General features: G+C 48.4%; 1 pseudogene; it reads left to right on the top strand.

Moving 5' to 3' along the window:
• The first annotated feature begins 30,697 nt into the window (after nt 1–30,697).
• On the top strand, nt 30,698–65,614 carry LOC144168247 (peptidase M20 domain-containing protein 2-like; annotated as a pseudogene).
• The last annotated feature ends 6,475 nt before the right edge of the window (nt 65,615–72,089 follow it).

Here is a 72,089-nt window from a genome sequence, read left to right as displayed (position 1 = left end):
ACAAATGGTGCCTGGAACATCAACAAAATGTACATAGATTTATTATATGCTTTTAAGGTGTCATCATTCAATAACCATCCTTTTAAACCTGTCCTCAACGATACATCTACAACGCAGCTATTCTCAAATCGTCCATCTGTTCCTTTGCCCTACTCTCTGAGGGTGAGAGAGGAAGCTTCAGGTATTTCCGTTGGGTTTTTAGATGTCTGTACTTCCACCATGGCAACTGCGTGGCATACCACCGTGGCATACCACCATGGCATACCACCATGGCAACTGTGGCCTGTTTGTTGTGATGTTTCTTTTATGAAAATAGATAAAAACAGGGTTCCGAGAGCTGCGATTCTGCAGAATTTCTTGTCGCTTCAGGATAAATATAATTCTGCCGAATTCTATAGCGATGCCTCGAAAACTTCAACTACAGTGTCGTGCGCCGCTCATGGTCCCAACTTTATTGCTTGCAGACCCATGAGTGCACACACCACTATGTTCTCTGCAGAAGCATATGAAATTTTACTCATCGTTCAGCACATTCTTAAAAAACAAATTCCTAAGTCCGTCATCTTCACAGGCTCTTTGAGCGTTGTGCGTGCATTGTCTTCACACAGACCCAGGAAAAACCACATTGTCAATCTTGTCTTTAATTTCATAATGTCTATATATGCAAATAATTTTCAACTAATCCTGTGTTGGGTTCCAGGCCATGCTGGAATAGAAGGAAATGAGACCGCGGATCAAATGGCCGCCGCTGATGCACTAGCAAACACAATGGACATAACAACAATACCCTACACTGACCTCAAGCCACACATCCGCCAACACCTTCGCAAACATGGCAAGCCGACTGGAATACACAGACAGACAACAAGTTACACATAATAAAGCCACACTTAGGACAATACACTAGTGACTCACACAACAGATTCATCGAAGTTGCCCTAGCTAGATTACGGAGAGGCCACACACACGCGACACACTCCCATCTGCTCACTGGATCTCCAAGACCCCTGTGTAGCAGGTGTGGGGAGGGCCTAACCGTACTTCACATCCTCATTACATGCAAAGCACTCCAGACAACCAGACGCAAGCACTTCCCTCAACTCTACAGACTTTTTAAGTTTCTCAGTGGCATCAAGTTTTTACATCTCATTTCCGATCACGCGTAGTTTTTTTAAAGCCTTATTTCATGCCATGCACCATCACAACCTGGCCTTTTACACAAGCCATCCTCGCTGTCTTTTATTGATTTTACGTTTGTTCTTGCTTACTGATTTTTGTGTCTACATTCTCACCTCTCATATTTAACCACTGTTTTGGCGCTCTTTGCCCCAGTTGGCCTTGCGCCATTAACAGCCAACCATCACCAACCATGAATATCATCATCATCACTTCACACAACACGTCACAAACACTTCAGAGAACTCTACAGACAACATATTCCCCTACATCCATCAATGTTTCTAGGTAACGATGCAACGGTTTCCGTGAAACGTGTGTATGAGTATTTTTCAGACGTCAAGTTTTTAAACCTCATTTCCTATCACGCATAATCAAATCTGGCCCTATACACCAGCCATCACCATTATCTTTAATTGATTTTACTATGTTCGGTTTACACGTTGTTATACCTACCCTTGAGTGGCAATCACTTCTCTTTATTAAATAACCTCTTCTTTGGCGCTCTTTGCCCTCGACCTTGCGCCATTAAACACTAACCATCATCATCATCATTGGTTTAGCTGCCCAGAACTGCGGGCTTTGACATTGTTTCAGACGACACTGGCCGATTAACGGAAGCGACGGTGTCTTACGTATTTGTCGAGGGAGCACCATGTTTCCCGAAACGAGTGTTTCCAGGAACAAAACAAGCAAGGGACAAATAAGTTCACAAACAAACCAAAGGCAAAAAACGGGTCGCCGCGGTGTGGTGGCGCCATCTAGGTTCACTTACAGTAAACAAGGCCCTGTGATCTTATTGCAGAACACGAAACGCACGATGTAGAGGGAAAATCAAAATTTTAACTTAGATGTAATTATTTCTCGATGAATAAAAAATCGCTGCATTCGGACAAGCGCAGGGGGCACTATAAAAAACGAAACCTTTCGAATAACACAAACTTTTGTTTTGTCTTTATGGCTCCTTTAAAAAGTCCAGCAGGGCATGGAACGCCTGTTCGTGATTTGAAGGGTAACATTCCGGGAACAAATGGTTTGAAGAGGTGCTTGAAGGCAGTCCCAGTTTCGCATACGGCGCTCTAAGCGCTGATCGAGCCTGCGAATATTGTTGACACTAGCACAGCGCATGGGCGAGTGTCTCCATTGCAGTGGAGGAGTATGGCATCCCTAAAGCCTTCAAAAAACTATGTTCTCAATCTTCTCTTCATCGCCGTCATGTCTGTATATTCTAAAAACTTGGTGTGGTTCTTTGCTTGGTCCCAGGTCACTCTGGCATCGCCGGTAATGACGCGGCAGATCCAATGGCGACTACTGCTGCACATATAAATACAGTGAACATTACGACGCTACCGTACACCAACCTGAAAGCACATATCAGACAACACCTTCGCAAAACATGGCAAGTACACTGGAATGAACATACAGACAACAAACTACACGTAATAAAGCCACTCTTGGGACCATCCATACACCACCAACACACGCAACAGACACACTGAAGTTGCCTTGGCTGGATTACGGATAGGCCACACACATGTAACATATCCACACCTGCTCACTGGTTCCTCAAAACCCTGCAACACAAATCCTCAGCCAATGCAAAGAACTAGACACAACACGACATAACTTTCCTGAGGTATAGAGATATAACTTTTCGCTGAATAGCATACTTTCTGTGAGATAATCCCATGTTTTCGGTTAGACGTACTTTTAAATTTTTGACAGAGATTCACTTTTTAGAACTCATCTCATATCGCGTCTAATTTTTTTTTACGACCACCAGTGCTTCTGTTTCTTTTTCGCATTAATCTGATAACGGCAGTACCGCCGTTAGGGGCTGATTCCGGAACTTGTCAAAGAGGCATCCATGGAGGCAAGGGAAAAATAGTTGTGAAAGAGGTGTAAGCGGTGGCGAGGAGGAGTCCTGGAGCGGCACCGAGTAAATCGGCTTCACCGGAATGAAAACTGTGGGGGTTAGACATATACTGCCTCGCAGTAAAAATAAATTTGTGAACAAACCGCTTCTTTGTTTGGCCTCGAATTGGACACGACTATTACAGTCTGCAGTTTATTTTGTTTGCCACCGAAACAGGCGACATCACTTACATATGTATTCAGAAAATAAATGAATACGACTTTGACCTGCCTCTGACCGCCGCTTTGACCACCGCTTTTGCTTTGACTGCCGCTGCTATAAAGGTTTTATTTGCCTAAACAAGCACTGTTGGTATTACTGACCGTGAAGCGAACGTAAACCCGCCTTTGCTTTGCGCGTGCCCTTGCTGCTTCATCACTCGTGCCGTGTTATCAGATTTCAAGCCGCTAGGAATGCTTGTCGCGTACTGCGCTTCAGATTTCGGCGCCTGGATGTGTAGGTTATTGTTGACAGCGACGGGGTGCGCCCTTTATCGCTAATGTTCCCTTGCAATTTCAATGTACACGCTGAACAGCAGGTGAGAGCATGGTCGGGCGGGATTATTGTTGTTGATATTCTAGAATACAGAAAATATCGGCTGGAGCACATTAAAATGCGTTAGCATCATCAAAGTAGCTTCTGATTGCCTCTAACGCCCTTGAAATAAGAAGTGCAAGAAATAAAAATTATCAGATATTATGCGGCCTCAGTGATGGTAATTTGAAATGACTTCCAAATTGCTGAACGAAACAATGGCTTTCAGATGCAAAGGTGTGGAGCAATTTCTCCCACTAAATTGCATGTAAAATTGTTAGTACCAGCACATCGCTTACAGTTCACAAAATATTTTATCTAAGCGACTTCAAATTACCGAGAATCGACTGTACATATACGAAGGAAATGGAGGGATTGACCCGGTAAAATATACCGTAGAAAAAGAAGCCAATCGGGAGTTTGTAGAATACGTTTGCCGAATGAACAGCCCCGGTTCTGTCGTCGTACCAACTTGCCATTCCCTCACGTGCGAGCTAGCAGCATACAAAATAATTGGAATAAGTAAATATGGGGCGCAGTATGTGAATAAACCGAACCTGGCTCATTTAATCAGATGAGTACACCGGAATGTACGGCCGCAAGAACACGCATATAAATAATTACGAGTCACAACTATTCTGAATCTTTAAATACCACATAAATTAGAAGCGCCCTCGTAAGACCCTACTCTGGAAGCCTGACTTTTCACAGGGGTCTCGGCCTTGGGAGCTCTCCCTTGCATGCGCCAGTACTGGACGGCATGGCCATAAATTTCCCTCGCCTGCCATTTCCTTATAATACTTTCTAGTAGAAGTACCGCAGCTGCAAAGGCTGGAATCAGACCACATGGTCGCCCTTGCTGTGGCCTTTACACTGGGCGTCACAAGTACTAACCTCTCACCCCCCCCCCCCCGTACACAAAACTCCGGCGTGCGTGCCGCTCAATCCTTGTTTTTCGGGCTACTAAAGGGGGCAGACATAACATCACGTCAGTAACCTACGCGATTCACGGGGTAAACTGGAGAATGCGAGCGTTTAGAAGTAAGGCAGCGCACCGTTACGTTCGCGAAGGCGTCCGAGAGTCCACATTCATCAAGTCGTGGTAGCGTGGTCGACGAGCAGCCTTCAGAGGAGTTGCCTCCGTTCCTAACGACGAAATGCCTAGGGCCAAACTTAACTTGCTTAATGAATAGCGAGTAGAGAACAGCGATGTTATGGGCAGTAGCGCACTACCGTTTTTTCAGTAGTTGTCTCGAACGCGCAGAGTAACGTACTGCAACAGTTTCCAGAGCATTGCCCGACGCTCGCTGAAAGCACCTAGTTGTAACCAGAAGTACCAACGGCCAACGAGCGCTGCGGATGCTGCGCATCCGTGGTGTGTTCCGGCACACAGCGGCGTTCTGGAGGACGAAATAACTGACCAGAATGCCGCTTTGGTAGCTCTCCACGACAGCGTGGGCGTGCTATGTGATCCCTTTTTAGCACCTTAAACAACTGGTATGAAGGGCTATCCAACAATATTGGCAGCAAGCATAGAACACACAGACAACAAATTGCACACTGTAAAAACACACTTGCGGTGATACACAAAAGACACACAATAAACTCAGGGAAGTAGCCTTAGCACTTTAATGGATAGGCGACGCACGGAACACACTCCCATCTGCTCACTAGATCTTCACGAGTCATGTGCAGCATCTGCAGAGAATGCCTGTCCTTAATTCACACAGTAATTCAAGGCGCTTCACACAACACGACACAAGCACTCTCCGGAACTCTACAGACAACAGATTACATTCTTTTTAGCGGATCATCGAAATTATCTTTTTAAAGCGCACTTTTATGTTCCTAGGCGATATCAAACTTTTACACCTTATTTCTTATCACCCGTAATCATTACCCAGCCCCCTACACCAGCCATCTTCATTGGCTATATTTGAACGTATTTTCGTCTTCATTACCGATTTTATTATCTATCGAAACATCTCTCGCATAGCAAGTGGTTTGGCGTTCTTTGCCCTAGTTGCCCTTGCGCCACAAAAAAATCCAACTATAATCGAAACTTTTAATTCGGCGACGGTCGGTCGGCCAAGGCAGTTGATTTTGCCGCTCTCTCTCCTACCTCGGGTGTTGGACAGCCGGCTGTTTGGCGAAAGCAGACCGGTCTTTATGATGCCACAGACCGTAACCACGGGATGTAAAAAGCCTATATATAATATAGGCGCGAAAGTTTTTATCACGACAACAGTAACTGGGGCACTTTTTAAAAGGACATGATTAGTTTTGCTCCGAAGATACGCGAGTGCAATGCAGCCGTACCTTCAGACTTGGATCGTGATTTTGCGGGGAGTGCCCCTGCATGCCAGCAGTTTTGATGCAATGTGAATCACATTTTCTGGGTTCGGATTTGAATATATTGCAACTTTTTTAAATCACTGAACTTTATTGGAGCATTCGTTTTCATTAGTCCAGAAGAGCATATCACATTACTAGAAGTACTAACTCGCCATAGCTCGAAGCTTATTTCGTTTAATTTGTAAAATACGCGTTAGCCGGAACGGTATATTCCTTTAGAAATTCGCTGCAGAGAAGGACATTTAGGGCATGCATTAGGATACTCTCGGGCGCAGGAGGAAGTTTTTGCCCTAAGGACACTGTTTATTGCTTTAAAGACAGTATACTGCTGATCGTGTATGCTTCAAATGAGGATCAGAAAAAAAATCCCAAAAAATCGTCCTTAACACCAAACAAACTCATTTCGCCAGTCCCGGCGATTAAATTTAATCGTTCATAGCAACCGGCGTCTTGCAGCCCAGAGAAGTGGTCGCATGAGACCTAGATGTGCCCGATTTTTCCAGCGTCCTCTTCATGTGTTCCAACATTTTCCTTGTGTAAACGGAGGCGCGCTTAGCGGTCATCTTCGCGCACTCAACTGTGGTGTTCCTCGGTAGGCCCAGCCGACCAAGCATCGAGGCATAGAGAAGACTTCCGGCGACGGCCAAGGCCACGTCTATGCGTTTTCCGTCCTCCAGTCTCACGCTCCAGTCAGCGCATAGAGAGCCCAGTGCACCGAATCCGAGGATCCAACCACAAGCCGTGCCACGTACGGCTGTCGGGAATAGCTCCTGTGTATACACTATGAAGACTATGAAGACAATGTTTACTGCAGTGGCCAGCGCTTTTGCAGCAACAAGAAAAGCGTCGCTTATGATGACGAGTTCCGCCGCGATTAGGAGGCTAAGTAAACAGGTAAGTGTTCCGAGGGCTGCAAAACACGTCCTCATATATTTAAGCATTGGGACCGTCTTGAGCAGGTGCAGCATTGGTGGAAAGCATAGCACGGTAGCAGCGAAGGCGGCCCACTGGACTACATAACTCGCTCTCGTCACCACGAGGAAAAGCACTACCCGCACGGTATAAGTGATGCAGAAGTAGAGAGCGAATGCTGAAACTTCACGTTTTCGAATGGAAACACCACCTAGCATAGAATCGGTTTCAGTAAGGGTGAAGTCGGGTAACTTTTCGACTTGTTTTCGTAGGTCTTCCACTACACAAGCGCCGCTTTGCAGAGGAAAATTATTCAGCTCTGCGGCAGCAAGCATGACTTCTTCTGCCTCTTCAAGTCGTCCTTTCGCTACCAGCCAGCGTGGTGATTCCAGTGGAGAGAAAAATGTGGTTAGCATGAGGAACGTTGGAGATATAAAAATTGCTTGCTTAACTCTCCAACTCGCCTTTCCTGCATTTATCATCACAACCCACAAGTCGAACACCACCGAGGCAACTACTCCTGCAAGCACGACATGTATCGGCCGGTTTGCGTGGGTTGTCACCTCGAAGAGCATAATGCCGTTCATTAGATACGTAGCTGTGGCGCTGCCTTGTGCGAAGCACCTACCCACGATGTAATATGGGTAGCTACGCGCGAAGCAGCTGCTCATCGTTGACACCAGAAGTACAGAAACTGCTGCCAGTAGAATAGGCATACGACCGAACCTGTCGGAAACGGACCCTGCGGTGACTCCAAACACCACCGAAGCCACTCTTTCAGTCAGAAGAGCCATTCGAAAGAGCTCCTGTCGGCCGCAGACCAGGTCCCATGTACTTCGCAGGGTGGTCATCACCCGGTCTTCGTCGTATTCCCAATATTTGCAAGGGATTGTGCGGCTGTTGTTGGTTTCCTCGGGAATCTCGTACTGACGACATCGGCTTAGTTGTCCATCGGTTTTGAGCGGGATGGCCTCGTTTTTCCAAGCTTGCGCCGACATGTTAGAGTGTGGTGGTCGCCCACACCAGTGGTCGACGTCCCTGGCGATGACAGACTGCAGGTAGCTGTGGCTGCTGACCACAATCACGCTGACGATGCAGATGAGCAGCGTACGCTTCTGAAAGTTACCGTGCCCGAAGCCGTCGAAGCAGTCGAACGACTCGCTGAGTAGGAAGTTGCGGTTGTTAGGGGGATGTCGATAGAAGAGGTCCATGTCGTGAAAGTCGCCGATGCTGTTTCAAACAGGCAGAGTGGCGGCTGCCGGCTTTAACTTCTAATTCGCATCATCATTATGCTGACACTTCGCAGCAATTTTTTTTTCACCGTTTGTCCCTAACTGAGGCGCCATGGCAGTATGATCTTCAGAAAGGGCGGAAAGGAAGTACAATAAATCGCGTTGTAAAAATAAAGTACGGAAAAGTCTTTTCTTGGTTATTCAGAAGAAAACATTGACCTTCTGGTTTCCACATATAAGGATAACAGCACTCACCCAATTAGGGAGATTGGACGCAGTTCAGGGTGAACAATCCAGGACAATGTTCGAAGACAAAGCAAAGACGAACAAAACGGATTTTGTAGAAAATTTTATACATGATCGGAAAAGTCCGAGGGAAATTATATTTTGCGAAACCTAAATAAAATTCGCAACCGAAGTTCTTGGCTCAGTCTGGCAGCAATGTAAAGAGCAACCCACAACGCCGGCATACGCAGGTTCCCGAAGCGACTTCCCTTTACTCCAGACTAAAATTATTCCGCTGCAGCGTCTAATCGGCGTCCTTCAGCGAGAGGGAGAAATAATTTATTCAGGAAAGGAGTAAGGCACGTTGCTATCGGTGGGATTAGGGCCAGTTTAATTGCCTAACGGGTAGGGAAAATGTACGGAAACTGGTATGGAAACAGTATTAAAACGTGCTACGTAGGCGCTTCGTCGGGGACGAACTAATGACGCTTCATTAATAATAGAAACAGCGTAAAATTAACAGTTTCTGCGGTGAACAGAAACGAAGGTGGTCATTTCTTCACACCTTTTTTATCCTTATTAATGCTAGCAAGGATTTCAGCTCCCAGCAGCAGTGGCATTGGACGGTCGCAGTTCCCATTCTCAGTGTTTCTGAGGGAGATGCCGCGATGATTGTGTTATATGCTGCGGAGAACCTTGGTTGCTGCGCGGTACAGAAAGCGGCAGCATCTTCCAAGACAAAAAAACAATTCTTAGGGCTCTAATGTCTGCTTACCAGTATTGAATGCGAAAACCTGTCTATACTTGTTTAAAAACTCCCGCCTCCCCTTTCGGGAACCCCTGTGTAGATGCGATGCATAGGGGGTTCACGTTGCAGCATTGGACAGCGGAGGAGCGGCGCTGGAACGATGGAGCGGAGCGGCGCAGGCACCGCGTTTTATAGCGCGCGTAACGGTGAGGGGACGCGACGGCGTCAGTGCGTCTGCCGCGGTTATGACGCAACACAATCCACTTTATTCCAATCCAAATCCAATCCAAGCCTTTCCAATCCAATCCAAGCCAAGCCAATCGAATCCAGTCCAATGCCCCTCGCGAGAGTGTTCGCTATCAGAGAGGAGAGGGGGTGAGCGGCGGAGAGCGCATCTGGCGCGGCGAGGTGAATGGGGGAGGGGCGGACGCCGACAACGCCGACAACGCCGGATGGATGCAGGGACAAGGCGAGTGAATGAGATGCGTTCCCATCTAATACTTCTTTACTTTTGCATGGACATTACCTGTCTCTTTTCGCGTTTCTTTGTTTATCTTTTGGCGCGAAATGTTTCGACCGGGTTCATGTCTGGTACAGCGTGTTTGCGTCTCCCGGATTCCGCTTCTTCATCTTAGTGTGCGAATTACGTCAACAAGCTGACTGACAAACGTCACCGCTTCCCAAAAACGGGGTTTATGCACCTTTCAAGTCTTGTGCCAGCACGTGCAGGTGTCACTCTGCACGCGCTGTTCTGAAGGTTGTACGTTTTCTATTGATAGGTTTGTGTGTTCTGTGACGCAAGCACGTTTGTGCGCCGATGCTCCGGGTACTTACAGAACCGCCCAAGTGGGTATGTGCCATGAAGAAGGTAACAACGGTGGAAACTGTTGGTGCACCGCACGCTAAGTCAGTGATGGCGCACTGGGCTTCTACTGTGGGGTTCATTGGCTTCGAATCCCTTTGCACCTCGCATTGTGTTTTATTCACTCGTTACTGCGGCGGCCATTGCCTTTACCGGAGAATTACGACGACGGTTTTTCCCAGAATGGAATATTCCTAGAAGGAAGATCGGAATATGTTGTTTGAGTGTATTGTTGCCTGGCATTAGTTGCCTGAGGTTGTTCCTCGCGTACGTCATTTGAACGGAATTTAGAACAGATTTTTCGTCAAGGGTAGTGATAAAGGTATTTCGCTCCGTTTTTGTGTGCGTGTGTTCTTTTGGTTGAGAGAATGAAGCTGCCATACTTGTTTTTAGATGAAAGTTTCCGGGGTGGTGCAAGAATGCTGCTTGAAATGTCTTACGTGCAGTTTTGCGGGTGCGCATTGCACGCATGCGTGTTTCATTTTTATGTATAACCTTGAGCTGGTGCTCGCAACAAAATCAAGAAATATGTTATGACCTGTAATGTCCTTTTTTGTGAATATTTCTTGTATTCCTACCCTGTAGCGGCCAACTTTTCTTGGCTAAAAGTATTATTGAATGAATGAATGAATGAATGAATGAATGAATGAATGAATAAAATCTTTCGTCCTAACGGGACCTTGCAGGACGCTTTGACAGCGCTAATAAACCCGCGAGACGTTTCAATGTAGGCTTACAGAAATACCGGAACGAAGCAGACGTGCACAAGAAGCGGTAATTCCGTAAATGGCTATCAAAAATGCAATAAAATTAATGACACTCTTATTACCTTCCGTCATTATTCAGGGATTTAAATGCGTCATTACAACGGTGGCTATCCTATTGGCTGTTGCTCGATAAGGGCACTGTTCATTAAAGGTAATAAGGCCATAAGTAAAATTGCACATTTGTTAAAATTATCTTCCGCCACCCGAACTTGTTGCTAAAAATATAAACAGGGCAAAAGAAAATTTATTGTGGCACTTCCGATTCGCATTCGTCATCACTGTGCATCAACCTCTTCTATGTCTGATGATCTACGTGCAGTTTTGGCGATTTCTGTGTTTCGAGTGCGCGCGGAGGTAACGAACTCAAGACTTCGCTTTCAATCAGACCACTCAACAATGGGCGTTTATTGCTTCAAAAATGTCCTAACAGCCTAAGAGCGCGCTTGCGAGTACGCACCAATGCCTTGACTGATCCGCAGCCCACTCACCATAACGGAAATTGACTACTTCATCGGGCCGAGAAAAAGAAAAAAAACTTTTCGGCTCGTGGTTTAGTGAAGGCCACCGAAAACAACGTAAGAAATCGCACCAATTTCCAGGAGGGAGAGAGAGAAAAAACGTTTATTAAAAATGGCTGTTGCGCTTGTCCTAGGGATGGTGACCTCTTTCCAGTGCCCAAGAGCCTTCTGCTCCACTCAGGGCTCGAAGTATCAAGCCCTGAATGACAAATTTGAAGCTGGCCAGAGCTGCCTCCCCTAGAGCCAAGGTATTTGTGGCGGTGTTCACTCAAGACCCGATGATAGGGCAGGCCCATGTAGCATGAAGTAAGGGGATTGAATACGTTTGCTCGCACGGGGCACCATGAATAATCATGGTGACAGTATTGGCGAGACAGTGGATCTCGAGCCTCCAAGCATAAGTTTATAGGTGGAGGGTAAGAAAGCACGAACGGTGGCGGTCGGAGCCATGGTGAAGGTCCCGGCGATGGGCTCCCGGTCTGTTTATCAGACAGGGAGCTCCGGTACCTGTCTGACTATCAGGGCAAGGTTATAGGAAAAGTACCCCCTACCCCGGCTTTTACTATGCGATATGGTAAACCGAACATCCCCCACCCAAGCATGGTGGGACCCCGAAAAGGGTCTGCACCGAAGTATCATTTCCGCCCCTACCGACAATTCCTTCCCCGAAGCCTGACAAGTATCTCCGCTTCCTGATAATTTAATCTGTTGAAAAAGAAAAGCCTGTTGCATCACTGCCCGTGTTCTTGATCGCGAAGTTCATAGAAGGAATAATCGGAGTCCTACAAAGCAAAGAAACAGAGAACCGGAAAACTGCGGGTGGGAGTCAATACCCAGCAGCAGGCAACATATCTCTTCAGCCAGACATACAACGCAGATCTTGACATCAGGGTCACGCCTCAGAAACGAAACCGAAACCGATGTCTTCGAGGGCCTGCAAAGTCAGGGCGTAGTAGCAGTGAGGCGCATAAGCATACTCAGAAAACAAAGAAGTCCCTACCAAACACCTTATATTAACCTTTGACCGGTCCACACTCCATCAATTCATTAACGCAGGATTCATTCGATGTTCAGTGCGGCCATACTTCCCTAACCCGCGGCGTTGGTATATGTGCCAGAGGTTTTGCATTGGTACTAGCTCTTGCCGTGGGCGACCGACTAGTGGAAAGTGCGCCCAGCATGACCACCCATCTGACAACTGTGAATCGAAAGTCTTCATCTGTGCCAACTATCGGGAAACCCACGCGGCATACTCTCAAATATGAAAAGTTTAAGCAGGAGAAGCAGATCACCGTTAAGATCACTGAAAAACTTTAGTTCCCAGAGGCGCGAAGAAGATCTGCTCTTTCCCTTTGGGAGGGTACGCCGATGCAGCTCGCCGGGGGCCGGAGCTGCGTCTGATTTTGGCGGAGACTCAAGCTAGCGAGACGACCTGACCCCGCCCTACCCTCCGCTGGGTTGTTGTCTCTGGCAGCCCAACTCGCCACCACACCACAGGGCAAGCCCGCAGCGGTTGCGGTGGCAACAAGCACCGAAGAGACCGCTACACCCGTCTCTGCTTTCCCGGCCCCTAAAACATCGAAGGGTGCTGAGACGATGGACGTGGAGGAAGCCGCAGCGCTCCCAACCCTGCCACACTGCATGTGCCATCTGTGGCGCTCTGGACGCCCTCGGCAGTGGCAGCGCAGGCAAAGCACACCATAATGGTTGCCAAGTCCAGGGGGCCCGATCCGCCCGGCACCCCCAGCACCTCGGACGACATGTACGTCGAGCCGTTCCGGGCTGCATCGCATCGAAGGAATGGAATTGTAGACGAATTCTTAAAAATCTCGATGATGCTGGTGAGATTTTCCGCTCTAAGCAGCCATGTGTGATGTGTCTCCAAGAAACACATCTTAATACCAAACAGACAAACTTCCTAAATAGTGACATGTTTTAAATGCAGAGCATTTCTTAGCCTCGCCTCTTCCTGCGTAGGACGGCATCCACAGCTCCGCGTCCGCAGCAGGTGCGCCTCTCCTCCTTCCCTCCTCTCACTCAACAGCAGCTGGCGCGTGCATGCGTCGTAGTCAGCCCGTTGGCTCCATCGTGGTCTCGGCGTAACAGGTGCGTGATAGCAGCGCGGTGGGGCGTGGAAGGGCGCGCGTTGCTTGCGCATGCGTGCTCTCCCGCCCGTACTGCTCTCCCTCTACTGCGCGCGCTGCAAATATAAAGCGGCTAGCGGTCGCTCGTGCTTCAGTCACTGCGTTGCTCCTTCCTTCCTTGGTTGACGCTCGCTCCCAGGTTACTCGTGTCTGCGACTCCATCATCACGGAAGAAGCGATGGAATCAACACTGCCTTCAACCAGTACTGAGGCCCCAATGGTCTGCATTTACTCGTGTTCCCCTCGCGGGAAGGCGCGGGAATTTTTCAGAAAGGATAGGGATGGCTGCACACACTCCTCCGGCGGTGTGACCATTGTCACCCGGAAATCATTCGCAAATACCGCAAAAGCTGGTTAATTCGAATTTCACGGCGGCATCTAACGATTTCAAATTAACCAAAATTAGAACTAACGAAATAGATTTAAAACGGCAACATTTGACGAAAAATAAAATGAGCAGCACCTCCATGCGCTTCCTCCATGGGCTTCCATGCGCTCCATGCGCTACGCGGCCGTTTTCTGATGGAGGTGAAAAGCAAAAACGCCCGTGTGTTCGAGATTCCTGCGCACGTCAATGATCCCCAGGTGGTCAAAATTAATCCGGAGCCCTCCACTACGGCGCCCCTTATCGCCTGCTTTGCGTCGGTGCGTTAAACCTTACAATGAATCGAAATTTTCCTACGTGACTCTTGCTGGTCGAGCGTACCCCATGTTTCACGAAACGATGATTACCTGCCGTAGCAAAAACACGCCAGATGCATATACGGTGACAAACTAAGCAAAGGCAGACAGAGGCCGTGCGCAGTATGGTAACGCCATCTAGGAGGACTAACGGTAAAAAAAACTGTCTCGCAGTCCGCTGCCAAAAAGCGCGCTAATGTTCGCTTGAAGACCTGTGCTCCTTACATCACCTCGGAAATCACGAAACACTGTTTGGCGGGAGAATCAAAGTTTTAACTTCGAATTCACAAATTTCGCAGTGAATAAAGCATCATTTGCTGGCGAACAAGCGCTACGGGCCCTATAAAACAACAAAATGTTTGAATAAATGAACTTCTATTTCGTCTGTGTGGCTCCTCCAAAATAACCGTTAGACTTAGCGGTATGTTCCTTTAGAAATTCGCTTCAGGTAAGGATATTTGAGGCATGCTGTAGGCTGCTCAGGGGCACAGGAAGCGTTAACTGCACTATGGACACTGTTTATTGCTTAAAAAACCGCATACTGCTGTCCGTACAGTCTTGTAATTAGGATAATCGACTTAATGGCATGAGCTGTCGTACAAATAAAAAAAAAGACGTCCCTAACACCAGGCGAAGTGTTTTTCCCGTGCACACGATGAAATTTACTCGGGCAGTCGAACCGGCGTCCTGTGGCCCTTAGGAGTGGGCGTACAAGACTTAGATGTCCCGATTTTTCCAGCGTCCTCTTCATATGTTCCAACATTTTTCTTGCGTAAATGGAAGCGCGCTTAGAAGTCATCTTCGCGCACTCCACTGTGGTATTCCTAGGAAGGGCTAGCCGACCCAGCATTGAGGCAAAGAGAAGAAATCCGGCGATGGCTATGGCCACGTCTATGTGTCTTCCTTCCTGCAGTCTCACGCTAAGAGCAGCGCAGAAGGAGCCCAGTGCACCGGAGCCGAGGATCCAACCACAAGCTGTGCCACGCACGGCTGTCGGGAATAGCTCCTGTGTATACACTCCAAAGACAATGTTTACGGTAGTGGCCAGTGCTTTTGCGGTAACAAGCAAAGCGTCGCTTATGATGACGGGTTCGGTCACGATTAGGAGGCTCAGTAAACAGGTATGTGTTCCCAGGGCGGCGAAGCACGTCGTCATATATTTAAGCATGGGGAATTTCTTGAGTAGGTGCAGCATTGGTAGAAAGCATAGCACGGTAGCGCCGAAGGCGGCCCACTGTACTAGGTAACTCTGTCGTGTCACCACAAGATAAAGCACTACACGCATAGTATAAGCAATTGAAAAGCAGAGAGCGAATGCTGCAACTGCACGTTTTCGAATAGAAACACCACCTAGCAAAGAATCGGTTTCGGTAAGGGTGAGGTCGGGTAACGTTTCGACTTGTTTTCTAAGGTCTTCCACTAAACAAGCAGCCCGTTGTAAAGGAAAGTTATTCAGCTCGGCGGCAGCAAGCATGACTTCTTCTGCCTCTTTAAGTCGTCCTTTCGCTACCAGCCACCGTGGCGATTCCAGTGGGTAGAAAAATGTAGTTAGCATGAGGAACGTTGGAGATATAAAAATTGCTTGCTTAACTCTCCAACTCGCCTTTCCTGCATTTATCATCACAACCCACAAGTCGAACACCACAGAGGCAACTACTCCTGCAAACACGACATGTATCGGCCGGTTTCCGTGGGTTGTCACCTCGAAGAGCATGATGCCATTCATTAGATACGTAGCTGTGGCGCTGCCTTGTGCGAAGAACCTACCCACGACGTAATATGGGTAGCTACGCGCAAAGCAGCTGCTCAGCGTTGATACCAGAGGTAGAGCCACTGCTGCCAGTAGAATAGGCATACGACCGAGCCTGTCGGAAACGGACCCGGCGGTGACTCCAAACACCACGGTAGCGACTCTTTCAGTAAGAACAGCCATTTGAAAGAGCTTCTGTCGGTCGCACACCAGGTCCCATGTACTTCGCAGGGAGGTCATCGCCTGGTCTTCGTCGTATTCCCAATATTTGCAAGGGATTGTACGGCTGTTGTTTGGTTCCTCGGTGATCTCGTACTGATCGCATCGGCTTAGTTGTCCATCGGCTTCGAGCGGGATGGCCTCGTTCTTCCAATCTTGCTCCGACATGTTAGTGTGTGGCGGCCGCCCACACCAGTGGTCGACGTCCCCGGCGATGAGGGACTGCAGGTAGCTGTGGCTGCTGAACACAAACACGCTGACGATGCAAATGAGCAGCGCACGCTTCTGAAAGTTACCGTGCCCGAAGCCGTCGAAGCAGTCGAATGACTCGCTGAGTAGGAAGTTGCGGTAGTTCGGGGGATGCCGATAGAAGAGGTCCATGTCGTGAAAGTCGCCGATGCTGTTCCGAACCCGCCACAGTGGGGGTGGCCGTCTTTAACTTCTAATTCGCATCATCATCATGTATACACTTTGCTGCAAAATCTAGGCCATTTGGCCGTAACTCGGACGCCTTGGCAATATGGCTTTCAAAATGTGAGGAAAGGAAGTACAATAAATCAAAACATCGCATAAATAAAGTACAAAAAAGACTGCTGGTTTAAAAAGAAGAAAACATTGGCCTTTTGGTTTTCATATATAAGGATAGTAGGACACACCGAATTAGGAAGATTGGACATAACGCAGGGTCAACAATCCCATGTAATGCTCGAACACAAAACGAAGACAAAGATAACGGAGTCTCTGGAAAATGTTATACATTATTTGAAAAAAAAACTATGAGGGAAATTAGACGAGAAACGTAAAAACATTTCCCAACCGTAGTTCTTGAATTAGTCTGGCAGCAATGTGCAGAGCAACCCACAATGCCGGCATAAGCAGGTTCCCGAAGGGATTTTTTTTTACTGACTAAAATTATTCCGCTGCAGCGTCCAATCGGAGAGCTTCGCGCGGGAGATAAAAAATTAGTGCCCTTGTGCCCTTCCATTCTGCGAAGATGTATGATATGCGAAGCTGGGCGCAGTCGATGGGGTGCTCGAAACAAACCACTCGTGTAATTTATTCTTGACGATGCTTCCTAACCATTTAGCTGAATGAAACTTGGAAGGACTCGAGCTTAAAGGGACCCTGCAATACTTACCATCGACTACTCGGAATGTATTTTGGGGTAAAGTCTATTTCCCCAGCAATCTCCTCCCGCAAGAATTATGAAAATCCGTTCACTATACCCGAAACTACGCGGGATGAAAAATCGCGCATAAATGTTCCCTCTCAACTCAACCGCGGACAACGCGACGAAAGCTGCGCGCTCTCTCCTAGAGAGGGGGGCGGCGCGCGGCGTTCTGTTGGGCGGCCTTCGATATGTCACAGGCCGGGGAGTTTCGTCCTTTTCCCCCGCAACGTGGACAGGATTATTTCCGGTCTGGTGCCACAAAAAAGCAGGCATGGTGGCCTGCATTCAAGCAAGCGCTGAGGCTGGTAGGGCGTTTTTGGAGCAATAAATGTTTATTTTCGAGTGGGCTCGTTGAAAGTGGAATATTTAGTTCGTCACTCAAACTCCGCGCGCACTCAAAACAAAAGAAACACCAAAAGCATGCGGACAGGTTCAGACATAGAAGACGTTCATACACAACGCCCACGACGGCTGATCGTCACAGGAAATGCCAGAATTTAGCCGCGAAGTTGACCAGCGACAGCCAATAGGACAGCCAGGACAGCCATGGCCCGATTGACGTCGCAGAGGCCATGCCAGGGGTGCATAATGAGGAGAATTGATGAGATCGCGGTTGGTTTTTTCTCGTCTTTCACGGCGATTTGCGCGCTTACCGCTTCACGTGCACGTGTACTATTTGGCTCGGGCGTTCCTGGAAGTCTAATCTAAACGTCGCGCAACTTTACTTACACTGCACGAAGAGTGTTGCAGGGTCCCTTATGTGCTGGGGAACAAACATGGGATGGCCTGTTTCCCTCTCGCGTTGTAGGTCTCACTGTCCGTGTAACACAACCCAACCCGCTTGACCAGTGAAGAAACCAGACAGGTCGCATTCGACTGTTTGTCGTCCGCGTGTAAACCTCCCGCCAGCGCAACGGACATGTCATTAGTAAAGGCAGAGAGAAAGAGAGAGAGAGAGAGAGTTTTTATTGGAAGAGAAACGAAAGTTGACTGAGCCGATAACTGCCTCTCGGGTTGAGGACACCTCAATCAAGACTGAGTCTAGGAGGAGGACATAGAGGAAAAAAGGATAGACAGAAAAAGAGATAGAAAGGGAGAATAAAACGACGGTTCACAAGCCGCGCAGCACTCACAGCACTGGCAGCATCATAGCCGGTCTGAGAGTCCCGTGTCCTTAAAAAGAGTCCTGAAGGAAAAACACAAGTTTGGTTCATTCAAAAGATTGCCTGTTTAGAATCATACTGAAACCACTTGTAACGTAAACTTCGCTCAAATAATCTGCATAATTAGGAAAAGAGGGAATGGCCATGCGACCCACTAGCTCATTTCTGGCAACAGATCATATGATGTCATACCAGACAGCTCTGCAATTGGCGGATGGCGGCAAAAGGAAACGCAAATTAGGCAGAGTTTATTATCTTGCCGAGAGAGCTATTCGCGCTTAAATTTAGGGCACTTTCTTTCAAATCTCTAAGACTAGTGGGACAAAAAGTGGAAGTTTGAAAGCACACGTAAAAATAGAAGTACCGATGCGTACTGCTGTTGGTAATACGCGCGTCACCACACCCGTTATACTTCTTAGGAGATGAAGTCATGTTTCCAATCAAACGCGTTTTCGAGTTTCTCACCGACGTAAAATTTTACATCTCATTTCTTATCATGCATGTTGACAACCTGGCCCTTTACACCAGTCATCTTCATTACCTTGTGTTTTACTTTGTGTATTTTTACTGAAATGTTCTACTTTTACTTCCATGCCACTTTTATGTAATCACTATTGTTTGGCGCTCTTTGCCCCTAGTCGGCCTTGCGCCATTAAACTCCAAACATAGTCATCATCATGGTAATGCGCGCACTATGCTTGGTTTAGCTGCCCCCGCACGGGGCACCTTGAGCAATCTTGGTGACGGTACTGGCGATACCGCGGACCCCGAGCCCACAAACATAAGCTGGATCCAATCGTGGCGATGTGTTTATAGGTGGAGGGTTAGAAACCACGAACGGTGGCCGTCGGAGCCCAGGTCAAGCTCCGGCGGATGGGCTCCCTGTCTGTTCACCATGCAGGGTGGTCCGGGACCTCTTTGACCATCACGGTAAAGTCAAAGAAGAAACTACCCCCGTCCTCTGCTTCTATACTATGATATATGGCATTTTCTAACCCCCCCCCCAAACGTGATCGGCCCCCGAAAAGGGGCCGCGCCGAAGTTTCTTTTCCTGCGTTGCAATTAATCTCTCTCCCAAAGCCTGATAATTTCTCGCGGTTTTTCTTCATGGAATCTCTTGACAAGACAAAGCCCATCACTTCCCAGTCTGTGTTTCTAATCTCCAAGTTTCTTCAAAGCCTTATCGGAAAGTCGTACAAGGCTAAGAAACTCACAACGGGAGAAGTTTTGATAGAAGTAGAAAATCAACAACCCTCCTACCTCCTCAAGCAAACGCGCATGGTAGATGTTGACATCAAGATCACGCCCCATCGCAGCCTCAATAGCTGCCAGGGCGTGATCTCTGATCGGGATCTAATGAATGAGACCGAAGCAGATCTGCTCGAGGGCCTCCGAGATCAGGGCGTGACAGCAGTGAGGCGAATCACCATACGCGAAATTATGAAATAATTCCTACGAAGCACATAATCTTCACACTTGACCGTTCAAACCTTCCTGAGTCGGTCAACGCACGTTTCTTGAGATGTCCAATCCGACCCTACGTGCCGAACCCACGCCGCTGTTTCAAGTGTCAGCGGTTTGGGCACGGCACAACGTCTTGTCGTGGTAAATTGACGTGCGCAAAATGTGCAGCACATGATCATCTAACTGACAATTGTAAATCCGAGAACTTCACCTGTGCGAACTGCCAGGGACCACACGCTGCCTATTCTAGGAGCTGTGAAAAGTTCAAACAAGAAAAACAGATCATTGCCTTGAAAGTCAACGAAAACATCACCTTCCCAGAGGCGCGGAAGAGGTTGGCCTCCTTCCCTCTGGGCAGGTACGCCGACGCAGCTCGTCGGGGGGCGGAGCGGCGTCTGGTTTCGGTGGGGACCCAGTACCGCGAGTCGGACTTGGTCCCGTCCCCGCCCCCTCCTGGGTTCTCTATGGCAGCCCAACCCGCCTCCGCACCGCTCGCTCACCCAGGAGCGGCTAAGGTGGCAACAACGTCTTTTGGGGATGCCGCTGCATCCACTACTTCCTCTCCACCGGCCCAAATCACACGCAAGGGCACGGAGATGGAGATGGAGGCAATCGCAGCGACCCCCTCCCCTGCCTCACTGCCTGTGCCATCTGTGGTGCTCCCCACGCCTTCAGCACTGGCAGCGCAGGCAAAGAACACCCGAAAGGGTACGACGTCAAAGAGGCCTAGTCCGCGGGGCACCCCCTTGCCTTCAGATGACGACATGGACGTCGAGCCCTTGCGGCTTTCATCGCAGCGGAAGGAACGGGCTGCGACGTCCAGGTCAGTAGAGAAGGCCAGAAAACCCCTTCCAAGATTCCAAGCCCCGAAAGACCCTACATAAATAGTCACACTCCAGTAGCTCCGAACACATCATAATGGGAAGAGAAAACATAATACAATGGAACTGCAGAGGCCTTCTTAATAATCTTGACGATGTATACGAAATACTGCATGCTTATCAGCCAAGTGTAATGTGTGTTCAGGAAACACATTTGAATTCCAAACACACAAATTTCTTGAACAGTTACTTGATATACAGAAAGGACAGGGATGGCTGCACGCACTCTTCTGGTGGTGTGGCCATAATTGCTGGGAAATCCTTAGCCTGCCACCCTGTCACTCCGAACACTGACCTTTTCGGCTGTAGCTATTCGAACAATAATATTTAATAGGTTGATAACGGTATGCTCCATATACATTCCTCCTATTGTTCCACTTTCGAGCTCTGACTTCGAGGCGCTGGTTGACCAGCTTCCCGAACCGTACATCCTTACAGGCGACCTTAATGCTCACAACTCTCTTTGGGGCTTTTCTCGCACGGATGCCCGAGGTCGCCTGATAGAGAAATTCCTTACATCTTCAGTAGCATGCCTTTTCAACAATAAACAGCCTACATACCATAACATAGGACACAACACATCTCATATATTTTGACTTGGCGATTGGCTCCGCAGTTCTCTTTCCTCTTCTCGAGTGGGGTGTGGGCACTGACCCATATAGCAGTGACCACTTCCCCACCTAACATACATCGGTAAAGGCCCATGCAGTCCATCTTCCCAAAACAGGTTCAATGAAGCAAGAGCTAACCTGAATACATTTACAGAGACATCCAAACTACACCACACATCCATAGGACACCTACATATTGAAGAAGCTACCCAACTGCTCACGGCGCACATCCTCGACGCCGCCGAAAGGTCCTTTCCCCACGCCTCTGGTGCCTCGCGCAACCAGCGGAGGCCGTGGTGGGATGAGGACTGTAGGCGGGCGCGAGAGGCCCAGAACAAGGCGTGGGGTATCCTTCGTCGGTACCCCACGTCGGGAAACCTCCTCTTGTTCAAACCGGCCAAGGCATTAGGAAAACGCGTGCGCCGTGGGGCAAAACGAGAGAGTTGGCACTCCTTCTTGGCATCCACAAACTCGTACACACACACACACAGTATGGACACACATACGTCACTCAAATGACAACAGACACACAGCCTGCCCCTGGTTAGTACAACAGGGGACACACTGGAAGACCAGGCTAACTTACTTGCACAACATTTCGAACACGTGTCCAGTTCAGCACACTACACAAACACTTTCATGAAACACAAAATATCTGCGGAGAAGTCACTGCGAGATAGCAACAAGTCGCACACTTTTTACAATTCTCCTTTTTCAATTAATGAGCTGAAGGCAGCCTGACAACATGTAAGCCTTCAGCTCCAGGTGCAGACAAAATCACATACACCATGATACCACACTAAGGAGGTTGTATAAAACTTCTGGAGTGGAGACGGCGCTCAAAAACTGACGCCTTCCGCTGCCATCTTGCCGTGGGCAGAAAACTCTCCGTCGTAGCAGACGCATTGCACCAGTCGCATCATGTACTTGTTTTTGCGGCGGCTTACGTTATATTTTTGCTTCCGTTCTGTTTTTGTTTTGTTTTGTCTTGTCTTGCACTTTGATTTTCTTATGCGGCTAGCTTTAACCGAACCGACCTTTTCTTGCGCGCTTTCATTACGACGCATGTGGTTTCGGTTATGCTCCGCTTTTCGTGTTTCTAGTTAAGCGCTACGCACGTCTCTTGTGCATGGCGCCGGTGGCCGCTCATATCTGCTAATTATTTACATTCTTGGGCGCAAACAACTAAAATAAACAGAAGACACAATGACATTTTTTTTCTTTCCAATGTGTCGTTCTTGCGAGTCCTCTCTTGCTAAAGAGCAGAACTCGTGTTCGTTCAATCGTCGTTCGCGGATGCATGCTCCAAAGGTGTAGAAAGCAGAAATGGTCTGCTCGTGTGTCGCGTTTGGCTGCGCTAATCGCGCGACGAAGGCGTCGGGGATCACCTTTCATCTTTAAGTGCGGAAGCTCTCTGTTTGTTTTGGGTCTCGAGGGCATTACTAGTATTATAACGTTATAAGTGCACAGTTGCCCGCCGTTTGTGCGTGATGTAAAGGGAAAATTCGCCGTAGCACCTTCGGTCCACTTACTGAGCATACCGTACGCGCTTGTTTACGCCGATATGCGAATGTTTTCGCTCGTAGTTGTGGTGGTCCTGTCGTCACTTGACTGCGGGAAATCACATGTTTGTAAATATTTGGGCCGCAAATTGTTTTTCCGCACTAATTTAAATACAGAGCATTGCTCGGACAGTTACCGTAAAAAATCAAGGCCCTCTTGTTTAATATATTTCATTTTCATCCGGCCCTACGTGAATACTCAGACGTTTCTCGTTAGCGCTGTTTCGTAGAAGTCTGATGCCCCGCAATGCTCTACCGCGTTCTTCGTCCGCGTGATTTTCTTATCAATAGCACGCTGCTCGCGTACGAACGTGCGCGGTCAACGAGGTTGTGAATGTGATTGAGTAACCTCCTGCGCGTAGTTTTCTTATCAATAGCACGCTACTATCGTGCGGACATGCGCTGGTTAATGTAGTCGTGCATTCAATTAGGTAACCTTCTGGATTTGAAAAATAAAGAAAGTCATTGCGAGTGAGAAATGTACGTGTGATGATTATGCTTTCTGTAAAGTGCACACGAAATTAAAAAAAATCCTGCTTTAATGAGCTTCAGTATCTGCCTGATCCGTTTTGCAAAATACGATGAAAAGCTGGAAATAGACCCGCCATGGTGGCTCAGTGGCTAAGCCATTGTGCTGCTCATTCTTTCCCTCTGGGGAGGTACGCCGACGCAGCTCGCCGGGGGGCGGAGCGGCTTCTGGTTTCCACAGGGACTCAGTTCAGCGAGTCTGACCTGGTCCCTCCCACACCCCCCCCCTGGTTTTGCCTCTGGCAGCCCAACCCGCCACCACGCCGCTTGATGAGGCAGCAGCGGTTGTGGTGGCAACGTCTTCCGTCGGGACCGGTGCCGCTCCCGCCCCTGTCTCCCCATCCTCCAGTTAGTTGGAGGGTACCGAGGTGATGGACACCACGGGCCCCGCACCGGCTTCCACCGCCACCGCACCGCCCGTGCAACCTCTGGCGCCCCGGACGCCCTCGGCGGTGGCGGCTCAAACGAAGGGCTCCCGTGGGGGGGCCAAGTCCGGGGGGCCCGGTCCGTCGGGCACCTTTTGGACATCCCACGACGAGATGGATGTCGGGTCGTTCCTGCCTGCAACGCAGCGCAAGGTGCGGCCACCGACTTCCAAGCCTACAGACAGGCCCAAAAAGCACAATCCCAGAGTAACAGCCCCGAACAAGAGGGCCTTGATTTTTTACGGTAACTGTCCGAGCAATACTCTGTATTTAAATTAGTGCGGAAAAACAATTTGCGGCCCAAATATTTACAAACATGTGATTTCCCGCAGTCAAGTGACGACAGGACCACCACAACTACGAGCGAAAACATTCGCATATCGGCGTAAACAAGCGCGTACGGTATGCTCAGTAAGTGGACCGAAGGTGCTACGGCGAATTTTCCCTTTACATCACGCACAAACGGCGGGCAACTGTGCACTTATAACGTTATAATACTAGTAATGCCCTCGAGACCCAAAACAAACAGAGAGCTTCAGCACTTACAGATGAAAGGTGATCCCCGACGCCTTCGTCGCGCGATTAGCGCAGCCAAACGCGACACACGAGCAGACCATTTCTGCTTTCTACACCTTTGGAGCATGCATCCGCGAACGACGATTGAACGAACACGAGTTCTGCTCTTTAGCAAGAGAGGACTCGCAAGAACGACACATTGGAAAAAAAATGTCATTGTGTCTTCTGTTTATTTTAGTTGTTTGCGCCCAAGAATGTAAATAATAAGCAGATATGAGCGGCCACCGGCGCACGCACAAGAGACGTGTATAGCGCTTAACTAGAAACACGAAAAGCGGAGCATAACTGAAACCACATGCGTCGTAATAAAAGCGCGCAAGAAAAGGTCGGATCGGTTAAAGCTAGCCGCATAAGAAAATCAAAGTGCAAGACAAGACAAAACAAAACAAAAACAGAACGGAAGCAAAAATATAACGTAAACCGCCGGAAAAACAAGTACATGATGCGACTGGTGCAATGCGTCTGCTACGACGGATAGTTTTCTGCCCATGGCAAGATGGCAGCCGTCGGCGTCAGTTTTTGAGCGCCGTCTCCACTCCAGAAGATTTATACAACCTCCTTGGTGTTGTATCATGGTGTATGTGATTTTGTCTGCACCTGGAGCGGAAGGCTTACATGTTCTCAGGGCTGCCTTCAGCTCAAGAATTGAAAAAGGAGAATTGTAAAAAGTGTGCGACTTGTTGCTATCTCGCAGTGACTTCTTCTCCGCAGATATTTTGTCTTTCATGAAAGTGTTTGTGTAGTGTGCTGAACTGGACACGTGTTCGAAATGTTGTGCAAGTGTGTTAGCCTGGTCTTCCAGTGTGTCCCCTGTTGTACTAACCAGGGGCAGGCTGTGTGTGTGTTGTCCTTTGAGCTTACGTATGTGTGTCCAGACTGTGTGTGTGTGTGTACGAGTTTGTGGATGCCAAGAAGGAGTGCCAACTCTCTCGTTTTGCCCCACGGCGCACGCGTTTTCCTAATGCCTTGGCCCGTTTGAATAAGAGGAGGTTTCCCGACGTGGGGTACCGACGAAGGATACCCCACGCCTTGTTCTGGGCCTCTCGCGCCCGCCTACAGTCCTCATCCCACCACGGCCTCCGCTGGTTGCGCGAGGCACCAGAGGCGTGGGGAAAGGACCTTTCGGCGGCGTCGAGGATGTGCGCCGTGAGCAGTTGGGTAGCTTCTTCAACCTGTAGGTGTCCTATGGATGTGTGGTGTAGTTTGGATGTCTCTGTAAATGTATTCAGGTTAGCTCTTGCTTCATTGAACCTGTTTTGGGAAGATGGACTGCATGGGCCTTTACCGATGTATGTTAGGTGGGGAAGTGGTCACTGCTATATGGGTCAGTGCCCACACCCCACTCGAGAAGAGGAAAGAGAACTGCGGAGCCAATCGCCAAGTCAAAATATATGAGATGTGTTGTGTCCTATGTTATGGTATGTAGGCTGTTTATTGTTGAAAAGGCATGCTACTGAAGATGTAAGGAATTTCTCTATCAGGCGACCTCGGGCATCCGTGCGAGAAAAGCCCCAAAGAGAGTTGTGAGCATTAAGGTCGCCTGTAAGGATGTACGGTTCGGGAAGCTGGTCAACCAGCGCCTCGAAGTCAGAGCTCGAAAGTGGAACAATAGGAGGAATGTATATGGAGCATACCGTTATCAACCTATTAAATATTATTGTTCGAATAGCTACAGCCGAAAAGGTCAGTGTTCGGAGTGACAGGGTGGCAGGCTAAGGATTTCCCAGCAATTATGGCCACACCACCAGAAGAGTGCGTGCAGCCATCCCTGTCCTTTCTGTATATCAAGTAACTGTTCAAGAAATTTGTGTGTTTGGAATTCAAATGTGTTTCCTGAACACACATTACACTTGGCTGATAAGCATGCAGTATTTCGTATACATCGTCAAGATTATTAAGAAGGCCTCTGCAGTTCCATTGTATTATGTTTTCTCTTCCCATTATGATGTGTTCGGAGCTACTGGAGTGTGACTATTTATGTAGGGTCTTTCGGGGCTTGGAATCTTGGAAGGGGTTTTCTGGCCTTCTCTACTGACCTGGACGTCGCAGCCCGTTCCTTCCGCTGCGATGAAAGCCGCAAGGGCTCGACGTCCATGTCGTCATCTGAAGGCAAGGGGGTGCCCCGCGGACTAGGCCTATTTGACGTCGTACCCTTTCGGGTGTTCTTTGCCTGCGCTGCCAGTGCTGAAGGCGTGGGGAGCACCACAGATGGCACAGGCAGTGAGGCAGGGGAGGGGGTCGCTGCGATTGCCTCCATCTCCATCTCCGTGCCCTTGCGTGTGATTTGGGCCGGTGGAGAGGAAGTAGTGGATGCAGCGGCATCCCCAACAGACGTTGTTGCCACCTTAGCCGCTCCTGGGTGAGCGAGCGGTGCGGAGGCGGGTTGGGCTGCCATAGAGAACCCAGGAGGGGGCGGGGACGGGACCAAGTCCGACTCGCGGTACTGGGTCCCCACGGAAACCAGACGCCGCTCCGCCCCCCGACGAGCTGCGTCGGCGTACCTGCCCAGAGGGAAGGAGGCCAACCTCTTCCGCGCCTCTGGGAAGGTGATGTTTTCGTTGACTTTCAAGGCAATGATCTGTTTTTCTTGTTTGAACTTTTCACAGCTCCTAGAATAGGCAGCGTGTGGTCCCTGGCAGTTCGCATAGGTGAAGTTCTCGGATTTACAATTGTCAGTTAGATGATCATGTGCTCCACATTTTGCGCACGTCAATTTACCACGACAAGACGTTGTGCCGTGCCCAAACCGCTGACACTTGAAACAGCGGCGTGGGTTCGGCACGTAGGGTCGGATTGGACATCTCAAGAAACGTGCGTTGACCGACTCAGGAAGGTTTGAACGGTCAAGTGTGAAGATTATGTGCTTTGTAGGAATTATTTCATAATTTCGGCGTATGGTGATTCGCCTCACTGCTGTCACGCCCTGATCTCGGAGGCCCTCGAGCAGATCTGCTTCGGTCTCATTCATTAGATCCCGATCAGAGATCACGCCCTGGCAGCTATTGAGCCTGCGATGGGGCGTGATCTTGATGTCAACATCTACCATGAGCGTTTGCTTGAGGAGGTAGGAGGGTTGTTGATTTTATACTTCTATCAAAACTTCTCCCGTTGTGAGTTTCTTAGCCTTGTACGACTTTCCGATAAGGCTTTGAAGAAACTTGGAGATTAGAAACACAGACTGGGAAGTGATGGGCTTGGTCTTGTCAAGAGATTCCATGAACAAAAACCGCGAGAAATTATCAGGCTTTGGGAGAGAGATTAATTGCAACGCAGGAAAAGAAACTTCGGCGCGGCCCCTTTTCGGGGGCCGATCACGTTTGGGGGGGGTTAGAAAATGCCATATATCATAGTATAGAAGCAGGGGACGGGGGTACTTTCTTCTTTGACTTTACCGTGATGGTCAAAGAGGTCCCGGACCACCCTGCATGGTGAACCGACAGGGAGCCCATCCGCCGGAGCTTGACCTGGGCTCCGACGGCCAGCGTTCGTGGTTTCTAACCCTCCACCTATAAACACATCGCCACGATTGGATCCAGCTTATGTTTGTGGGCTCGGGGTCCGCGGTATCGCCAGTACCGTCACCAAGATTGCTCAAGGTGCCCCGTGCGGGGGCAGCTAAACCAAGCATAGTGCGCGCATTACCATGATGATGACTATGTTTGGAGTTTAATGGCGCAAGGCCGACTAGGGGCAAAGAGCGCCAAACAATAGTGATTACATAAAAGTGGCATGGAAGTAAAAGTAGAACATTTCAGTAAAAATAAACAAAGTAAAACACAAGTTAATGAAGATGACCGGTGTAAAGGGCCAGGTTGTCAACATGCATGATAAGAAATGAGATGTAAAATTTTACGTAGGTGAGAAACTCGAAAACGCGTTTGATTGGAAACATGACTTCATCTCCTAAGAAGTATAACGGGTGTGGTGACGCGCGCATTACCAACAGCAGTACGCATCGGTACTTCTATTTTTACGTGTGCTTTCAAACTTCCACTTTTTGTCCCACTATTCTTAGAGATTTGAAAGAAAGTGGCCTAAATTTAAGCGCGAATAGCTCTCTCGGCAAGATAATAAACTCTGCCTAATTTGCGTTTCCTTTTGCCGCCATCCGCCAATCGCAGACCTGTCTGGTATGACATCATATGATCTGTTGCCGGAAATGAGCCAGTGGGTCGCATGGCCACTCCCTCTTTTCCTAATTATGCAGATTATTTCAGCGAAGTTTACGTTACAAGTGGTTTCAGTATGATTCTAAACAGGCAATCTTTTGAGTGAACCAAACTTGTGTTTTTCCTTCAGGACTCTTTTAAAGGACACGGGACTCTCAGACCGGCTATGATGCTGCCAGTGCTATGAGTGCTGCGCGGCTTGTGAACCGTCGTTTTATTCTACCTTTCTATCTCTTTTTCTGTCTATCCTTTTTTCCTCTATGTCCTCCTCCTAGCCTCAGTCTTGATTGAGGTGTCCTCAACCCGAGAGGCAGTTATCGGCTCAGTCAACTTTCGTTTCTCTTCCAATAAAAACTCTCTCTCTCTCTCTCTCTCTCTCTGCCTTTACTAATGACATGTCCGTTGCGCTGGCGGGAGGTTTACACGCAGACGACAAACAGTCGAATGCGACATGTCTGGTTTCTTCACTGGTCAAGCGGGTTGGGTTGTGTTACACGGACAGTGAGACCTACAACGCGAGAGGGAAACAGGCCATCCCATGTTTGTTCCCCAGCACATAAGGGACCCTGCAACACTCTTCGTGAAGTGTAAGTGAAGCTGCGCGACGTTTAGATTAGACTTCCAGGAACGCCCGAGCAAAATAGTACACGTGCACGTGAAGCGGTAAGCGCGCAAATCGCCGTGAAAGACGAGAAAAAACCAACCGCGATCTCATCAATTCTCCTCATTATGCACCCCTGGCATGGCCTCTGCGACGTCAATCGGGCCATGGCTGTCATGGCTGTCCTATTGGCTGTCGCTGGTCAACTTCGCGGCTAAATTCTGGCATTTCCTGTGACGATCAGCCGTCGTGGGCGCTGTGTATGAACGTCTTCTATGTCTGAACCTGTCCGCATGCTTTTGGTGTTTCTTTTGTTTTGAGAGCGCGCAGAGTTTGAGTGACGAACTAAATATTCCACTTTCAACGAGCCCACTCGAAAACAAACATTTATTGCTCCAAAAACGCCCTACCAGCCTCAGCGCTTTATTGAAAGCAGGCCACCATGCCTGCTTTTTTGTGGCACCAGACCGGAAATAATCCTGCCCACGTTGCGGGGGAAAAGGACGAAACTCCCCGGCCTGTGACATATCGAAGGCCGCCCAACAGAACGCCGCGCGCCGCCCCCCTCTCTAGGAGAGAGCGCGCAGCTTTCGTCGCGTTGTCCGCGGTTGAGTTGAGAGGGAACATTTATGCGCGATTTTTCATCCCGCGTAGTTTCGGGTATAGTGAACGGATTTTTATAATTCTTGCGGGAGGAGATTGCTGAGGAAATAGACTTTACCCCAAAATACATTCCGAGTAGTCGATGGTAAGTGTTGCAGGGTCCCTTTAAGCTCGAGTCCTTCCAAGTTTCAATCAGCTAAATGGTTAAGAAGCATCGTCAAGAATAAATTACACGAGTGGTTTGTTTCGAGCACCCCAGCGACTGCGCCCAGCTTCGCATATCATACATCTTCGCAGAATAGAAGGGCACAAGGGCACTATTTTTTTATCTCCCGCGCGAAGCTCTCCGATTAGACGCTGCAGCGGAATAATTTTAGTCTGAGTAAAAAAAAATCCCTTCAGGAACCTGCTTATGCCGGCATTGTGGGTTGCTCTGCACATTGCTGCCGGACTAATTCAAGAACTACGGTTGGGAAATGTTTTTACGTTTCTCATCAAATTTCCCTCATAGTTTTTTTTTTCAAATAATGTATAACATTTTCCAGAGACTCCATTATCTTTGTCTTCGTTTTGTGTTCGAGCATTACATGGGATTGTTGACCCTGCGTTATGTCCAATCTTCCTAATTCGGTGTGTCCTACTATCCTTATATATGAAAACCAAAAGGCCAATGTTTTCTTCTTTTTAAACCAGCAGTCTTTTTTGTACTTTATTTATGCGATGTTTTGATTTATTGTACTTCCTTTCCTCACATTTTGAAAGCCATATTGCCAAGGCGTCCGAGTTACGGCCAAATGGCCTAGATTTTGCAGCAAAGTGTATACATGATGATGATGCGAATTAGAAGTTAAAGACGGCCACCCCCACTGTGGCGGGTTCGGAACAGCATCGGCGACTTTCACGACATGGACCTCTTCTATCGGCATCCCCCGAACTACCGCAACTTCCTACTCAGCGAGTCATTCGACTGCTTCGACGGCTTCGGGCACGGTAACTTTCAGAAGCGTGCGCTGCTCATTTGCACCGTCAGCGTGTTTGTGTTCAGCAGCCACAGCTACCTGCAGTCCGTCATCGCCGGGGACGTCGACCACTGGTGTGGGCGGCCGCCACACACTAACATGCCGGCGCAAGCTTGGAAAAACGAGGCCATCCCGCTCGAAGCCGATGGACAACTAAGCCGATGCCATCAGTACGAGATCGCCGAGGAACCAAACAACAGCCGTACAATCCCTTGCAAATATTGGGAATACGACGAAGACCAGGCGATGACCTCCCTGCGAAGTACATGGGACCTGGTGTGCGACCGACAGGAGCTCTTTCAAATGGCTGTTCTGACTGAAAGAGTCGCTACCGTGGTGTTTGGAGTCACCGCCGGGTCCTTTTCCGACAGGCTCGGTCGTATGCCTATTCTACTGGCAGCAGTGGCTCTACTTCTGGTATCAACGCTGAGCAGCTGCTTCGCGCGTAGCTACCCATATTACGTCGTGGGTAGGTTCTTCGCACAAGGCAGCGCCACAGCTACGTATCTAATGAATGGCATCATGCTCTTCGAGGTGACAACCCACGGAAACCGGCCGATACATGTCGTGTTTGCGGGAGTAGTTGCCTCTGTGGTGTTCGACTTGTGGGTTGTGATGATAAATGCAGGAAAGGCGAGTTGGCGAGTTAAGCAAGCAATTTTTATATCTCCAACGTTCCTCATGCTAACTACATTTTTCTACCCACTGGAATCGCCACGCTGGCTGGTAGCGAAAGGACGACTTAAAGAGGCAGAAGAAGTCATGCTTGCTGCCGCTGAGCTGAATAACTTTCCTCTCCAAAGCGCTGATTGTTTAGTGGAAGACCTTAGAAAACAAGTCGAAACGTTACCCGACTTCACCCTTACCGAAACCGATTCTTTGCTAGGTGGTGTTTCTATTCGAAAACGTGCAGTTGCAGCATTCGCTCTCTGCTTTTCCATTGCTTATACTATACGTATAGTGCTTTATCTTGTGGTGACGCGACAGAGTTACCTCGTACAGTGGGCCGCCTTCGCCGCTACCGTACTATGCTTTCTACCAATGCTGCACCTACTCAAGAAATTCCCCATGCTTAAATATATGACTACGTGCTTCGCCGCCCTGGGAACACTTACCTGTTTACTGAGCCTCCTAATCGCGATCGAACCCGTCATCATAAGCGACGCTTTGCTTGTTACCGCAAAAGCACTGGCCACTACAGTAAACGTTGTCTTTACAGTGTATACACAGGAGCTATTCCCGACAGCCGTGCGTGGCACAGCTAGTGGTTGGATCCTCGGCTCCGGTGCACTGGGCTCCTTCTGCGCTACTCTTAGCGTGAGACTGCAGGAAGGAAGACACATAGACGTGGCCTTAGCCATCGCCGGATGTCTTCTGTTTGCCTCAATGCTTGGTCGGCTAGCCCTTCCTAGGAATACCACAGTGGAGTGTGCGAAGATGACTTCTAAGCGCGCTTCCATTTACGCAAGAAAAATGTTGGAACATATGAAGAGGACGCTGGAAAAATCGGGCTCATCTAAGTCTCGTACGCCCACTCCTAAGGGCCACAGGACGCCGGTTCGTTTGACCGAGTAAATTTAATCGTGTGCACGGGAAAAACACTTCGCCTGGTGTTAAGGACGTCTTTTTATGAGATTTTTACCACTGCTCATGCCATTAAGTCGATTATCCTAATTACAAGACTGTACGGACAGCAGTATACGGTCTTTTAAGCAATAAACAGCGTCCATAGTGCAGTAAACGCTTCCTGTGCCCCTGAGCACCCTGCACCATGCCTCAAATGTCCTTACCTGAAGCGAATTTCTAAAGGAACATACCGCTAAGGCTAACGGTTATTTTGGAGGAGCCACACAGACGAAATAGAAATTTATTTATTCAAAAATTGTGTTGTTTTATAGGGACCGTAGCGCTTCTTCGGCAGCAAATGATGCTGTATTCACTGCGAAATTTGTGAATTAGAAGTTAAAATTTTGATTCTCCCGCCAAATCGTGTTTCGTGATTTCTGCGGTGATGTAAGGAGCACAGGTCTTCAAGCGAACATTAGCGCGCTGCTCAATTGGCAGCGGGCTGCGAGACAGTTTTTTTTACCGTTAGTCCTCCTAGATGGCGCTACCATACTGCACACGGCCTCTGTGTGCCGTTGCTTAGTTTTTCATCGTATATGCATCTGGCTCGTTTTTGCTACGGCAGGTAGTCATCGTTTCTTGCAACATGGGGTAAACTCGACTGACAAGGGTCACGTAGGAAAATTTCGATTCATTGTAAGGTTTAACGCACCGACGCAAAGCAGGCGATAAGGGGCGGCGTAGTGGAGGGCTCCGGAATAATTTTAACCACCTGGGGATCATTGACGTGCGCAGGCATCTCGAACACACGGGCGTTTTTGCTTTTCACCTCCATCAGAAAAGCGGCCGCGTGCCCGGGAATCGAACCCACCTCCACCGTTGGATAATCTCGCTTATGCTAACCTGCCTGTGTCGTGTGAAAAAGAAAACCCAAAGCGTCAGACTACTGTACATTATAACAAGGACAGTGCGCGCAGTAACAACAGTAAGTACTGGTGCTTCTGTATTTGCGTGTACTTTCATAACTTCCATAGTTTACCCCACCATTCTTACTGCTGTAAAATTATTTTAAACAAACTAGTCAATTTAAGTTAAAATTTTGATTTTGCCGCCAAATCGTGTTCTTGTTTCGTTCGCAATTCTGCCACAAGAACCAGTCTTAAAGCAAAACCTAGCGCAGAATTAGGCTCTGCAGCCTACTGCGAAGCCTTGTCTACCGTCCGTCATCCGTGATAGCCCTTTTCGTGAAGCGTGGCTCTCGCTCTACAAATATTGTCACATAAGACACCGTCGCTTACACCAATCACACAGGGTCGTCCGAGACAACCCCAAACGCCGCACTGCTGTACAGCTAAAACGAGCATAGTGCGCGCAGTGCCAACAGCACTACGCACCGGTACTTCTATTTGTGCGTGTCTTTACATAACTTCCGCTGTTTACCCCACCATCTTACTGCTGTAAACAGAATGTGCCCTAAAGGTTGCCACAAGATGCGCGTTCCGCAAGCTTTTAAGCCCTGGGTAATTTGCATTGGCTTTTGCCGGCCTCATCCAATATCAGAGCTGGGCATATAACATCATAGGTTCTCTTGCGGGAAATGATGTAGTGGGTCGCATGGCCACTTCCTTTTTTGCTAAATATAGCTTATTTAAGCGACGTTTACGTTAAAAATGGTGTCTGTATGATCCTTACGAGGCAGTCTTTCGAATGAACCAAAGATGTTTTGTCTGCATGGCCCCTTTAAACTTGCGCTGCATTACTGCCTGCCCACGCTCCTGGAACCACTACACGTAGTCAACTGGCCCACCTAGCAAAACCTAGCGCGGAATGAGATGATTATGATGATGGTTAGTGTTTAATGGCGCAAGACCAACGAGGGCAAAGAACGCCAAAGAAGAGGTTATTTAATAAAGAGAATTGATTACCACACAAGGGTAGGTATAACAACGTGTAAGCCGAACATAGTAAAATCAATTAAAGATAATGGTGATGGCTGGTTTATAGGGCCAGATTTGATTATGCGTGTTAGGAAATGAGGTTTAAAAACTTTACGTCTGATAAATACTCAAACACACGTTTCACGGAAACCATTGCATCGTCACCTAGAAACATTCATGGATGTAGGGGAATATGTTGTCTGTAGAGTTCTCTGGAGTGTTTGTGACGTGTTGTGTGAAGTGCCTTGCATGTGATTAGTATGTCTACTACGGATAGGGCCTCACCGCACCTGCTGCACTGGGGTCTAGAAGATCCCGTCAGCAGATACGAGTGCGTTGCATGGGTGTGCCCAATCCGCAGCCTACTCAAGGCGACTTCCATGTGTCTGTTATGTGAGTCAGATGTGTACCGTCCCAAGTGTGGCTTTATTACATGTAGTTTGTTGTCTGTCTGTTCATTCCAGTGTGTTTGCCATGTTCAGTGCAAGTGCTGTCTTATGTGTAGCTTGAGGTCTGTGTAAGGTATTGTTATGTCTACTGTGTTTCGGAGTGCAGCATTGGCGGCCATTTCATCCGCCAGTTCATTTCCGCCGATGCCAGAGTGGCCTGGCACCCAACACACAGTCACCTCAAGGTTTGAAGTATATGCCAGCACAATTGATTTCAAGACAAGGTTAACAACATGGTTTTTCGAGGACTCTTCGGATGACAATGTACGGACGACACTCAGCGAATCTGTATAGATGATGGATTCAGAAATATGATGTTCAATTATGTGACTTACAACAAGAAAAATGCCTTATGCTTCTGCCGTAAAAATACTTGTCTTTACATTCATTGTTCTGTATACTTCAAAATTCGGCCCCTGCGCCACACAAGACACTGCAGTGAACGTGTTTGATGCATCGCTGAAAAACTTTGCAGCCTTGTATTTATCCTGCACATACATGAAATGCTGCAAAATCCCACTTTTTGGTGTCCTCTTCTTATTGTATTTTAAGAAAGACAAGTCACATGCAACAGGACGAAGATGCCGTGGTGCTACAAGATCAGTGATAGATGACTTGAATGTGTCTACAAAGGAGACCTCATGAATAGTGACCTCGTCCCTCACTCTGTGAGAGAAGGGAACAGGAACGGATGGGCGATTTAAAAAGAGCTTTGATGTGAATGTATCATTAAAAACCGGTTTAAAAGGATAGTTGTCCATTGATGAAATTTTAGAGGCATATAACAAGTCAACATAGGTTCGCTGGTGTGATAAGCACCATTTGTGACACTCTGCATAAGGACTCTGTACAGGGCTCGTACGGTATCCGCCACAAGAGAGGCGAAGCCCCACGTGAAGCACTGGGTCGAGCATTTTAAGTGCTGTTTTAGTGGCTGAACCATACACAACACTCCCATAGTCCAATCTAGACCCCACTAGGCTTGTGAAAATACGTAACAGGAGTTGCTTATCCGTTCCATAGGACTGGTGGGACAAGATTTAAAGAATGTTGAGAGCCTTTAGACATTTATGTTTCAATTGTTTAATGTGAGGGATGAACGTAAGCCTTTCATCCAACACCACACCTAAAAACTTGTGTTCCTTCCTCACAGGAATCGATACGCCATTAAGGATAATGGCTGGGTCCTGATGGATCCCACGCTTCCTGGAGAAGACAACACAGGTGCTTTTTTCTGGGTTAAGTTTAAAACCGTTCTTGTCTGCCCAGCTGGCAAGTTTTTTGACACCGAGCTGGACTTGACGCTCACAGATGGACATATTGCATGATATAAAAGATACCTAGATGTCGTCTACATACATTGAATAAGAAATTGTAGGTGGCAATGCCTTCCCAAGGGAGTTCATCTTAACTATGAACAGAGTGCAGCTTACAACTCCACCTTGCGGAACGCCGTTTTCTTGCACATGAACTCTTGATAGTGCGCTACCCACTCTCACGCGAAACGTTCTTACGAGGAAATAACTAGCAAGGGTGTTGAGCATATGGCCCGAAACACCCAAAGACTTTAGGTCACTGAGGATCCCGTAACGCCAGGTGGTGTGATAGGCCTTCTCAAGGTAAAAAAACACCGTTGTGCAAAACTGTTTGTGAATGAAAGCGTCCTTTATGTATGATTCAAGGGCGACAAGTTGGTCATTGGTAGATCGCCCCGCCCTGAAGCCTGCCTGGCAGCCCTCGAGAAGACCGTTGTACTCAAGAAAGTACACGTCTCCTGTTTATCACCTTCTCGAGGAGCTTGCACAGGCAGCTTGTAAGGGCGATGGGCCGATAGCTAGCGGGAGAGGAAGGGTCCTTCCCTTCCTTCAGGAAAGCCACTACTATGGCGTCCCTCCAAGAGCAAGGAATGTGCCCCGAAAGCCATATGTTGTTGTATAGATCTTTGCCGATCTTTGCCGATCTTTGTTGTAATTCACCAGAGGTGATGAGGATATTAGCATTCCGTAATTGGTGCTTACAAATCTCATCCGCACAGTCGGCAGCACTGGTTTCTGTCTTCATAGACGAAAACACGCTCACATAACCTCTTCAAGACGTACGCTACTATTCTCAATACGCGTACACATTCAAGGAGCACAGAGGGCGGGCGAACGAAAATTTATAAAAAACCATAGGCCACCAAAATACTCCTACGAATGTCGCGTTTCGCTCCAAAGACAGTTGCCTTGAGTCAATGTGAGGCTTCGCAACCCAGATAGTCAATTTCGAACAGTTTGCAGGCATGGTATGAACCATTTATTCACTATACTCTCACACTACATACACATAATTAATCTGGTCCGCCTTGGTCCTCATGTGGCCTGCTGCTGCGCAACAAAGCTACGTATGCCAACCACGGTAAACAATATTGACCTTTGTAAATGTTGTATCGATGCTTGAAGTTAAAAAGTCAGGTTTATATGTGTCATGTTCTCAGATGCGTATAAAAAAATAAAGTGACACTGAAAGCCCTCCAGCAAGTTTCGCCTCGCATATTATTTGTACAGCCACAGCCGAAAGTCGATGCCGGCACAATTGTGGGCGGCGCCGTGGCATCCAGGGCCGAGAAGCTGCACTCTGTGGGCCGCTTCCTGTGGGAAAACCCGGAGACCAGGTTCGAGGAGCACAAGGCGCACGATGTGCTCTGCGATTTTCTTTGAGGTTCAGCGGCGCTACGTCCTCCCGACTGCCTTCCGAGCAGAATACGGAGGTAAGCACCCAGGGTGTGTGGATGAGTGGAAGATTACAGCTGTCTTCATAGTTTAGAAACATGGTTACGATTATAATTTTCTTGACGGCCTACGCACCATAACCCCTTCGCGGATAGTACACAGCCAACCTTCAACACCTGTACAACTGCCGCACTCGGCAAGATTACAAGAGCCTGTTCTGATTGGGCATGTTACACTAAATCTCACGTGGCTTTAAGAAGTAAGTAACATCATTCCAATGTAGACGCCCATGAAGTAGATCCAGTCAAACTCCATAAAATAAAAAAAACACTCAGAAGCAGTTCACTACAAGTGGAAGAAATGCTGGGTCGGCACTGTATCCCTTAGTATCACTCGTAACACAAAAAAAATCGGGGAAGCTTGCACTCACGCGCAAGACTTAAATGGCGGAACTATTGTAGGTGACATTGTGCGACACAGAGTTAAGTTTTAGTATCATTGTTTATTTGCATGGCTACGGTGCCAGTAGTCGCCGTCATGTGCATCCAAGAGGTCGTCGTCTTCTTACCGGCGAGTTGTGGATGCAAAGTCATCCTCACCATTGCAGACTTCCACCAGCTCTTCGTGATGGACTCAGGAAGAATATGCACACTCGTAGCCATGTATCGAATCATCAAGAATGTCTTCTAGAGAATGCGGCTGCCGCGATGACCTCTACCTCTCAGAACGTCTTTTCATATGTAGCATTAGCGCTGGAGTTGTTTTTTACATGCGCGGTAGCGTGTGCGACAGCGCTTTAGTTTTTCTTTTTTTTCCCAAGGCCATTGCGCGAGACGGGGACTCGGCGGTCGCTGTGAGGCACGCGCTCATGAGTGCTGGGAATTTACTCGCATGGGAACAAAAGAATCCAAATCGACGACGGCGCATCAACTACGTAGACTGATACACAACCATCCGGGCACTGAGCAAGACCTCATACAAGAACTAGAGAAACCCCTCAAAGCAACATCGGCAAACCAAACGCAAGTTATCCCACCATACACCGGTACCCCCAATCTAGACTTAGATGAACCTTTTTCAATAGCCGAAATGGAAGCCGCAGTGCGTAACCTCACAAGAAACACCACCCCAGGAAAAGACAAAATTCCGAACAAACTACTTCGCAACCTCGACCCAATAGCCCTCGAAAGCCTACTACAGTACATCAACAACCAATGGACATCTGGCTCCCTACCACCACAATGGAAACACGCAGAAATAACCCTCATACCCAAGCCGGGAAAACCTCTGAATACAAAAAATTTGCGGCCCATCTCATTAACCTCATGTGTTGGAAAACTCCTAGAACACATGGTCCACAACCGACTTTCACCCCACATAGAGGACAACGGTTACTTCCCGAATACGATGTATGGATTCCGCTCACACCTCTCACCCCAAGATGTTCTACTTCAACTGAAAGAAGATATCATTGACAAACTTACCAATCACCACAAATTCTCGATCCTGGCTCTAGACATCAAAGGAGCATTTGACAACATCACTCATCAAGCAATCTTACAAGGTCTCGCCTCTACTAACTGCGGCCAACGTCTCTACGACTACGTTGCCTCATTCTTAACCAATCGCACTGCAACGGTGGGAATCGGGCACCTCCGTTCCGACGTTTTCAAAACTATGCCTAAAGGAACCCCCCAAGGCTCAGTGATATCTCCATTACTGTTCAACATCGGTATGAAAGATCTACCTCCTCTGTTGACAACTATCCCCAACCTGCGACACGCCCTATACGCCGACGATCTGACACTCTGGACTCCTACGGGCTCCATAGGTGACCAACAAGACGCCCTCCAAAGTGCCATCCAAGTAGTACAACAATATTTGCAAGCCCGGGGGTTGGAATGTGCCCCAGAAAAATCCGCCTTACTTACACTGTGTAAACGAACACCTAAACAGCGCGCCAACTCTATACCGGATCCTGAACTCAGCATCAATAATCAACCCGTTCTTAACGTCCCCCACCTCCGAATTTTGGGACTCACTATTCCCAAAGACGGGTCGGGTGCCCAAACAATTTTGCCACTCCAACGTACTCTCTCACAATTAATGCATCTTATCCATCGAGTTTCTCACCGAAGATTTGGCCTCCAAGAATCAGATACTCTGCGCATAATCCAAGCCATCCTTATCAGCCGGATTGCATACAGTGCTCCTTACCTAGCCCTGAAACCCTCCGAACAAAACAAACTGAACACCGCGATACGGCAAGCCTACAAAACCGCACTAGGATTGCCCCCTAAAACGGCAACAAGCAAGTTACTGCAACTGGGCGTCCACAATACGTGGGAAGAAATCCAAGAAGCGCACCGAATTTCTCAATTCACACGCCTCCAACTCACCACCACGGGAAGAGCGACCCTCCGCCGGCTAGGGTATTCGACCCCACAACAACCAGACGAGAAGACACGCATCCCCGGACCAATTCGACAACACATCAGAGTGGCTCCAATCCCACGTAATATGCATCCGACCTATAACAAGGCACGACGAGCAGCAAGAGCACGAGCAATCCATGTGCAGTATGACCACCTCCCCTTCAGTCGCTATGCAGACGCCTCTCCATACCCCCACAAATCTGCGCACGCTGCCAGTGTGACCGACGCCAACGGAAAAGAGTTAACCGCAGTCACGACCATTACAAAATCTATAGAAACAGCCGAAGAAGTTGCTATCGCCCTAGCTGCCACCACTTGCGAAAACTACACAGTAATACTGACAGACTCCCAAGCTGCATGCCGCAATTTCTTGATCGGACGAATATCCTTACCAGCATTGGCTATACTAAAACAAATTAAGCAACTTCCTGAACTACAGATTGTCTGGACACCTGGCCACGAAGCCCTCAAAGGAAGTGAGTCGGCACACGCCGCCGCCCGCGCGCATACACACCGGGCCGTTTCCCGAGAGGGTGACAAACTTCAAGATGGCGACATCCTCAAGCCCACGCCCCTGAGAAAATATGCCGATATACTCGCCCACTACCGGCGCGGGCGCCAACAATACCCAGCACCCCACCCACACCTATCTAGAACCGAAGGTACAATACTCCGGCGACTACAAACAAACTCTTACCCCCACAATACCCTACTCCATGCAATGTACCCCACCCTCTACCCCGCATCTTGCAAATACTGCCCCCATCCTGGCACCCTATACCATCTGGTATGGGAGTGTCAACAAACCCCGTCCCTTATTCCCAATCTCCAACCTACTTACGAGCAGTGGGTGGCACAACTGACCAGCTCCGACCTCTCCTCCCAGCGTAGCCTGGTAGAGAGGGCCCGGGTGGCCAGTGCAGGCCAGGGTATCCCGGACTAGAGGAAACCCCCCACCAGGCGGGTGCCCAGACAGCAGCACCTAAGGCTCGCATAAATAAAGTTTATTCCTCCTCCTCCTCCTCAAGCTTTCTACCAGTTTCGTTTTGAAATTTTTTGGGGGCGTGCCGAGGACGCTGGGCGGTCGCCGCGGAGCACGCGCTCACGAGCACTCGGATTTTCCTTGCTGTTCTTTACCCGGGGAACGTACGGCTTGTACAACAGTTCCGATGTTAAAAACAACTCTTCACAGGCTGGGTGATGGATTGACAGTTCACCTCCTACTTCCTTGCTTGCATTGCGGCTTTAGTGACGTACGGGTTGCGTGACAAAACAGACGCTGCCGTTGTACCGCGAACGCGTGAGTGAGTGAGCGCTTTGTTAATTCAGAAAGTGAAGAAAAAGTGGACTGGAAGTCCGGTGGAAGGAGAGAAGGGGAATGAAAAGGGGACAGAGAACAAATGGGGACAGAGGCGAGGGGGGCGAGAACAAATGGGGACAGAGAACGAGGGAGATAGAGAAAGAAAGAGTACGCAGTGCGTAAGACTGGCTGCAGGCATTGGCCTACAGGTGTTGTATGAGGTTCGTCTCCTAGAGGAAGGCCAGGAGAAGTCGGAATGCTTCTTGCCGGATGGAGCTGGGCCCCGTCCAAAAAAGCTGGTCCATCAGTGTGCGGCTGAGCAGCCCGAGACGCTGGAGTGCGACCCGAAGGGCTTCTCGCGGGGCGATGCGAGGAGCAAAAGAGGAAGAGGGAAGCAAACGGGACTGATACAAAGCTGGGCGGCCGAGTTCCAGGCACGTGAAGTAGGTACGTTTGGCTTGGGTCCCTGGCCATTCGGACATCAGAAGGATCCAGCTAGCGGATTATTTAGCTGATCTCGCTGTTACAGCTCCCATTCAGTTCGGCATACCTAATCTGGCTCTTTTTGCATGTTCAAGATTACGACGTTATTGGTATTTAGACTCTACTCTTTCAGACGCACTCCTATCATTTCAAAAGTAACAACATTTAAATTTCGCTTTGAATGTTCAGTTTCGTAGTTCCCGGCAATGGGAAGTGACCTTCACCGAGCTGCGCTGCAGGATTCGGCGACTAAATATCTTTTTTTGTAGAACAGGATTTTAACCTACGGAGCAATGTGTGCGGTGCCAGCTCCCGGACACACAATCGAACGTTTTTTTCTCCCCTGTCGCCGCTTCTCGGCAGCTAGTTAGCTGCTTTTGGGATATATATATATATATATATATATATATATATATATATATATATATATATATATATATATATATATATATATATATATATATATATACAGCAATACCTGGTTAACTCGAAGTCGTAAAAACCACGCAGAATTTCGACATAAACGGATTTTCGAGATAAGCATGGTTGCGCTAATCGCCGGGAAAAATGAGCGCACTTCAGAAAAATCACTACTACTTACCGGCTCTTCAGCGGCAGTTTCTAATCTTTCTTCTCGTGCAGGTTTAAAAGAGAAAAAAATAACATATAAGAGAGTTTAACCGGCTGGGTTTTGCCGCACTGCCATTTTTTTTAGGAGAGAAAATCTGCCTAATGCTCGTCTGCTTTGCGGTCGTACTGATTGATTGATTGATTGATTGTAGGGTTTAACGCGCCGACATAACGCAGGCGATGAGGCGCGCCGTAGTGGAGGGCTCCGGATTAATTTTGACCACCTGGGGATCTTTATCGTGCGCCGAAATCTCGTACACACGGGCGTTTTTGCTTTTCGCCTCCATCAGAAAAGCGGCCGCCACGGCCGGGAATCGAACCCGCGACCTCGTGCTCAGCAGCGCAACGCCTTAGCCACTGAGCCACCGCGGCGGGTACGGTCGTACTCGGGCCTAGGAAGGCGTCCTCCAGCTGCTTGACGCATCGCATCAGTGGATCTTCCCCGCCGCTGCACTCGACCTTATTTCGAAGCAAGCGCACCAAATTTCTCGTCTCAAAAGATGTCGGCACCTCTCGAGGTGGTTCGTCATCGCCGTCATCTCCGCCGTCGCCTACGTTAGTGGCCGTTTGAACGATTTTGGCGTCACGAGCACTGCAATCATATGCACTGCATCATGGGCACTGCACATGATTCATGTGCACTGCACAAAGCGAACGAGACAAACTACGCCAAGCGTGGGCAGAGAGCTTCCCTGCTCAGCGCATGTGTCACATGACGTGCCACAGGGTTGCTTGACAAAATTGATATGTCGCTTGGCTGAGACTTCGCGCACTTCGCGTTCGCGGAAAGCATCGACGTATGGCAGGCGCGGCTAAATAAGAAAAAAAATCGACGGACTTCGGGCGTGGCAGCATCGCGCAAATCTAGTGAAATGGTCCGGCGGCGGAATTTTCGTTCAACTCCCAGTCAAGATTTCGAGTTATCCGCAATCCGACACAAAATTACTTCCAGATAAAGGGAAAAATATACATGGGACGTATAGGAAAATGTTCGGTGCCGCGGAAAATTTTGACTTAGCCGATTTTTCGAGATATGCGAGTTCGTGTTAACAAAGTATTACTGTATATATATATACAAATATATATATATATATATATATATATATATATATATATAATTGTAATCAATATATAAACATATATAATTATAATCAAGCTTCTCTTCCAGCTTCAGGTCGCTTGAAGTGCCGAAGGGTAAGAAGTAATGGGTAATTCTGGTTTCCATAATAACGAAGTTTCATTTTACGGCCTCGCTCATTCGGGTAACGAATTAGTATTTCGTGGTCCTCACGAATTTCAGCAATTGATTTAGCCCTGGCCAATCACCCCTTGTGGGTACGTGTCAAAAGCTTTGAGGGTATCATCATCATCATCGACCAAGTGCAGTGACAAGCGATCTGCTTCGCGCAGAAAAGGGTACCTTCAAGTGCATGAGGCAGCAATGTGTGGAAATCTGTAGCTGTCTGCGCCCTTACCGGTAGTACTTTTTTTGTTTTAGGACGCCTTAAGGCGGGGGAAGCGCGACGCCTGCATCTTTGCAGCTTTTGGATGCGTCACCGCTTGCAGTCGTCCGTGTGAGCGTAAAATGGAGTGTGAAACGAGTGCAGAAGACAGTTGGCAGAAACGTAGCATAAAATACGCATGACAGCAAAAGAACGAAAAACTGTGCAAACTACGAGGGGGGCGGCCGGCCGCAAATGACGCCGTGAAACAAGGCTAGAACGATGCAAATATGCGTCTTGTTAGCGCAGCGCGAGATCCTCAGCTGCGATCTTCTGAGGCTGCAGCAGAGCGTGCACGTCCCGACGATTCTCAAGTCCGGGAGGGAGAAGAAGGCGATGTGAGCGCATTCCTAACTACCCACCAACAGGCACGTTGCACCACACCAAGGCCGCTGTGAGCGCAGCACTTTTCCTACTAAAGTAATCTCCAGCGCACGCTAGGGCATCGATAAAGGAGCGGAGATTTCTCGAGCAGTTATCACCCACTGCCTGCTGCATGCCGTACCAACAATCTAGGGGGTTGACACTTAGACACGGTGTAAATAAAGACGGCCGTGATGATTGCATCGTTTCCTCCCGGCCATTTGTTATTTTGCCTGTGCGACTTAAGCTGTTTGTTCTTCTCCGCCTTGTTATCATGACGTTACCTTAGATGCATTCTTTGTGTCGGCGCCCGGGCGTGACTCGTGATTAACCCGGGTGTCGGCGTCTGGGACAGGGCGCCGACACTTACGTAATATGAAGGCTACGAGCCCAGCCGGTGATATGCGTGGCATCGTTCACAACAGAAATGACCCCCCAAACCACCAGTATATAGAAAACGGCGCTGCTGCTTGCGAGGCAAGCGTCAGCGCAACGTGCCCATAGACCTGCAAGTAATTTTTTACCCCTATTCCCCACTCGTACCCATGATTTGCCCCAATCTGATTGTGGGTCCTTTTTGTCGGGTTAAAAGTATGAATACTACTCTACTACTCCACAATGACCATGTACACCGACCCACTTTTTTGTCAGTATCACGGGAGCGTCGACCGATCGGTTGATCAGCGCCATATGATGGAGTGACAAGGCAATCAGGACGATGGTTGCCGCATGCGCGCTAAGCACTGGTTGCGGCAGCCCTAGTATGCTAGGCTCTTCCAGGGACTGAGCGCAGCCCCAAATCGTTCCGTTCGCTTATCACAGTGCTTTGCATACTGGCCTTCTTTGTTCTCGGAAAGGCCCGTTCTGTTAACTTAGCAAATCGCCAATAACGCATATTTCGAGATTTGCACGTGGAATGCTCACGCTGCTGTTGTCAGTAACTTTCCCTTGCCGGCTTTGCACTGCCTGCTCGGCAGGCAGTGTGATAAGCGAATAAAAAATCTGGGGCAGCGTTCTGCTCTTGGAACAGCCTAGCAGATGATGGCCGCCGCAGCAATTGCTTAGTTCGGATGCGGCTACTCTCGCCAAGTTGGCCTTGTCACTACATTATACGCCTCGAGCGCGGCCTGTAGGGGCGCCACTGAAATCCCCCTAGCGGCCCGTTTCGAAAGCAGGCGCGGGAGTCCGCACCCCGCTCCCCAGTGCCGCCGCTGCTTTTGCGGCACGTTCACAACTGAGATTTACCGTTTGTGGGCGTTTGAAATTCGTGTTTGTGTGAAGCAGTCACTCTGTTCGCAAATGGGGTGTGTTTACGAGAGTGCAAATGTTTCCGACGAGATCTTAGTGTGGTATTTTCGGTCTGTATAAGCGCCAAGTGTGTGTCACAGGCCAGCGTCGCGGAACCGGCGTATGATGGTGCCGACTGTAGTTACACTGACCTGAATTTACTAGCCGTGTCTCCGTAACCACCGGTTCCTCAGATGTTCATGCTACGGCTATACACTACGATTTAAATCGGTTTTGTGCGCTTACATAATCAGCGGAGCACTCATACCTGACAGCACACCAGTTACGTTTGCCAATATTATACCTCAGATATTGATCACCACCATTTACAAGCCAGTCTGTGTTAAATTCGGGAATATTCAACAAAAGTACCATGGACAATGCATAATTATACTCGGGGATCAGCACACGACAGAGTCGTCTTGTCGTGAGGTGCGCGCCCGCAGACCTTCATCTGCTACATATATCCTCTGCGAGCAGCGCGGAGACGGGCTTACAATATAATCCGCGTCCGCGACTAAATGCTTCTTCGAAATATCGTCATATGGCACAGGGAGCCTCCAGAATAAACTAGAAACTGAAATCAGGGGGCCTTATCACATACCACACTCTTCCAACGACACATTTCATCGCTTATTGAACAGCCTACCCTGTATACTTCCAAAAATTCGTCCGCCGTACGATCAGCTCTTCGTTGAAGTAGAAAAACAAAAGGAAAGTGAACGCGAGATTTATGTGTGGGATTACTAAAACGTTCATTGCTTGATTGCGCTCCGCATTTGTACACGGCGTCCCCCTCCCCGCCCCCCCCCCCCCCCCTCCCACCGATTTCTCGCGAAATAGCATTTCGCGTATAGTTGGCCTAGTGAAACCTACCTGGCTTAAGTTTAGACGAACGTCTTTAGCATGCCAGAAGCTGCACTGTTTTTTTTTTTTCGTTTCCGTTAGAGCTATTATGTTTCTAAATTCCGCATTGGCACAGCATTTATTTTTCTGTAGTTTCATTTCCTTGGTTCTTGCTGTATGGCGTGTGTGGGCACATATTTAACGACGCACAGGCTTGGAATATACTTTACATTTTCGCATGGTTTATATTCTTATAAAAGGCATAAGTTATTGTCCGGGGTTGGGTAATCACATCCCCGAAACATATCTTTCTGCGGCGTATACAGGGTGTTGCCACGATAATTGGAACACTTTAAAAAAATTTCCTGAGCGATCCGCCGCTCTGTTCGCGCTCAAACTTCACACAAAGGTCGCATTTTGTGGTCTATTTTGTTTGACACCGAGAACAACAACGGTACTTACCTGTTTATTCTGAAAATAAATAAAAACGATTTTCGCCTATGGGAAAATGGCCGCTGATTTGGACGTGCGAGCCAGCGCAAGTTGCTGTTGGAACGACGGAACCACCTGCAGAGTGAAACGCATGTTTGGGATTCACGTACGGAGCCAAATGGTGCAGCAGACGATCAGAAAATGCACCTAGAAATGAGCTAACAGACGATCAGAAAACCCGGTTTTCGGGCTCGCACGTCCAAATCGCCGCCATTTTCCCATAGGCGAAAATCGTTTTTATTTATTTTCAGAATAAACAGGTAACTATCGTTGTTGTTCCCGGTGTCAAACAAAATAGACCACAAAATGCGACCTTTGTGTGAAGTTTGAGCGTGAACAGAGCGGCGGATCGCTCAGGAAAAATTTTTAAAGTGTTCCAGTTATCGTCGCAACACACTGTATATGCGAAACGAAGCCGCATTCGTTGTCCACGCTGCAAAATAAAGCCAACCTCTCATTGTGCCAGTATCAGGTCTAAACGAGGCGTCAGTAGAATTCATTTGTGCCTGATGTTTTGGAGGTGACATGGGTGATATGTTGCTGCCGTCGCCGACGCCCGGAAGAGCGGCGACGAAGCGCGCAGAACCGCGTCCCCGGATGGCTCTTGCAGGCGATCGCGTACTCTGCGAAGACGCAGCTGCTTTTTAAGTGACCTAAACGTACTCTTTGCCTATAGTCGTCACCATAACAAGTTTTTTTAGGGCGCGGAAAGGCGAAAAGAAGCGAAATAGAACCAAAACACCGCACGAGCCCCTATCAGTCACGCAGCGCAAATCCCGTCAACGCCGCGGAGAAGCGGCGGCAGGCGGCGCAGCGATCGCGAAGCTCGAGGCGTATACGGCGCGGGTCACCATGAATCGTCGATGCTGCCGTGATGTTGATAAAAAATTGGGCCGGTGTACATTCTCATCCTAACCCGCTCCCACTGCGACAATTCCGCGTTGAATTAAAGCCAATGGCAGCAAAGTCAAAGTTAACGAAGCATGTGTTAGTTCTCTCTGGCGCAGCATGCGTAGAATATTCCCATATGATCTTAATGGCCCTTGAACGGTCACGTAAATAGGCGCATACCACGAAACAAGGCCCAAGTTTGGTTAGGGTACAGCAGAATTGAAGTGACGTTCTATTGTACTGACCACATTACCGGGTTCGCCTGGTTTGCGATCCGGCCTTCTCGTCCGATTGCAGCCGGCTTTCCTGTGGTTTATTCCATGAAAGCAACACAAACATATTGGTATACAGACGAGGGTCCCAGAGTCAGAAGACTGAAAGGGGACCCTCAATTTTGAGTACATACGATAATTGCATGAAAGCAGCAAATGGGCACAAGAGCGCATCGGTTAAGTACGCGGTGTAAAATGATACATACGAAAATACATACGAAAATACAAACTAAAATACATACGCTGCTCTGCGAATGACACTGCTCTGCGAATATGACACCCTTCCCGGGCTTGGCCATGCGTGCGGGCACAACCTAATCGCCGAAAGTGCGCTGGCTGCAGCGGTTGCCGTACAAGAGCTCATGAACTCCCACGAACGGCAGCTACCTGGGTCTTCTCTGCACGGAAAAGTGAGTATAGTCTTGGCGAGCCCTTGAGGTGCCGTGTGTACGATAAAGAAATGTTTGCCAGTTCTTTACTTCGCTTAAGAATGTCGCTCTATGGCGGAATTGGCCGCTACAAAGCTCCGGTTATGGCGGAGTGGTTGAGTGCGCGTATTGGGAGCTTCGCATTTAGTCCGAATACCGAGGCCCGACCAAAACGTCCTAGCTGCGGGAATTGCATACAGGCCGTATTGAGGCCGCACTGATGTTTTCAAGCGAAATCATCATCATCATCATCATCATCACCAGCCTATCTACGCCCACTTCAGGGCAAAGGCCTCTCCCATTCTTCTCCAATTACCTCGGTCCTGTACCAACTGTGACCAATTCATCCCCGCAACTTCTTGATCTCATCTGCCCTTCTAACTTTCTGCCACTTCTGCAACGCTTGCCGTCTCTAGGGATCCACTCTGTTACCCTTAATGACCAACGGTTATCTTGCCTTCGCATTACATGCCCTGCCCACGTCCATTGCTTCTTCTTAATTTCTACTAATATGTCTTAACAAAATCTTAACAAGGCACAAAGCTATGAAACAGAAATATTTCAGTGATTGTCTGGATCGTCTGGTCTGGTCAAGTGCAGATCGACGTAAACCGTTGCGCGCGTCCTGGAGGTGTCAGGCGCACAAGCAGACAAAACCAGGCGCGTATCCGCTCACATTGCTGAAAATGTCGTTGAAAGAAGCCTTCTGGCGTCTTTCTCTGCCAGGCAAATGTCTCTCTTTTCTCTCCCGTCCACCCCTCGGTCTCTTCCCCTCCGGTGTCGCCCCTCCCACAATAAACACGGAGGAGGTTCACTACAGTCAATTCAATTTTCCCGTGTTCCACTGCTCACACCAATCTACTCGATACCTCGGTTAATGCTGAATTTGGAACACTGCCACGAGGTCGAGGCTCGCGCGTGCCTTTGTTTTTGTAATTTTGAGTGAAACTATTGTTTTCAAAGCACGTTTTAGGGGCGAAGCTCCTAAGGGCGTGGGTCTGTCCATCCTCGACGTATGTATGTAGCCACCTCTAGTTTAGTTCTTGGATTGTTTACTAGATGGCGTGGCTACCTCTAGTTTAGTTCTTGGATTGTTTACTAGATGGCGGTACTTGTATATGATGAAAAGATGCGCTTGAATTGTTTACTAGATGGCGTGGCTACCTCGAGTTTATTTCTTGGATTGTTTACTAGATGCCCGGAAGCGTTGTAATAAAATCCGTTCGCTGTTGGCGCGCGCTCGGAGTCGCCCGATGGATAAGGCTGCAGATGTGCGAGCCCGCGAGGCAGAAGCGCTCCGTGAAGCTGCGCGACGCCGCCTCCAAGATCCTGCCGTACGAGTGCGGGAGGCCGAAGCGTGTCGTCTGGCTGCGCGACGACGCCGCCAAGATCCCAGCGTTGGAGAACGAGAGGCCCAAGCGTCACGGCAACGGTGCGAGGACCCTGCCGTACGCGAAGCGGCACGGCTGCGGCGCGAAGAGGATCTCCAAAACGTCAGAGAACGGAAAGCGACGAGAAAGCGCGCGTATCGGCAGGCAGACCCCGATGCAGTGAGAGCTCGTGAGGCGTCTGCAAAACGCATCAGGCGAGCTCAGCCCCAAGGTGCCGACGCGCGGTTTAAGCGAGACTTTCTAGACGTTACGTTCAGACAGAGATGTAGTGGGCGAACTTTCACTGAAGTGGCATGGTTTTACCGATGATTTCCCCTCAGGAGCTTCGCCCACTCATCATCATTCACCCCGTTGTAATGCTGTGAATTTTTTTATTCACTCATTAATTCCTAATTAAAAAAACACTGCGAGTACCAGTTGTGCATTGATGTTATAGCTCAAGTGTGTACAAAGTACGTTTCCACATTTAGAGGTGCGGAAAGGTTTTGGCTATTTAAACCGCTCGTTCAAAAATACTTTGAACTTTAGAAGTTGGCCGGATTGCTGTATCGGGGCAGAACAAGGGGGCAGACCAAAAGTTTCCGTTTAAGCAGTCCACGAACAATTATCGTGTTTGAAACTGCTGGGCATTGTAAATCGAGTGCCTCAACATGGGTTATGTAACTTTCAAAGCTATTCGCAGGCCGCGGCTTTCACGACCACCTCAGCAGTAGGCGCCAGCGGCCTTAGTTTATTATCAATAAATACAGGCGTCACTAAGACCTTCATGAATAAATGAAATGGTCATGTTTTCATGTCAACCGGACTTTTTGTGTTACATACTCAAATCCAGACGCCAACCGCTTTTTCGCATTTCAATATTTCCGTCTCGCTTCCGTCCTACTTCATTCTGTGGGGGCGTAAAACCCTCCGCTCGGGGCACGGCGGCGCTGACAACGCCCCCTCCTTACCGGGGCCACAGCTCTCCGATGTAGGCAGTTGAGAAACTCCGCCTCAAAAAACAGCCCGCACCTGGACCCCCCTCCCCCCTCCCCCAATTTTTGTGTGATGATTATTGATGATCGCTATTAGTTTCTCATTTGTAGCGGGGTGATGATGTGTCATCTAACCAGAAAGAACTAATATACCTATGGTTATTACTTTTGGTGTACAAGTAGTTCTGCTTAGGGAAGGCACAAAAAACTTATTAGGCACAAAATACTTGTTTTTCCTGTTACCCGTGGTAACTGTCCTAGGCAATTTTCCCCTCTCTGCTTTTCGTCCACCAGCATTCTAATTTTCTTTCCGTCGCCTCAACAGCCTCGAAGTTAACTTTCTCTGTGCTACCCTTCTTCTGGAAGCTTAACATTTCCCTCGTGTAGATTGGCATGGATACCCTCGCATTCTAACACTGCGTGCCGCATAGTTTCTCTTTCTTTTCTGCAGGCCACGCATACCATATAATTTTGTGAATACACTAGCGCCACAGTGTCCACCGTATGCATCATCCGAAAAACACATTGATTATTCCAACTGACAACCTAATGTTATAACTTTATTTTAAAGGTGCATAACTCTTTAATTTCGTGCTTTCATAACTTCTTCATTGCTTTCCCAACTCCGGTTATTACGTTTGCGACTGTTTTGGCGCCTGCACAACTTCCCCTACCAATTGCCGCTTGCGCGGTCATTCGTGCCCAAAATAGGTCCTACCTGAAGTACTTGTAGGAAGCAGGCGTGAAGCGGATGCGGCTCCCCACATTTTTTTAGTTCGCGCAGGCCCAGCCAGAACGAGCGGCCACCCAGCTGCTGAATCACGTTCCAACTGTCCGTGGCGCGTGGCACCGCTGATGATGCCGAGCAAGCACCACTGATGGCGATTGTGGCGCTCATGATGACGATGGCGATGGTTTCGCTACATACTAAATTTGCCGTTGTCGCTCGGCCTACAGCCCACTGTATACGCCAAAACTAATTCATTAGCTGATGAAGCGGCTCTAAAAAATCCTTTCAGGCTTGGTTTAAGCCGTCGAGGAGAAATGTTAATCCTTTTTGCCGCAGTAAGACCGCCGATTACACACCGCATACGACAATGAGCAAGCGACGACGCATCTCGATGACCACACGGTCGCGTTTTTCCCCCTACTCTTGCTTCGAATGCATATAAAACACTTGCATGGTTGAACCCATTGGCCTACTTCAGTACAAATTTCCGTAAGCACCGAAATACCATTTTTTGCCCAGTTAGTCGAGCGGCGAAGCACGTTGTACAGTTTATGTTGTCACCAACAGATGGCGGCACTCTACAGAAAACCCACTACAGTGAACCAATCGAAAGGACGTTTTTTGATGCATCGGCCCCAGGGGAGTTTTGCAACTCCTATATCATGTCACTCTGACTGGGGAGAGGGAATCCTCGCGCGCCTCCCTCCTCTCTCTACTAGGGTACCTCGCGGCACCTCTCCCAGCTGGGGTAGCATTCGGTATGTCATACAATCTCTGCTACCCATCCTCACAACGCAGTATGTTGGCGAACAGTGACCGCCTGACGTCTTTGCTTTCTTTAAATGAGCCCCGCAACACTCTTTTGAACTTTTTGTGAAATTCCTAGTGCTTGCAGAACGCAGTCACCCAGCACACCCAGTAATGAGATTAGGGGGTCGCAAAGTACCTGAGCCAAAAGGTATTGCTCTATACTCATCAGACAACTTGTAAACTCACTCAAAAAGGTTTTCCCTCTTCCCTAGTCTTGACTTTCTTCGACGGCCCGGATCACGTCACTAATTCTATGTAGCGGCTGTTGGCCGGTTTTCATTCAGTTACATCAATGAACGCTTTTCGATATCAACTTAAAGTAAACCCACAAAAACAAAGCAGAAATGGAAGCCGTATCTGTTGCGACGAGCAAATCACACAGTGCCGCTCAGTGGGTACGATAACTATATCTTTCGAAGTGGTTCCAGATGCGAAGGAAATACTAGTGAAAGCGCTTCTAGAAAGTGGTACAGGTTGCCTTTAATAAAGAGTTCTCTCCCTCTCAAACAGCTGTCAAACTCCTTATCCCAACTCTAACACAGATTTATAAATGACGCCTGGTAGCAGACCAGACGCTTTAAAAGAGATATTAGCAACATTGTGGTTATAAGCTTCATACCGAAAAGTAATGAATTAGCGACGGACGAGACATGAGCCGAAAGGCGAATACCAGTTCTGAGAAGGTGAACCCACAGTTTGGAGGGCGTAGTAGAGGAAGCGGTTTCCCTTTCTGGCCATGAGTCTCCATCGTCACCTGTGCGAAACTGGAAAGCGGTCATGAATTTTCGTTGAGGAAACGGTTCACGATTCCCCTACCAAATCGATACAAGAAAGTGTCCTTTTACTTGAGTGCGTATACTCATCCAGGGGTGTATCTTACGAAGAACAATATCATGCACCGGCCTCTTTTTTTTTCTGGAAACGTGACATAATGCGGCACTCTCGGGTCACACACCAGGCTACTGAAGATTGATTCATTGATTGATTGTAGCTTTTAGTGCGCCGACGCTTCACAGGCGATGAGGCCCGGCGTAGTGGTGGGCCCCGGATTAAATTTGACCACTTGGAGATCTTTAATGTGCGCCGAAATGTCGGACACGCGGGCGTTTTTGCTTTTCGCTTTCATCAAAAAAGCGGCCGCAGCGGCCGCGAACCGACCCGCGTCCTTGTGCTCAGCAGCACAACGCCATAGCCACTGAGCCACCGCGGCGGGTCTAAGCCACTGAGGAGCGCGTTTCGAAAGTATACTGCCGATAATTAAACGCTGTCCCTAGCACGCCCGACGAACGTTTTCTCGGATCTAACAAAGACCGTTTAAAAGAACTATGTCGTCAGCTATCAGCGAATGTCAAAGACCTCCAGGTAGCCGAAATTATTCCAAGGACATGCACTGCACAGAGCCTGATAAGCCCAGGTGCAGCTTTGCTGCGTAAAGCACCCAACTGAGCAGGCTTCATAGAAGACTTAAAAATAGTAATTGGCGAAACGGCCTTTTGTGACGGTACCGGTCATCGTTACTGGCCACTGCGCCTGAGTGGGTTTGTTGTTGTGCCTACGTCAAACATCAACATGACGTTACCACAATGTTGCGCCCAACGACATGACAGTAATTGTAAAGCTTCTACGTCGACCCGTGCGTACCGGTTGTCGATGTTTTCTGATTCGACGTCCACAACTCACGCACTAGGTGCACATTTCTGAAGCTAAATCATGCTATCGCGAGCTAGCAGGGATGCTAGCTCGATTAGAATTTCTGTGGCCATAGTCTTACTTGTAACCAGACCCGAATTTACTCTGTTTTCTTTTCGTCTCATTACTCCTTATTCTGCTTGCGTCGTCGGCAATTTTATGCGCCGTTTCGATGCAACAGACGGCGATGGTCCACGCTGGCTTTTTTAATAGGCCGCTTAATGTTCTCGCACTATTATAACAAAAGGGAGTGACAACTGGGGAGGGAAAAATGCCTATTACTTATTTCGAGTTTGCCCGCACGTGAGAACTAGATAATGCTCAACCGCGACCACTCTTCCGTGTCAGGCACCACGACCGAGCGCTGAGATAGCATCTCTCGCCGACTGATATCTGTCGACAGAATTCTAATAAGTTAATAAAAGATAGCCCTGAGCGGGTGTGGTAGATAAATCGCGACGGCTCCTTGGAAATCGTTCATGACCGAAGTACTTCTTTCGAGAGCTATGTTCAGGGCCTGATAACACTATGGAATGAATCGAGGAGACGCTGTAGATAAGACTTCACAGCGTTCGAGAGAGAAGAAATCGATAAAGATAAGCAGTGTCCTGAGCGTTTTAACCCAGCAATTAAACCTCTATACAAGCGGTTTCAGCGCAATCAGTCCGGGTATCTGTGTTCTATATAATCACTTCGAGTATTCGTGTTCCATATCTGACCGCCTGTCATTCCGTGATGATTTGAAGCAGTTGCCAGATGTGTGTGCGCCTGTGTTTACGGCAACTTTTCCACAAGTGCATCGCAAGTGGATCGCCCGCATGATTCGTATTGAAGGGCAGCTTTATGTAATGGGCGTTTAAGGGAACAATTTTAGGTCATGAAAAAAAAAGGATTGACGTAAAATTGTTTTTCTTGCGCGAAGTGATCAAGGGTCATGGCAAGCGCTATGAAACGGGTTTCAAATGTTGTTGATGACAATAATTACCTACCATTTGTTAATTACCTTTTCATAGGTTTGTTGGACTCCGTCAAGCTGCTTATGCACCTTTTTCCCAAGAAACCACCCACTTTTGTCTGAAAATAAAAATTGATTTAATTGGAATAATTATTGCAGGTAGGTATCTTGTACTGTGGTGATTGTAGAGAATCATCAGTCAAACCGATAAGCGCCATTAAATTTACGAGCATGTAATTGTCTCTAGAACTGGGGGCCCACAGCTACAGCCACCCGGAAGCGCTAAACTGGAGCCCGGCGGCTGTCAAGCACTGCAAAGCCATGCCAACGCTTTGGTGTCAGTGACAGCCGTACACGTCACGCGCATGCAGCGCTTTATCTTCCGTTAGAGCGGAAAGCGTTGCGCCGTGGCCGCCGTTTGTGGCCGCCGTTGGCGAGCCGCGGCCATGCCGCATGCGCAAATAAAATAAAACTTCACTTTAGCCGCACTCTGTATGCTGAACGACACTCTGGTCGTTACGTGCCCTCACTTCCTACATTCCAAGCAGTGTACCGCTGTGGTACGACCGGTGCGGTACATCCTCAAACAAGACGTTGCCATACAAAAAGAGCGGGTTGTGTGTGACGCGCCAAGCTCCGAGGGACGTCAGCACGTGGGCGTGGCTTTGTGGCGCGTAGTTGTAACACGCAGCCTGTTGCGCGCGTCAGGACAGACGGACGGACAGACGGACGGATGGACGGACAGACGGGCCTCAATATTTTGGTTTAGGAAGCCCAAACAGAACTGCCGTCTTTAAAACGCACAGCTTAAGATCGGCACGCTCACGGCATCAGTATGTATACTGGTGGGGACGACCAAACGGATGAACAGAGTTACCCTTGTGGTGTGTTACTAAGACATCGCTGTTCGTTTCAATTCTGCGAACGTTCAGGGCCAAGGTCAACGCATTGCGGGCCCATGGTGCAGCAGCTCATTCTTCCTTTGATGGTTCGTAAGCGACGCTAGCTGAGCACAAGAAAATAACACCACAGTAAATGAGCAATAAAAAAGGACATTCACGTTAAGTAGCATACATGCTACAAGTTGACTTTGGTTCCAACTCCAGTGTTCTGCCTTACTGCAACAATAAATGTTTGGAATAGACCACGACAGGAGCTTTCCTGTTAATGGTTGAGTCTTTATAAACACTTGCGACTTCAGCAAAAAGATTGGCGACACCTTGGAGTGAAGGAAGGTGGGTTTTATATGTTAGATTTTTATTTCTTGCTGTTTGCAGGTCGTTGTGCTGGGAACCCCCGGTGAAGAAGGTGGAATGGGGAAGGAGCTCCTCTTACGTGCCGGAGCTTTCAATGACGTAGAAGCGGCGCCCATGGTCCAACCGGAAAACAGGACCGTTCTGCGCCTTGGTTTGTCGGCAAGATGCACGGTCGGTGGCAGAGCACAAGCGGCGTTGCAGAAACGACTTTTTCTATATCATTTTGACAAATGTAGCAATAGGACCCTGGAAAAATAACAATAGCGAAATGTTTACCCTCGCAGAGCTGGGTAACCAGCTTTTCTAAAACCAACTTGTGTAACTACCATTGTCACCGTAATGTGCAACGTATGCGGGATTTGAATCAGTGTTTCGAAGTATGCCAATAAAATTCGAGCAGTCATACCTTTATGGGAATCAAATCCGCAACAGAGCTACACCACTCCCCTGTTCTGCAGTGTGACGTGGCCGAAGGTGAACAGATGCGGGGTCCTTAGAACGGCTCATAATGCCCCTATACGCCTCTCAAGGCGCAATAGAAGTTACCGCCTTCGGTGCTGGAGGATAGCCACCGGCAGTGCCACAGCGAGTGGTTGTGAGTCCGGATTCAGAAGATTCAGAAGTGTGGTGGGGCCATGGCACGGCACTCTGAACTTACTGAGCACTTCATTTTTTTAATCCCTGCGCGATCCCGTCCACACAGACGATCACTCGCGCAGACGAAATACAATCTTGTGTTGGCTACTGCTGCTCGATTTTAACAGCGCAGCTGTTGTCGGTCGAAGCTTTTCGTCCGTAGGCTGTAGGTCGTGCGTCACGCATGGGTAGGAGAAGGCTCCCAGACCAAACGGTGGACTCTTTCGGTGAGTCTGAACAACGCCTCGCCGGCGATTCCAAAACCCACCGATAGAGGGCTCAGTGGTCTCGCAAAGGCAAGTTCCTCTCCGTCCCACTAGGAAAGGGGGATAGGGGGAGCTTCCCACCGTTCACGTTGGGCTGCCGCTCCCTACCGCAAGGGAGTGGTAGCCGTAGAATTTGCACGGCGATGGAGCTGCCGTTGTCGGGTGAGCGCCCGTTGATGTTCGGGCAGACACAAGAGAACCGCATCTCTGCTGTTTCAGCAGATTTTACAATGGCTGGAACTGCGCTTAAGGTTCTATGCCTACTGTGTCAAAGGTGAAGCTATTCGTGAACTATTTCTGCTTTTTGCGCACAGGTTGAAGTTGTCTTCGATGCACCCGATAAAGAGGCAGGCAAGGTACCGAGTGCAATGGACGCCGCCGTTCTGGCTTGCACCAACCTGTCTCTGTTGAGAGCACGCCTTGATCAAGAATCTCGAATGCATGGTAAGGGTGCTTCTAATAGCTTCCGGTTTCTGTTTAGTTAGCAACTTGTAACTGTAACCCGGTTTTCCTAGTGCTAGCAGTTTGAGTTTGGGTTGTCGGCTTTTTAAATGAAGAGGGAGTATTTTAGAAGAATGGCTTGTGCGTGGATTGTACAGTAGACTCCCGATAAAAGGAACTTCAAGGGACCGAAAAATTTTGTTCCAATTAGCAGGAATTCCGTTTACTGAGACAGATGTGCAAAAGTGCAAATTTATGTGCGCACACACTCTCAGTACAATTTCATGAAACCCTACGCACTAGAAGGTGAATGTACAGTATAGTTTTTCACAAAGCAAGAATATAACATCAGGTTTAGGCGCAGTATTCGCAAAGTTTACTTCGCCCCAATTAGTCAGTGTGCACTAAAATGGATCAAATATTTTTTGTTTGTCTTCTTCCAACTGCATCTTCAAGATCGTTTTTCCACGGCCGGTAAACTGTGGACCGGGTATTAGATCCTTGTTCCTACCGAAAAAAATGTCTTAACTACTACACAGCTGACTGTCCCCTCAGGTGTGGTATGTTCTAGGATAGCTATCTCTTCATATCCACTTTCCGGCTCATCCTCCTCATCCGCCTCTTCATCACACACGCTTTTTTGGGCCCGAATCACGAAGTTTCGAAGCCATCCCGTAGCTGGCCGCGGCGGCCGTTTTTCTGATAGAGGCGAAAAAAAAACCCCCGTTTGTACGAGATTTCGGAGCCCCTTAAAGATCCCCAGATGGTCAAAATAATTCGGAGCTCTCCACTACGGCGCGCCTCATCGCCTGCGTTGCGTCGGCGCGTTGAACGCTGCACTCAATAATTAATCAATCAATAAATCAATCAATCAATCAATCAATCAATCAATCAATGAACAAAATTAGTTCGGAGCTCTCCACTACGGCGTGCCTTATCGCCTGCGTTGCGTCGGCGCGTTGAACACTGCAATCAATCAATCAATCAATCAATCAATCATCCCGTAGCTTCTCCTTGCCGTTCGGGATCCTCGTGAAGCTGCTTTTTGGAACACCCTGCGTCGTCGCGAGTGTCGTCGTCGTGTAAGAGCCACTTCTTATGTAAAGAATGGCGCCGGTCTTGTTTTATAACGTAAGCGCATGATGTGCACGCTTCTGTGCCGCCACTTAAGCTGAGGCTAGGGGCCTCAACTTCGCGAGTGCTGACGAACCACCGAATTCAGAAGACGGAATCACTGTAATGAAGCACAAATAGTACCACGATTGCATGAACGAGGCGACAGGAGGTATGCCCTGCGACTTGAATCGAGATCGAACGGCAAGAACAAGAACTGCGATGTCGCACTCGCCGCGCTAACACTGCTGCCTACTAACGAGACAAGGTTTACGAGGTCAATTGGGCTAAAAACAACGAAACAGCCGAAACCGAAAAAATCTGATGTTTATGCAAAGGGTATGACAAGAAGTTTCATCTTAGGTTTCGTTTACACGGAGACGCAGAAATTTTAGTCCGGATAACTCAAATGTTTTTTACGTTATCTGAATACAAACCCAACCAACTTACAGGCTGCTGCTCCGCTGAAGCGGCAATTCTGTTTAAGCAGTTTACGTTTATCTAGATTCTACCTATAGCGTATTACAAGATATTTCTAATCTATGTAAATGGAGCATATATAGAACCTGACCTTGTTTGTAGAGGTCGGAAGATGAGGAAAAATATTTGTATTTTGCGGCCAAATCGGCAAGTACTACAGTGAATCCACAGTTGTTCGTGGAAGCGTGTAGGGCTGTTTTATTCCTGAAGATTTTGACATAAAAGCACGGAATTTATGATTTTTTATGGACGCGTTATAAAATGCGGTCACCATGCATTGCATTTCCTCTTTGCGACTAGAAGGATTGCCGCCATACCGACGTCAGTTAATGAACAGTAAAAACGGCGTGACAAACAGAAAAATCAGAGGACATCTAAGCACTTCTGATGGGTCGTGAATGCGAAAGTATGAATGTCCAGCGGAACGCCCTCTGTCGCCTCGCATTGTTGACGGGCTTCTGAATCTTGCCGCTGAATATATGCTTTGGCACGCGATCCGCCTTAACACTTTCGAATGAGCGCTACTACTCACCTGCCTTGGCATGTTACCACCGCTGGAGCAACCCGATCCCCGAGCGACTTCTGGCGGACCTTTAGCACGCGCACAAGAAAGGCCCCTGAGCGGATTACTCTGCAGGATGGCGACACCATCGTTTCCGACCCAGCCAGCATTGTTGAAATATTCACAAAACACTTCTTGTCCGCGTACTCCTCGTCACGCGACAGCGGCTTCACGCTTCTGCTCGCGCAGATAGGTGATGTCATACACACGCCCAACATAACCGTTTTGGATGTCACGGCTGCTATACGCAGCCTACCTTTAAAGAAATCCTCAGGCCATGACAACATCCCATGCTTCATTGTAAAAGGCTGCTCTGCCATTTTCGCGCCGTTGCTCTGCCACATTTTTTGTCTCTCGCTTGAAGAGCGGCACTTTCCGACAAATTGGAAACCCGGCGTTGTTTTTCCTCTCCATAAGTCCGGAAATGCGTCGGTGCCTGGGAACTATCGACCAATATCTCTCCTTTGTTCTTCCTCAAAAGTTTTCGAAAAAGTAGTACACCGTTATCTCTTGTCCAAAATCCGGCCCCTACTTCATAGTAATCAGCACGGTTTTATACCTGCCCGGTCCGTCGAATCAAACCTTGCCTGCTTTCTGAGTGACGCCAGCAAGTACATACTTTCACGTCAACAAATGGATGCCATCTACTTCGACTGCAGCAAGGCCTTCGACCGCGTAAACCATGATTTGCTCCTTCGCAAACTGTCTGCTTATGGCTTGGCTCCTGCTTTCTGCGAGTGGTTTGCAACCTACCTCAAAAAGAGAACAAACTTTGTTCAGTACGCTGGTGCTAAGTCTCGCAGCTTCACTGTACCGTCCGGGGTTCCCCAGGGCTCTATTCTCGGTCCTTTATTGTTTAACTTATTTGTGAATGATGTGCAGTTAATTATAAAGCATTCATCTCTATTGCAGTTTACAGACGACATGAAACTCTATCGCGCAGTGGGATCACAGGCGGACTGCTCCCAGCTTCAACGCGACGTACAAGCAATCTCCCTCTGGTGCAAAACTAACTACTTAGATTTGAATCCATCAAAGACCGTTACAATTACATACACTCGAAAAACCTCTCCTTTAACCGTGCGTGCTTACGTGTGTGTGAGTGCGTGTGCGTGCCTGCGAGCACGCGCGTGTGCGGTGGTACTATGTACTTTGTGACCCCTGCACTTCATAACCAGTCTCCATGTTTTACCGTTTGTTTATCTGTGTGTCGCCCTGTCCTTTTTGTGTGCACCACCAAGAAGGCCTAGTGCTGTTGGTGGGCACCACCCAATAAACAACAATAAACAATAAAACATGTCCCTTTCTTCAGGCCATATGCCCTCTTTGGGGGTAAACCAGTAATCGGCCCAGCAATTAGCATTGAGGGTATAAAGCGTCCCCTCTAAAGAAATTCACTTATACATAACGTGGAAAAGCAAAAGCTTAGAAGGATAGTGCGGGCCGCGTTACACCTAGACGTGGTGGGACGCGAGTAGAACAGTGCACACGGGCGGCGCAGATCCCTGAAGCTGGGGAAGCTCTGGGGTGTGCCAGTCTGCTTGATGACGTAATTCGCTCCGCGAGACGAAGACCCGAAAGCGAAGAAAGAGGAGAAACGCGGTGTAGAAGAAAACTATACTCTGTTACAACGTAAGAACGGCACCACTTCATGTAGTGTATCACTCCGCCAAAGCGCCGGACCCGTGATGTCAGTGCGCGCGCGTTTTGAAAGGGGTTTGCTATGAATGCGTGATATCGTCTGCCTTGTCTCACGCCGTTTGTTTGTCGTCACTGGAGTCGTTTATAAGCATATTAAGTCCAAAAAATCACGGGAACGGCTCACACCATGTTCAAAATATTCCCAGTAACGCCCTACTTGCGCCGCACGGAGAAACATCCGGCTACGGTGATAAGGCACAGCGGCAACTTCTGGTGCCGTTCTTAAGTTGTCACCGAGTATAGCTGGCAGCAATTTGCGCCAAAATATGAAGAAACGAAAGCGAAGAAAGATGAAAATACGATGTTAGCGGTGAACAAGTCGCGAATAATTATCGACAGGCTTTCTCCTTCATTGCAAAACACCTAAGTAGACTTGTGTGCCCCAAGGAATATCTTTTCGGTAATAATACACGTTATGCTCGACGCGTTCCTCACATTGCGCATTTAAAAGTGTAAAAATAATTTGCAAACAAGTCGCCGCTAGTAAAACGGACCTTGCAGCGAGCCTTTCAGGATTGTAGTGTGGTTCCGATTTTGCATTCACCAACTAACTATACAAACCCAGCGCACTAGAACTCTCACTAGTGGTTACACTTTACGTGATGGCACAAACACACTGCTGTTCATGCTCTGGGGGTTGAGTTGCAGGTCCACCTTGGCGCAACCAAAGTAATAAACGTTGAACGCGTGCACCTCACACTCTTTGTGGAGGAGTCATAATGCGAACGGAAGCGACTAATGAACTGGAGGTTGTGCGCAGCGGGCTTCAGTTCAGGGTGCGGTCGTCGAGCACCAAGCGTCTGTTGAACATTCGCCGTGACCTAGAGGCCTGCATGGAGGCGGCAGCAAGGGCTACGGGATGCCAGGTCAGCGTGACTGATCGTGGCTCCACCTGCAAGCACATGAATCTGAACGAACCTCTGATCAGGCTTTATGAACGACACGCCGAGACGTACGGTAAGTATTTAAGGAGCTCGGAAGGAGGGAGGGCGCGAGATCTTTCGGGACGGTATTGTGAGCAGGCAATGCTACGCAAATTTTAATTATTGAATGAAACGCCAAAAAAACAAGAATAAAGATATCGGGCGGTACAAAATCACCTGTTTATATTTCAAAAGGCAGAATTGGGTGCTGCGTTCTGTTTGAAGTTCTTTGTGTTAGGGCGGGAGCCTCAACTGCCCCACTCTGCAAAAAACCGCCGTTGTTTTAAAGCAAAGCTTTCTAACTCTACCCCCCAACGGTTCTTTCGCTACCGTTTGTGTCACCAGAAAACTCCAGCGAACAAATAAAATAATTTCCTGGCACCCCCGGGAATCGAACTTGGAACTAATAGACTAACAAAGCGAGTGCCCGTTGTCTTACCGATTCAGCTACGAGCCCACGCGAACACGAGAAGACAAATGGTGTACTCAACAAGCACATCTACGGGTTTACCCCCTGCCTTCTCGCTGAATGCCACGTGAAAGGGTCACACGACCACTCACGCCCGTCTAGCGGCCCTGTGCGCACCTTGCTTATGTGCTAAGAGTTACAAAAATTAAAGGCAGCTCCCACCAATTCATGGAATCTCACTTTAAGTACGCCAATGTGCTAAAGCCTGTGGCCTCCAGTGTTCACGTAAAAAACACAGCTCCTTGTCGTCCACCCTAACGCCAAATAAAGGAATACATTCAAATACTCCTTGATGACCGGGCTATCACTCCAAACCCTAGCATCAAGATCCTGGGCCTACATCTCGAGGCTAACACCAAGAGTGACGTCTCCTTGCAGCGCCTCAAAAACAGCATTAATCCAATCGTACACATGATCAGGCAAGTTGCCACCAAGAAGCGAGGCCTAAAAGAATCCGGTACCTTTCGATTAATTGAAGCTTTTGTCCTCTCGAGAGTTACTTACGACAAACCCCTATCTTCTTCTCGACGAGGAAGACATAGAGATGCTTTATATAATGATTACAAAGGCGGTTGAGCAGGCCATTGGTCTTCTCATGAGTGCGTCCACACTGAGGGTGCTTAGCACGGGCTCCACAACACCGTGGAAAAGCTGATAGAAGCCCATCTTTCTAACCAGAAGGTCCGACTCAGAACTGCGGTGGGTAACCGCATGCTTCACCAGATTGGCTGGGCAGCCCAGAATGTCACTCCGCTTGACGTACTCCCAGACTCTTGGCGACTAAAACTAAAGATGCTTCTTGTGCTTAGAAATATGAACCCCTCACATGACGAGGGTCAACGAAAAGCACGGGCTCAAGCGCTAAACACCACCCTCGGTGGGGATCATGCAGTTATCTACACAGATTTCTCCTAACATCGAGGGCAGCAACACGCCATCATCGTGGCTACCTCCAGAACCAACCTCCTTGCGTGTACCTCGCTTAGGACCCAACAAATGACGGCAGTAGAAGAGGCAGCCATCACCTTGGCTCTTACTCAACCAGGGGTTCGCAGGGTAGTCACGGATTCCCAGCAAGCCTAATGGAATTACCAGTCAGGTTGGGTGTTCTGACCTGCACTGTGCGTGCTAAAAAACCACTCCCCAAACGGTTCCATTCACCTCATCTGGACACCGCGTCACGCTTCAATGGAGGGCAACAAATACGCCCACACAACAAGCCTGCGCTTTTACCTCCCGTGCTATGGAGCTGCACGAGGACAGTCACCCGTTTGTCACGTCCAGGGAGATAATCCAGCATTATCGCCTTTTTAGACACACCGTACCTTCGCCTTACCCTGACCTTTCCAGAGAACAACAAACTACCCTACGGCTCATACAATCCGGGCTCCTTCCCACAGCCTACGCGTCTTCACGTAATGCATCCTAATCGCTACGACGCTGAATGTAAATTTTTCTCAGAAGTAGGAATACTCCGCCCCGTAATCGGGGTGTGCGACTTTAGCCCTGAGCACCCTCCTCTCTTTCCGTAGACTACCCAACCAGAGCAATGGGAGATGCTGCTGTCCAGGCTCTCTCTACCTACCCAGCTTCAGCAGGTGGACAGAACACAGGCCGCGCGGACTGCATATGGGCCCCACAGAAGAAGGAATCACTCCCCAAGGCTGCACTCTGGGCCGTTCAGAAATCTGAACAGAAGTGTTTCTACCTCCTCCTTCTCAGCCGCAAGTCTCGTCGCCTCCGTCCGCAGCGCAGATACGGAGAAGTCAGATCGGCTAACACCGGGTTGGAGCTTACTTTGATGTTATAAAAAAAAAGTTTCCACTCTTGCTACACCAATACAACTCAACCAAACACCGTTCATGCATCATGCATTGATTTAACCTTACCAAGAATATCTCTTTGAAGTAATAAATGGTGTGGTTAAGTGCATTTCACTTCTCTCTGGTTTTACTATTTGTAGAGCGATGTGAGTGATTTTAAGTGACGTCGCATGAGTAATCGTTATGGGTGCCGTTTACAGCTTTGCTTTCCAACCACATCCACGGGGTGGATTGGCGCGATTTTTTTCCAATGGACGCTGCGGTAAAGAGCATACAAATTAAAAACAGATGTGTGATCCGATGAGATTTGCACCCATGTCTTTGCAGTAGCGTGACACGTCAGCGTGACGCCACATCAGCAGAAGAAAAGAGGCTGGTCGATGTAATTTCCTTTAAAAGAGACAGAAACAATAGCGATGAAAGAAAAAGACAGCAATACGTTGTACCGGTAAAACAAGTTGTCAACCAGCAAAAGTTGGGAGCTCTCAAAGCACAAATGCAGTCTTAAATGCTTGGTTGAAATGGTGCGAAACTGTAGGTATACTTACTCAGAGCTATGCATATCGTGCAGGAATGACATTTGATGACGCTGAATGCGCACGTACGGTGCTCACGGGATCCTCCTCGGCCGTGGGAAATGTGTCTCACCGGCTGCCGACCCTCCACCCGACATTCCGCATCGAGTCCACCGTTATGAACCACACGGAGGAGTTTTGCCGCGTCGCTGTTACCAGGGAATCCTAGGAGACTGCTTTGGACGTGGGAAAGGCACTGGCCCTGACTGCGTACGACCTACTGCGCGATCGAAGACTGCTGGAAGCAGCCTGGGACTACTTTGAAGGCTGCTCTGTCGGTGTTCCTTTCTGCGAACACACCCAACGTGGCGATAAAGGAGTGAACACTGTCTGACATGGAAATACAAGCTCGTTTGAGTAGCGGTGTGTCATAAATCTGCCACTACAGCGTCCTCATTGCCATCACAAAATAAAATGTTGGCGGGCCTCCGGGTTAAAGTTATTTCTACTTGTCACGCTTTGATGTCACCATCCTGAGGACTATTTGCTAAAGTGAATAACGAATTAAGTGAAGGTCACAATTTACCCCCTAACACAATGAAGGGCTGCGCCAAACGCTAGTGGGAAGCTGCATGACGGCAGGGCATTCCCGTGGATAGTTACACGCAGTGGTGGATCAGAGCACAGAATAGAGTAGAGCCATACCGCTGATCCTCCTGAGTAAGAAAATGGGGGTCCACATTCTCATGAGGGCCAAAAATGGGTTGCGAAAGCCTCAGCCACTGGTCATGCAACTTTAGTCGTAACTACGTCCCTCAAAGAAACATCAATTCTCAATTTTGTGGATGTGTAAATACGGCTTTCCACATCCGGACACAACATTTGACTAGTGATGAACGCCGGCCGCGACGGCCCCACCTTCAAAAAATACTGGCAGGCGAAGGGACACCCTAAACACTGCGCATTGCACTTCTCTTGCCGAACTACGAGAAATATGCTACGACCTTCTACACAAAAAGAACAAAAAAGGCATTTGGAGGCGAAGGAGCGGTTTAGTAATTGTGCGATAGGAACTTAACCCTAAACTAAATGTGACCGTGATAGTTACGAGCTTGCAAAGAACAGCTCAATATATGGACAGGAAAATGTAATAAGGTTGACACATGAAATCCACACTTTAAGAGTCTGTGTAGATACAGTACAACGCCAGGAATAAAGATATGCCGGTCCCAGTAGAAGCTTGCAAACGTTTGCAGAAAATTGAAAAGTCTGTGAAGGGGCACTACATGACGCTATGTATTTCCATTCTACGACCAGAAATGTCGCACATTCTAGAAGGTGAAAACAAACTGGGAAGATTGTACAAATTTTTGTTCTGAGAAGACAGGTAAATAAGCGCTGTAGAAACGTTGCAGCGGAACGTAAGATTTTTCTTAAGATGTCAGAGTGGGTGCGTGGGTGGCAGCTGTGTCAGCGTACGGACAACCACGTCATTCAGTGACGCGTCACCGGAAGCAAGCCTGCATCGGCGCCACCCCCTACGAGCCTGTATAAAAGCCCAGCGACCATCAGAGTGACGGGTCATTCGCCTGCTGTGACAGCGTACCGACGGCCACCTGAACCAGTGTCTCTGGCATCGCAGGTAGCTGTATGAAATTGCCTTGTTTTCGCAAGTAATTAGCTTTGTTCCGCGCTGTCGCAGTTGCCAAAACAATGTTTTGTGTTTTTTTTCCTTATATTTCTTGATACAAGATGTACAAAAACCAGCGTGTAAGTGACAGGGAGTCTCAAAATTAAATTCGTGAACTCCGAACGAAACTAAAAGACATAAAGGAAAGCATGGATTTTTTCAACAAGGCTTTTGAAGACATGAAGAAGTTCAGTATTGCCCCCGAAGAGTAAATGCTTCTTCGTTTGCGTGATCGCCACGCAGGCACACGGGTCCGTTGAAATACCTCTCAATCATTGTATATCTCATCGGAATATTGTCCACTGGACTGGAGCAAGTGCCGGATCATCTCCGAAGGCCGTCTACCAATTTGGAGTGACCTCGGATCATTTTCCGGGATTTTACGGCCAAAAGTCGTCTTTCAGCCTGGGAGACTGACCTAGGCATAGCGCCAAATTCTACCTTTTCGGCCAGCGCCGGCCCCGTTGAAGACGCTACTATGCGATACCAACTGAAGGAAGATGAGTAAAGTCTCCCGGTACAACAACGCAATCAAGGTGAGCCAGAGAAACGTATTTTCCGAGCGGGTGAATGTCTCCAACTCAGTCAAGTAGTACCTCTGGCTTTACACCGACTACTAAGCTAAACAGGAGATATCACACCTGAAGAAGAAGCAGGCATGATGGCGACGATCGAGCCTTTCAAGGATATCCTTGCATTACTAGCGACAACACTAACGCCATCAGAAGCTACCTAATATCATTCAACTAAGCTTCAAGCAAGTGAACCACACCGTCAACATGTATGCCCTAGCCGCTCGTGAAACGCCCAATGGGTCATCCACTGTGTAGAAAAAGGGAGCCCTAGAGCAGCTCCTCATAGGGCCGCAAAGATATAACATACTCAGGAACCTATGAGCTTCGGTGGTGCAGTCCACAGCTGTACACCGCACCACCCCAAATCTCAGATCTGCTATACATGCCTAACACTAGAAGACAGAGCAAATGTGTGTACCTGCTCAACCCTCACCAGGTGTCCCAATTGCGGCCATTCCAACAAGAACGCGGTTCATACGTGCATCATCAAGTGTGTCACCAGCTTCGGACCACACCGATAGGATGACGCCACATGCCACAAGAAACTCGTAGCAGACGCTGTTGTAAGTAAACAAGCCTATCTGAAACGTCTCAGCATCGGCGAGCACGCTCTGGGAACACTGGAACGGGCTACCCACAGAGAATACCTGGCGCCACTGGACAAATATGTACCGAGCCCCAGGAAACATGAAAACGCACCACAGATAACCCAAAAACAACTTGAAGACCCATTCCCCACACTTCGGCGAGAAACTACACCGCCACCGCACAAGGAATCAAAGCTAAAGGAACCCTAACTACCGAAGAAAGTGAGTCAGCCACTCTCTCACAACATTCACCGTACATACAGGGACGCCCTTACTCCACGTACAAGTCCCACAATCCCAATATATATAACTCGCGAGCATACCAGCAAACGTAGAATCACAACCGGCACGTCCCCCTAGCGCTCAACCCATGGAAAGTACTTCTACGGATACATCATCCGAGTATACAGAAGATACCGGCCCTAAAACAAGCGAAGTCGTACAGAGAACGAACAAACACAATTTCCCTCCGAAGAGGTGACTCGCACCTTCCAGGTAGTGAATAAATATGTTACGAAATGCAGCTTATGAAACAACAAATAACAGATACCAATCACACTGTGGAATGAAGAATAGCTACTGATGCAAAAAAAAACTCTTCCAACTTATCTAACAGCAAATGCAGGCACTGAAGTTCGAACTTCATGCCATCATGCAGGAACCTAAAGTAACAATACAATGTCTGTACTAAATGAAACTGCAGAGGTTTCAGACAAAAACAACAATTTCATTCTTGTACAGGAAAGCTACAAAACCGCCCAGACACAATCGCCCTTCAAGAGCCAGGGAGGAACCCAAAACTGTATGGCTACCCTACACACCAAGTAAGTCCCACAACAGCCTTTCGTAGGCTAATGGAATTAGCATCAACTTAACGATAGGAACTGGAAAAAAGTGTTTATACGTTACAAATGTCTATAGTCCCCAAAAGACGACCTTAGCGTGATCGCTACCTGTCTGCCCCACCTCAACTCGAAGCGAAAACACATTATCATAGGCAACTTAATGCACCATATACAGCGTGGGGATACACAAAGAACACCAGAAACGGTCAGCGCCTGCTGTCGATAATTCAAGACCGCCAGTATATTCTCCATAATGCCCTGAAAGAACTCACACGACTATGTAACTCGGTGGAGAGAGATACAACCCCAGATTTTATGTTCTGCTCAAAAGGCATAGGCATACAATGGTAGCACACTCAAGAGTACCTTAAGACCAGTAACACAATTATCAGGCTAATAACATGAGACGCCACCGTTCCCTTATTCGCCACGAGGCATACCAAAGGGTGCAGCACTATCTCCCACCCAGTTCAACCTTGGAGCCCTTAAAATTCACAGGGCGCTAAAACAGGTGGAAGACGTACATCACCTCATGTACGCAGTCGACATCTCCATATAAATTAAGACAGGCTCCCCTGGACATATTCAAACACAACTACAAGAGGCACTCAATAAAACCCAAGAATAAGCCGAAACAATTGGCCTGACATGCTCCACGGAAAAACGGAACTACTCATGATCACCAACAAAAGATTAAATCCACCCCCCCATTTACCTTACACTAGAAGGCACAGTCATCCCTACCCCGTCAACTATCAAGATACTTGGCCAACACTTCCAGAATGATGGTGGGTGCCACACCACAGTAAACTGGGTTCTAAAACAAGAACAATTACCCCAGCTTATGAAACGTGCCTCCAATAGGCAGAGCGGACTTAAAGAAAAAGACCTACTCCTACTTAAAGCAGATATCATCACATCTCGCAGAAGATATTTTAATCCTTATACAAACGTCAGCAAGACCCACCTGCAGAAATTGAATACTGTATTAGGATAAGCCGCAAGGATATACTTGGGACTAGAGATAACCACCTGTAATAAGGCCACCGAGGACATGGGCATCACAGCCACGTTAGAGAAAATTGTGTCAATCCACAACTACAACCAACATAGGAGACTGAGGCCAAGCAAGGCCGGGATACCACTCCTGCAATCGATGGGCTACGATTCGCAGACAACGGTGGACGAGTACTGCAAGTTAGAGCCTATAGACAGGCAGCAGTTATATATAGCACCCATTCCCGGTAATATGGACCCCGCTAGGCGCGCAGAACCAAGAGCCATCAGGGGTAAATACTTCAACAAGAAAACCGGAAAGGGTACCCCGGCAAATGCATTTATACATGGACGCGGCGGGAAAAAGCACCTCGTGGGCTGTCCCGTACAGGACTGGACTCAGCAGAACCTACACAGCAGGCAACAAACAGTCCAACGCAGCAGAAGAATCAGAACTAAACGCAATTGGCGAGCTCTTATCCACCTCTCCCAACCAGCCCATCCTCTCAATATCTATACCCGACAACAACGGGGCAAGTCGACTGTTAGACTCCCGTCATACATCCCGCTAGGCGGCGCACGTATGCAAACATATTAAATAAACAGTGAAGGTGTACTGGATTTCTGGTGACTCCGAGGTACTGGGAAAAGGGAAGGCTAATCAGCTTGCCCGTGACGCCATTAGAAGCGACGAGATAGAAGCCTGTCACCATGTGCCTACTCGAGAAGCTGGAAAAAAGCACTGTGGTCGTGCAGTTCAAAAGCAGGTAAAAAAGAGACGCTCACCTTGAGGTGGCACGAAAAAAAGCGCGTGAAAGATAGCCAGGTTTGAAATTGAATCAACCAACCTGGTCTGCATTAAATCGGAAAATGACGTCGAGAGATTTGTCTTTACGCGTCGCAGTTTCTTTACAGCTTCTTGACCGGTAGCATTCGTTATCAGGAATACTGCTCGCCTTCAGACGCCATAGCAACCGGAACCACCCTGAAGACTTCATCTTCCATTCATATTCATTTAACTGCCACTCACTTGCTACCCCTCTCTTAAGGAAGACCAAATCAAAATATTGTAGACGAATTCAAGCTTCTTAACACCAAGCTGGACTTTGCGCTCACCGATAGACAGGTTACAAGATTTCAAGGATAGTGGTACGTCGTCCAAATAGATTGACCAGGACATTGATGGTGACAGTGCCTTCCTAAGGGAATTCATTTTCACATGAACAGGTTTCAGCTCGAAACTCTACCTTGCGGCACGCCATTTTCCTGCCCGTGAACCTTACAGAGTGCAGTTCCACCTCTTACGCGAAAGTTTCTCTCCGCCATGTAACTGTCAAGCGTGTTTATCATGTTACCCGACATGCCAAACGTTTTCAGCTCGTTGAGGATGCCATACCGCCAAGCAGTATCATACGCTTTTTTAAGATTAAATATCGATATACAGTACTGGTTGTAAAGGAAAGTATCTCTGATATATGACTCTAATGCTACGAGTTGATCATTGGTAGATCGCCGTGCCCTGAAGCCTGCCTGGCAGCTTTCGAGAAGACCATTGTATAGTTCTAAGAAGTACACAAGTCTCCTGTTTATCATCTTCTCGAGGGGCTTGCACAGCCAGCTTCTGAGGGCGATGGGTCGATAACTGGCAGGAGAAGTTGTGTCCTTCCCCTCCTTCAGGGAAGCCACTACTATGGCCTCCCTCCAAGACCTTAGAACGTGGCTTAAAAGCCATATATTTTGTAGAGGTGTATGTGTTTCAAGTGTGTGCGCGCACGTGTCGTATCATAGCGTATGTAATGTCTCCACTTGGAGCTAAAGGCTTACAGGTTGTGAGAGCCATCTTGAACTTATAAATTAAAAACGGGGAGTTATACGGGGTGTCGGACTTGTTATTAACCCGCAAGTACTTCTTTTGATCGTATGTTTTGTGTTCAATAAAAGTGTTTGTGTAGTGTACAGAACTAGATACGTGTTGGAAGTGTTGTGCAAGTATGTCGCGTAGTGTTCGAGTGTTTCCCCTGTTGTGCTGATTAGGGGCACGCTGCGTATCTTTACCTTTCAGTTCATGTATTTCGCGTCCAGGTTCGGCGGAATTCTTTAAACGATACTATGCTTTATACACCCAAAACCCAAACAAACTACACACAATAAACGAAATGACAACGGGGAACTTATAAACAATGGGGAACCGCAACAAAGCAATATAGGAAACGGTCAACAGTTCGAACAACCGCGAAAGAGTCAAAGTCGGGAAACGAA

This window comes from Haemaphysalis longicornis, unplaced genomic scaffold (genome assembly GCF_048455015.1).
Source record: "Haemaphysalis longicornis isolate Haplotype H1 unplaced genomic scaffold, Haemaphysalis longicornis Haplotype H1 scaffold_2, whole genome shotgun sequence".
NCBI lineage: Eukaryota > Metazoa > Arthropoda > Arachnida > Ixodida > Ixodidae > Haemaphysalis > Haemaphysalis longicornis.
Note: the sequence above shows the minus strand (reverse complement) of the source record. Positions and strands in the feature narration are given on the sequence as shown.